At 32.2% G+C, this 72,089-nt stretch overlaps 2 protein-coding genes and 2 pseudogenes across 2 annotated transcripts; 2 read left to right on the top strand and 2 right to left on the bottom strand.

Annotated features, from left to right (window-relative positions):
• Positions 1–8,927: 8,927 nt before the first annotated feature.
• On the bottom strand, positions 8,928–11,050 carry LOC107887343 (DELLA protein GAI-like). Its single transcript, NM_001425977.1, has one exon. It carries the CDS (start codon positions 10,845–10,847, stop codon positions 9,201–9,203), a length of 1,647 nt encoding a protein of 548 aa, NP_001412906.1. The 5' UTR covers positions 10,848–11,050; the 3' UTR covers positions 8,928–9,200.
• A 14,311-nt stretch (positions 11,051–25,361) lies between these two features.
• On the top strand, positions 25,362–27,985 carry LOC107887344 (glutathione S-transferase DHAR3, chloroplastic). Its single transcript, XM_016811545.2, has 6 exons — positions 25,362–25,741; positions 26,562–26,652; positions 26,744–26,887; positions 27,208–27,325; positions 27,407–27,547; positions 27,728–27,985. The coding sequence occupies exons 1-6, from the start codon at positions 25,534–25,536 to the stop codon at positions 27,812–27,814; spliced, it is 789 nt and encodes a 262-aa protein (XP_016667034.1). The 5' UTR covers positions 25,362–25,533; the 3' UTR covers positions 27,815–27,985.
• A 22,905-nt stretch (positions 27,986–50,890) lies between these two features.
• On the top strand, positions 50,891–54,256 carry LOC107887346 (transmembrane protein 214-like; annotated as a pseudogene).
• LOC107887345 (cytochrome P450 81Q32-like) lies at positions 54,104–56,129 on the bottom strand (annotated as a pseudogene).
• Between the last annotated feature and the right edge of the window lie 15,960 nt (positions 56,130–72,089).

The raw sequence follows: 72,089 nt of genomic DNA, 5'->3' as shown, positions 1-72,089 counted from the left end.
ATAACTCCAATACACATAGGAGCACTGAAGTGCTAAGCCTAGATACATCATATGTCATAAGACATTACATCCCTCTAGAACACACCAAGGTCTCTATAGACACAATCAGTAACAGTGGTCTCCGTAGAGAAAATTAGTAACAGTGGTCTCCGTAGAGACAAAGCTCGATAATTCGCAACAAATGTTGGATTTTGGTATAAACAGTGAATTCTTTGTACATCAATATCATCACATACCATATCTTGAACAACGTGAATTGGCATACCAATTGTATCTTATATTTTCTTACGTTCAACTGAGCACATTTAGCACATTAGTACATTTCTTTACAATTCAGTCTTTTTTTTCGCCTTTTTATCCCAATTTGTATACAATTCAAAATACATTCACACAACATAAATTTATAATTCAAACACATAAATTATGTTTGCATATAGAACTATAACATATGAACTTACTTGGCAAAAACGATAGTAAATGAGATGTCGAGGACTACTCCGTAAATTTCCCTTTTTCTTTATGATCTACTGGTTGTTTCAAATCTTGATCTATTCAATAATTCATTTCAATTAATTAGTTTCAATAACTTATACTATCCCATTCCATGTATATGACATTAATTTCACTTTTCACAATTTCCCCAAAGTTTCATATTTTATTTGATTTAGTCCCTAAAATCGAAACAATCATATCTTTTACATTTAAGCCTCATTTTGCAGTTCGATTTCAATTGAATCATCCTAAAGCCCTCTAATATATATAATTATGGAAATTTCATGCTAATTTCAAATTTTTTTCATTTTAGTCCTCATACTCAAAACTGGCATTTAAACTTTACAATTAAATCCCTTTTTCATTTCTAAGCTTAAAAGCTAACATTTAAACATCAAAAGTTTCAAAAATTCATCCATGGTAACTTTTATAAACTTTAACAGTTTTACGAATTAATACTCAAGTTAGCTAAATCGAACTAAAACAATATCAAAAACATAAAATTTACAAAAAGACGAATTTTAGAATCACATACATGCAAGGGCCGAATTCTAGGGAATTTTTGAAGCTCTCAGTTTTCCTTCAATGGTGAAATTCGGTGGAGAAGATGAGAATGAAACTCATTCTCGTTCTTTCCACTTTTGTTTCTTTTAATTAATGTCTTAATTTCATTTATTTATCTTTAATTTTTAACAAAAAAATGTTAAAATCATGCGATACTAATATACTATGGTCTAATTTCCATTTAAATCCTTAAAAATATTTCTATTTAAGCCTTTTAACTGATAAAAATCAATAGCGATTAATTTTTATAATTTTTACGATTTAGTCCTTGTACCTTAATTACTAACCATTCAATAAAATTACCGGACACAAATCAATATAACACTATAATAGACTCATAATTATTAAAAAATAATATTTACTGACTCAATCATTAGAAAACATGATTCTGAAACCGTTGTTTTTGATACCACTAAAAAATGAGTTGTTACATATTAACACCTCTATTTAAGCTTCAAATCAAAATGAGCCAATCTCAAAAAATTCAACTCAAAATGATTGGAATTAAAATTGATCTAAAATTTTAAAAACTCACATTAACCTGGTTCATATTGATTCTACCTGTCCAATTGCCTTGTCTAATTCCATAATATGTTATATAATATAAAATTTAATATTTATGTATTTACATTATATATATTTTTGATACATTTATTAAACTATTCAGAACTATCTTATTTTTAAAATAAACAATATTATGTGCTTGAATAAATTTAAATTTACATATTTTAAGATATGACAGTAATGGTCGTAAAATTAACTAAAAATTCGACTAAGGCAAGCGCACCTATCAAACAGTAGTATAGTTATGGTGAGACTTGGAATATCGTATCCACGAGGACTAAAAGTACTAGTAATTACTATCTTTTTGTTATCTAACCTAAGAATTAAAGGATGTTTTTAAACTAAAACTAATTATCTAATTAACTAAGATTACGACAGAGATTAAAGTTGGGAAATACTTTTTAGAAAATCAATGGAGAAGACAATAACCAAGGAAGAATCCACCTAGACTTCACTTATTACTTCTGAATTAGACGATTTATTCACTTGACTTAATCCGTAGAAATTCCTAGTTTATGTTATTATCTCTTTCGAGACTAAAAACAACTAACTCTAAGTTGATTAATCGAAATCTCTTTCTAATTAAAACCTCTATTGTTGCATTAACTCGATCTATGGATTCTCTTATTAGATTTGACTCTAATCTGGCAGATTTATGTCATCTTATCTCTAGGATTGCATGCAGCTCCGCTTAATTATGAATGATCTACTCTTAAACAGGGACTTCTGCTATACTGAATAAGCACATCAAAACCTGAATTAATATCCTGAAATATCAAAACAAGAATTAAAACTCACAATTAAGAATAAGAACAAGTATTTATCATATAAATCAAATAGTAATAACATCTGTCTTAGGTTTGATCTCCCTTAGGTATTTAGGGAGTTTAGTTCATAATAATGGAAAACATCTTAAAATTGGGAAAACAACAAAACATAAAGAAACCCAAAGAACTTCTAGGGAAATTGAATGGAGATCTTCAGTCTTGAAGTAGATCCTGCTTCCGAGCTGATTCCGATGGATGTCCTTGAGTATTTCCTACCTTCTACTTTGTGTATCTCCCTTTATCCTCTTCTAGGGTGTTTATATAGACTTTGGAATGCCCAAAATAGCCTAAAATTACCCTTTTTCCGAATAGAATTAGACTTTGGCTCGATAGGGACACGGCCGTGTGCCACGCCCGTGTGCAAGTGCTCAGGCCATGTGCAATTCTGACTTGGTTTAATGTCGACACGGCCATGACACACGAGCGTGTGGCCTGCCCGTGTGTCACACTCGGGCGTGTGGTTTACCCGTGTGAAAATGCCTAGGCCGTGTGAAACACTGAATTAGGCCCAATTTGTCCGTTTTTGGCCCGTTTCATGCTCTTTTGCTATCCTAAGCTCCTTCTGAGTATAAAAGATGAAATTAAAGGATTAGGAGCATTAAATTCACTAAATCTTATGCTAAATCATCCAAAAATATGTCAAGCATGGGATAAAAATATGTATATATTATGATTTATCAGACAACAATAATGATATTTATTAATTTAAGACTCAATCGATTATATAGTATATTATTAGTTATTTATTTGATGCAAAATTATTAATTATTTACAACCATGTCATATTTTTGAAGCATTGAGTTGAGCATATTTGTTAGTAATGATTTTAGTTCCAGTTCTCTTCCACTTTGTATATGTCAATATTCTTTAGTACATAATTCAAAATGTATCATTATTTAAGATAAATTAAAGAAATTTTGAATGAAATAGTAATGCTGAAGTTTTAGGAATCTTAACGTTCTAAGTCAAGTCTCACCATAAGTAAATATAATATGTGGTTTTTTTTAAAAATTTATTTTGGATTTAAATTTCATTATACATGAGCTCTATCCAAATTTATTTTAATATACATTCAAATTAATATATATTTTAGTTTCCAGTTTAATCGTATTTTGTATTGATTTGATTCTAATTACAATTATCCAAACATATATTATTTGCAATTGTGTATGTATTTGTGATTATATTTGTAAATTCTTTAAAATTTTTAAAATTATAAATCTTAATATATTCCAATTTTCAGTTCAATTATACTTTATATTATTTTAACTCTAATTACAACTATTCAATCAGATTATACCTATACTTGTAACTACTTAAAAAATTTCTAAGATAAAATGAGTGATTTTTAGAAGGTGTGAAAACATCACCTTTCATTATATATATAATATTAACTAAAAGTTAATTCTAGTAACAAATGGATTGAACTAAGCCACTCTTTTTACTTATAATGTCTTCAATTTATTAGGTGGGATGTAATGATCGACAAGTTAATTGCATGCTTTTTAGTTTTTGTGGGTTGCAATGCATAATTGTTTAATATACCTTAGAACTTAAAAAAAAATTAAATATCTTCTTCAAGCCTTCTCTACACTTAAAAAATAATAATTTTACTTTTCATGTTCATCTTACCTTCTTATTTGATTATTTTGAGGGGCGAAATTAAGAAATAGGGACATTAAATTTAAAAGTGTTCATGAATTGAATCAAATTAAAATGAAGTTAAATTTTAAAAAAATTTAGATATTTTGTTATTTTTAAATAGTAAAACGAATTAAGTTGAATTAAGATTAAAAAATCTAAGTCCAAATATGCAAAGATGATTGAGTTGATTAAGCTACAAACACCTCTAATTGAATCTCTTAATTAAATTATAGAAGTGCATCTCTTCAATTAACTCTTCTTAAAAATAAATGCCCTAATTTAAATTCTTCTACCATAAAATTTTTTAAAATTTTAATCCTTTTAAAATTTTATAATCTTATTTATCCTCTTCACTATAAAACTCTTGAGTTCACCCCTCTTTATTTCAACAACTAAAACTTTTGACTTTGCCCTTCATATATACATTTTCATTTTCAATAATTATCTTCCTTGGATTCTTTTTTGGGTATTGTCTTCTCCATCGATTTTCTAAAAAGTATTTCCCAACTTTAATCTCTGTTGTAATCTTAGTTAATTAGATAATTAGTTTTAGTTTAAAAACATCCTTTAATTCTTAGGTTAGATAATAAAAAGACGGTCATTACTAGTACTTTTAATCCTCGTGGATACGGTATTCCCAGTCTCACCAAAACTATACTACTATTTAATAGGTGCGTTTGCCTTAGTTGATTTTTTAGTTAGTTTTACGACTATCACTGTCATATCTTAAAATATGTAAATTTAAATTTATTCAAGCACATAATATTGTTTATTTTAAAAATAAGATAGTTCTGAATAGTTTAATAAATGTATCAAGAATATATATAATGTAAATACATAAATATTAAATTTTATATGATATAACATATTATGGAATTAGACAAGGCAATTGGGCAGGTAGAATCACTATGAACCAGGCTAATGTGAGTTTTTAAAATTTTAGATCAATTTTAATTCCAATCATTTTGAGTTGAATTATTTGAGATTGGGTCATTTTGATTTGAAGCTTAAATAGAGGTGTTAATATGTAACAACTCATTTTTTAGTGGTATCAAAAACGACGATTTTAGAATTCGATTTTCTAATGATCGAGTCATTAAATATTATTTTTTAATATTTATGAGTCTATTATAGTGTTATATTGATTTTTGATCCGGTAATTTTATTGAATGGTTAGTAATTAAGGTACAATGATTAAATCGTAAAAATTATAAAAATTAATCGCTATTGATTTTTATCAGTTAAAAGGCTTAAATAGAAATAGTTTTAAGGATTTAAATGGAAATTAGACCATAATATATTAGTATCTCATGATTTTAACATTTTTTGTTAAAAATTAAAGATAAATAAATGAAATTAAGGCATTAATTAAAAGAAACAAAAGTGGAAAGAAAGAGAATGAGTTTCATTCTCATCTTCTCCACCGAATTTCACCATTGAAGGAAGAACTGAGAGCTTCAAAAATTCCATAGCATTCGGCCCTTGCATGTATGTGATTCTAAAATTCGTCTTTTCGTAAACTTTATGTTTTTGATATTGTTTTAGTTAGATTTAGCTAACTCGAGTATTAATTCGTAAAACTATTAAAGTTTATAAAAGTTACCATGGATGAATTTTTGAAACTTTTGATGTTTAAATGTTAGCTTTTAAGGTTAGAAATGAAAAAGAGATTTAATTGTAAAGTTTAAATGCTAGTTTTGAGTATGAAGACTAAAGTGAAAATAATTTGAAATTAGCATGAAATTTCTATAATTATAGATATTAGAGGGCTGTAGGATGATTTGATTGAAATCGAACTGCAAAATGAGGCTTAAACGTAAAAGATATGATTGTTTCGATTTTAGGGACTAAATCAAATATGATATGAAACTTTGGGGAAATTTTGAAAAGTGAAATTAATGTCATATACATGGAATGGGATAGTATAAGTTATTGAAACTAATAAATTGAAATGAATTATTGAATAGATCAAGATTTGAAACAACCAGTAGATAATCAAGAAAAAGGGAAATTTACGGAGTAGTCCTCGACATCTCATTTACTATCGTTTTTGCCAAAGTAAGTTCATATGGTATAGTTCTATATGCAAATGTAATTTATGTGTTTGAATTATAAATTTATGTTGTGTGAATGTATTTTGAATTGTATACAAATTGGGATAAAAAGGTGAAAAAAAAGACTGAATTGTAAAAAAATGTACTAATGTGCTAAATGTGCTCAGTTGAACGTAAGAAAAGATAGGATACAAGTGGTATGCCAATTGATAGGATACAATTGGTATGCCAATCCAGTTGTTCGGGATATGGTATGTGATGATACTGATGTACAAAGAATTCACTGTTTATACCAAAATCCAACTTTTGTTGCGAATTATCGAGCTTTGTCTCTACGGAGACCACTGTTACTAATTTTCTCTACGGAGACCACTGTTACTGATTGTGTATATAGAGAGCTTGGTGTGTTCTAGAGGGATGTAATGTCTTATGACATATGATGCATCCAGGCTTAGCACTTTAGTGCTCATGTGTGTATTGGAGTTATCGCTTGAACAAGCATTTTGGTGTGTTTTGGTGGTTACCCACTTATTTGTTTCTATTTATTATAGTTAATTGGGCTAAATGATTATGGCAATAAGGTAATTGAATGAATAGTAATATGTAATGTGATAGAAATGGAAAAATAAGATTGAATGATTGAAATGATTATATATATTCTGAATTGATATGTTATATAATAATTGAATAATGTAACTAAAGAATATATATATTTGATGATACTGATTGAATGGAATTTAATTTTATCTTATAGATTGAAATGCTATAAGTCTAATGATCTCACCTTATGGATGTTAAATGTGAAAACAGGAAAGTGGTATAATTAGTTAATTTGTTTTGTTAATTGTGAATTGAGGTGAGTTTACTGTTTTAACTTTTATGAACTTGTTAAGCATTATAATGCTTATTTAGTTACGTTTCATGTCTTGTAGTTGTCTTGTAATTGTCTTTTATGGAACACGTCGATCAGATCAATTCGGAGTCCACACTATCCAGCTTCTGACTCGATAGATTTTTAATCATTTTGAACTTGGTTATGTGGCATGTATATAGGAGTCGTATTGTATATGTGTCAATTTGATTGCTCATGAACTTGAGCCTAATGATACCTGATTTTGAATGTTTACTTGTTATGTATATAAATGTGTATGATAGCCAAATTTTGAATGTGGAATGGTTGAGGTAATGCTATGAGAATAGTATAAATTTGTTCAATATGTGATGGTTAGGTGATAGCTTAATGCAATGTCTTGAATGGCATCCAAATGGTATTTGTAGGTATAGTTTGGTAAGAAAAGATGATGTTATGAGATATCGAATTATGATATTCTGGATCATAAATGTGGCTTGGAATTTGAATGGCTATATGTCATATATATGCGTGTGTATGTGTGTGGTTGCTGGAAATGCCTTAAGCGATGAAAGAAGCATTTGTTCATTGTTATGCTTGAATACTTGGTGAATGTATTTAGGTTTTATTTGGTATATGTGATTACTTGAATATGCAAATACTTGAATATGCAAACTATCATTGTATTTAACCTATAAAATAATTATATGCGAATTCTATATAAATGGTTATGAGGTGAATTATGACAATCTGAGTTATGTTTATATGCTAACTATATTTATATGAGAGCTATGTTTATATGCAAGTTGTGTTTATATGTGAACTATGTCAATGTGTGGACCGTGTAAATGTGCGAGATGTGCCAATGTGTGAACTGTCATTATAACATATGTTTGAATTGATTCTGTAAGTAGTCATGCGCTAACTAACTCTGTGATGTATATGCAAGTTGGGTTTGTCAAGTGTGTGCGAACTGATTCATTAAAGTTGTTATATGTGAACTAACTTTGTAGGGTGTGTATGTGCGAACTCTCTGTAAAGTATCTAAGTGTGAGCTGGTTTGTAAAGTAATAGTATGTGCGTTGTAAAAATTTGTGAGTTGTATTGATGTGCGAATTATGTCAATACGCGAGCTGCGTCAACATGAGTGTTGTAGTAAAGGTGCAAGTTGGACTGTTGTAGTATCCTATAGCTTAGGTTTGGCAACCAGATCGGGCGAGGGGTGCTACATAATGGGTCAGATCAAATTGGGTTTAAAAATGATATTAATACATTTTACACTTGCCCAAGTTGAGCCCCGACCTGAAATATGAACATAAAATTTTGACTAAGCTGGTCCATATTTGTAATTGGTTAACTTAAGGCTATTTTAGGTTTGCCTATATTATTTTTTATTTTTTAGATAGTATTTTTTTAATTTAATATTTAATAATTTTATATTCTTTTTCCATTTATTAAAATTTTGTATATAGTCAACTTAACAATTTTTAAATATTTGCATTAGAGTGTATATGAATATAGATTTAATTTTTATGTGTTATAAATTACATAATATATATTATATACTTAGAAAATAAGTTGATCGAGCTAAGTTCAAGACTTGAATATTAAACAAACATTTTTTTTATTAAAATTTATTTTTGAGTCTAATGTTTTTATGAATTATAAATCCAAAATTTTGAATTAAAATAAGTAAGAATTCAAATCATTCGTTTCTTATGACTTAAAATGTGAAGTCACGTACGAATGATTTCAAATTACTTGGAATCAAAATTGTGATAAGAATGTTATTTTCCCCTAAAAAGGTCAAAAACATCACCATACAAAATACAAATTTTGCAGGCCAGAAAGGGCATGCAACTGCCACAATAATACAACTCTTTTTTCTTTTTCTTTTATTTTTTCCATTATGCTAACACCCAAATAATAATTTAAAAATATTAATAATAAAAAGATTTGCCTTCACATTAGATCCAACCTTGAAAATTACAAAGGCTCCCCATTTAAAAAAAGAAAAAAAATCTACCCTAAAAGAAACTAAAAACAATACTAAAAAGTGGGAAAAAAATAGAAAAAGAAAAACTAGAATTACACACTTGGACTGGTTTTTAATTTACCCTCATTTTTTTCATTCACTCGTACATTCTGCAACTCAGTTAAAATATAGACCCCACTTATTCTTTTCAACAGGTTTTTTACTTTTTCTCAACTCAGCTCCTGAGTTAACTCACTACCTGACTCAGTACCAGCGAGTCGCCAAGCCGAGGTGGCGATAAGTGGCCTTGTATGCCACCCAAGCATTAAACACCCATTATTCTCCTCCACTCTATACCCATCGCCGCTGGCGAAGAGGGCCAACAACATACTAGCTTGTTTATAAGCATTGGAACCCAAATGAACAGGGCTAAACCCGGCCGTTTCCATCCGAGTTCTCCACTGAGTCAGCGGCTCGTGTCGCTCAACTCGGTCCATCCCTTCACAAGCAACCACGTTACAAATCTGTCTTCCTAAGTATAACTCGGACATAGCCAGGTCTTGACTCGGTGGCGCCACCCCCGAACCTTCCAACGAGTCGAAAAGAGTAGAATAATAATGGAGAGCTTCAGTAAAACGGTCTAAGAAAACCGGACCGTTGTGATTCGCTTCTTGTTCAACAACCGTGACAATCTTGGGTTTCATCGCTTTAATAGAGGAAACAACTTTTTCGATCCCACCCGGTCGAGCTAACAAGGGATGAAGCTCGAAAACAGCGTTCACCGCTACTACTTCAATCTCGGGAGGACGAATATCGAGCATTTCGGGTTCGAGATCGGCTAAACTATTAGCCACGAATCCCCGAAACTCGAATTCGATCCCGATGCGTTCGGCCAATTCAGCTAGCTTCCACCCCACTTGTTGCAACGCATCAGTATCATCCGGTTGAGGTGGTCCAATTCCGGTCAATCGAAACGCCGGTGGTCCACCGGGTCTTAATGCAAGTGCTTGCATTAAAGCTGGCCATTGCATACCTTGTTTTAGCCCAAAATCAATAACATGAACTCTATTAGCCATTGAAAAAGCTTCCAATATGGCTTGATTAGCTGTAAAATGAGCAAATTTCAAATAAGGACAAGTTTCATAGAAGTGCATTTGTAACTTATCATTATATGATGGATCAAGTGAATCTGGTGGGAAAATTCTATAAATTCTTCGAGCTAACGCTTCAGCAAAATAAGTAGCAACTTTTCTCATAGCACCAGTTTGTGATGAAGCAAGTAACCCAATATGTTTCACTAATGCATCAGCTAGTTTAAGATTATCTTGTTGAACAGCTTCAGCACAAGCCATTAATGTATGAACGAGTCGAACCCCAGTTTCTTGTGAGTCAATCAACACAACAGGACGAGTAGTTGTTGAAGATGATGATGACGACGACTCAGTTTTAGCTCGTTTCCGGGTATTTTCTAGACCCGGATCCGATTTCACCGGTGGGTAAGCGGCGACCCCTGGTATTGCTCTAAGATCGTACTCAGAATCATCGTTGAAATTGGGATCTGGTGTTGTTGTTGAACCGTTGAACTCGATCAACAAATTTTGAACCCAACCAGATAGATCTGAAGGATTAAAATGAACAGTATCACCAAGCTGTGAAATCCCATCTTCTTGAGCAGTACCCATAACTTTCTCCAACATTTCCAATTTTTGAGCTACATCCGCCATATCTGATGACCGAACTTTGTAACCCAAAACAGCTAATAACTCGTCGTCCATGCCACCAGCATCTGGATCTTCTTCCCATAATTTCCCTTTAATGGATGAACTCTCAGCTGGATTTGAACCACTCCCAGAAATTTCTTGATGATCTCTCTTCATTTTTTTTGCTAGAATTTGGTCATGGAAAAGGAAAACAAGGGGTGGGGGCGTTAAATTGGGGTTTTTGGTTTTTGTTGGAAGTTAAAAAAGGGAGAGAATATAGAAGAAAGTGGAGAAAATTGGTGGGAGGTCTAATGGAGGAAACAGGAGGGGACTAGGATAGAAGAAGAGATAAGGAACAATGGAGGCCATAATAATGGGATTTTTTAAAAAAATTTCCTTTTTGTTATTTAATAAATAGAAAAAAAAATAAAAAGTGGTCCATTATTAGTTCAATTCACGCATGTTAAATATAAAATTTTAAAAATAATTTAATTGAAATAAATTGATTGGATGAATTAATGATTAAATAGATTGAGAATCGATGTATATATTAAGGTAAAAGATTGAAAATTGAGATAGTTTTATTATATATTAATTTTTATAAAAATTGATGATTCTGACCAGTTTGATAATTAAATTGGTTTGGGTTGATTTAAGTTGGTAAGTTTTCAAACTTATTTTGATAATTAGTTGGTTGAAATCTTTTTTATTTGGTATGGGAGAGTAATTGTTAATTATTTTGTTCTACTCCTTTTATTTTATTTTAGTGTTAGTGTATAATAAACGCCGGCTAATTTTAAAAATAATACAAATTATTTAATTGAATAGATTAATTTAGATAATTAAACAAATACCCTAAAATCTAACCTATTTAAAATTTTATTTTATTTTTGAAATATTGAAAATAAAATAAATCAGCTGGCCTCGCCTTATTACGCTGCCTACGCTTTATAAAGAAACTTATAATATTTAGGGTTTTCCTTACTGACTGTGGGGTCTACTTGTTTATTCTCCTATCCCATTCTTTTCTCCATACTCCCTTCCTTTGCTCGTGTTATACACGCTCTCTTCCCTCCATATCTTTTTATAATTTACTAACATAAATAAAGTATGTATTCTTAAATTAATATGAAGCAAAAATAGATTAAAATTTGAACATGATGAAACTAAAAACACAGCACATTTGTAATTTCTTTTATCTTAAATTTTAATCATTTTGATGAATACTAACAGGGGAAGAAAAAACTGTAAAAGTATTATGGAGGTCCTTGTATTAGGTGTTAGATTACATTTTGCTCTCTTTACTCAAATAATGAGTAAATTAGTCACTGTATATTAGGTTAATGACCAAATTAATCCTTTTGATTGAAAAATTCATCTATTTTTATTATTAAAAACTGATATGACTGACAAAATAACTAAACAGTGACATGTGGTGTGTCACATGTACCTCATGTTAATGTATAAAAACTAATTTTTAATAGTAAAAACAAATGATTTTTTTAATAGAATGGTCGTTTACTCTTTAATCCAACATATATGAATTAATTTGCCTAATTTTTTTAGTAGAGGGAATGAAATGTAATTCAACTCCTAGTACAATGGCCTTCATGATACTTTTATCCAAAAAACAACAACAATTACTTTGCTAATAGATATTTTGTCAATCAATTTTTACTTTATAATTTTGATTTATATTTGATACACCAATAATATATTAGTCCATACACTATCAATACACAATACTTATATATAACGTGTTAAATAATATAATAATTATATTTGTTTGTAATGATCCTTAATTTATTAATAACATATTATAATATAATTTAATTATATGGTATATCAAATTAAATCAATTAATTTATTAAAAAAACGTATTGAGGACTAATAATTTTTTTTTATTTTTAATATCTATTTTATGATTTATATTTAAGATTCATAATCACCTCTTTCAAAAATTTTACCTCAAAAGTTTGAAATTAAGTATTCTATTAATAATGTAATATGTTTTAATATTGCACTTATTGGTAGCAATAATTTTAACAATGGAGGAAAGTGCAGTCCACGCTCTCTTTCATTCGAGTGATCCAACTAATTATCACTTCGTACATGCTCACATGAAAGAAATGTAGTCAATTTTAACTCACCCCCTAAAAACCAACCACGAGTGTAACCACGCTCCAATCAACGAAGCCTTTAGTACTATTAAACCCAATCATTTCAGCGCGTCATGAACACACATAACAAAGAATGTGATGAGGTTTTGTCGGTGGGTCCCATTTAAATTGAGAAAGATTAGATCAATTGAGAAGGGATTCAGATGTCAACATCGATTTTAGGACCATCCACTCATAGGGACCCACGTGAACACATCGCCGTTATTTTTAACGGCGTTTAGAATAATGGCTAAACACCGTTTAAGTATTTTTTTTTTCCTTTCAATTTTCTAAGAAATATATGTTGGAAGGGAAAAAGGGGCAAGGAAAGGCCACAATCATAAAATTGACACATCAAGTTTGATATTGGTCCAATTCCGACCACCCTATGATTTTGCCAAGTTGCCCTAATGTCACCTCTTGATAGCCATGCATTTTCCTTTTTATTTATTTTGAGGAATTTTATTTATTTTATGTGAAAACTTTCATATTTAATTATAGTAAAAGAATATATGTCCCAAATTGGTAGAGGTGACAAAATGATTTTGCTTTTATGGACTTGTTTGATAAAACTTTAGAATTATATATGTTAAAATTTCAATTTTTATTAAAGTTTTAGTATTTTTGGTTAAGGTTGAGGGTCTAAATTTTCGAGTACTTAGATTCGGGTTTCACCGTGCGTAATGACAATGTATATCATGTATTGGTTAACATTAGATATTTTGAACCTACAAAACTTAAATCTGAATGGTAAAAGTACCATAAAGGCCTTTGTATTGGTAGTTAGATTACATTTTGTCTCTTTTACTTGAAAAATGAGCAAATCGATCTATGTACATTAAATCAAAGAGTAAACTAGTCCTTGTGTTAAAAATTCTATCTATTTCTATTGTTAAAAACTAATTTTTATACATCAGAATGAGGTATGCATGACATGTTACGTGTAATTGTTTCATTATTTTGTTACTCACACTTGTTTTTAATGGTAAAAATAGATGAATTTTTTAACAAAAAGAACCAATTTGTTCTTTGATTTAACGTATAAAAATTAATTTGTTCATGTTTTTTAGTACAGGGGAACAAAATACAAGTTCAGGGAACAAAATACAATTTAACTCCTAGTATCGAGTCTTTCATGAAAATTTCATCAAATGTAAATTCAACCCAAAATCATATTACTTCCTAAAACAATTATTTAGGTTTTGATTAGTGGATGCTTTACTTTCTTTTTTTTTTCTTTTTTTTTCTGTACATTGTTAGTTTCTTTCTATTGGAATGATTGGAGAAAGAATTAATGGAAAATCATTTAGGTGGTGATATATATATATATATGGAAGGAAAATTGTACAATTGGATTTGATATTTTTTTTGTTTTTGCATTGCTTGCTTCTACTTGGTTTTTTGTTGATAAAGGTTGAATGAGTTAATATTCTCTCATGTTTGTCCAAAAACCAAATAGCAGAATATTTATAGTGTTAAATAATACAACATGCTAAGACTAAAATGATGTTAGTTATCAAATGTTTTCAAATATGATTTTTATTAAGAGAATGATGAATCCATAAAGTAATTGGGTTAAATATGATTTTTATTATATGTATTTCATTAAACCATACTTTAACTTTAATTTTAATCGTCCCATAAAATTAGGTTTAGATTACAACTCTCACTTGCTAACAATCTAGGATGTTCATAAATATTGTCCCCTGATTTTTTTTTTGAATTGCATATATAATGACTAAAGTTTGAATTTTTTTTAGGTAATTATACCCAATGTTATTAAACTATTAGTTAATTTACGTTTACATTATTTAACTTCAGAAAGTTATAAAATGATTATTGAATTTTTCGAAATTTTTCGAAAGTTTTCATTTAAGTCATTGGGCTATTAAATTTTTTGTTGTATGGCATTCTCTATTTATACCGTCTGTACCAATCGAAAACTCTCTTTCTCTTTCAATTTTAAACTTCAATTTTTTTTCTTGAAAGAAATTTGAATGTAACGAATCTATAAACCAAATTTCAAACAATTTTCTTCTTCAATCTTCACACTCGTATATATTTTTAAAATTTTATTGTATAATAATTTATTATTGGTGGATAATAAATTAATTTAATTACTTGCATGGGTAGAAGAGATTAGTACTTAAATGAATATATTTCCCAACACCCAAGAAATATTTTGCAGAATGTGTATTGAACACTCATATGTTGGGGATTTATTTTGAAAATATATATCTGCAAATATACTACATATTTAATAAATATGATATAATATATTATATTTGTATTTAAAATTTTAAAATATACATATTTTATTTATAACAAAATATAAAATGCATACACGAGTTACAAAAACACGTCGAACCAAGCTTATTGAATATTTATGTAAAATTATATATAAAGAAAGAAAGAAAGAAATTTGCTCCAAACTTCAAAAATTCTCTATATTATAAAATTTGTAGACAAGAATGTCGATATTAAAAAAGAAAAATAAAAAATAAAAACAAAAAGCCTTGTAAATTGGAAAATATCATCTAGGTATGGTAACTATAACACATAAGTATTGTTCGTACACCAAATATTATAAATAAAATTTTGGAATACATGAAAACTTAATGGCCAGGAAGAGATTTTAAAATTATGAAATCTCTACTTCAAAAGTTTTACATCAATTTTTACATTTAAACTCATATTTGACAATTTTTTACTACTTTTACATGTAATTATTTATGAAAACATCACTTGCTTATGCGCTAAAAAATTGTTTTAGGGAATGAGAAAGGGACATCAAATTTTTAGAAGGTTAAAACTATAATTTTATCATCATATTAACTTATAATTTTATAAATTTTGAAGACACTAATGGCAAATTTATCAATTTGGGGAAGGCCACTATTTCCCCTCGGTTGATGGTGCAATTACAATCTTAGTCCCTCTTAAGTATAATAATTCAAATTAATTCCTTTTAGTTTTTCATTAAATGAAAATTTTTCATTTTGACCCTATCAAAAGTTAAAAAAAGTTCAATTTAAATCATTTTAATACAATTTTTCTAGCTTTGGCTCTCAAATTTCTTTTAATTCTATCTCGATCCCCAGACACATAATTTCAAACTTCACCCTAGCATTCGTCCTGTGCCCTAAAAAATGGAAAATTGTAACTTTTACCTTTTAAAATGTATACAATTATAAATTAATAATAGTAAAATTATATTTTGTCCCTAAAAATGATAAGATTTTAACTTAATCTTTTTAAAAAATTATAAAACTATTAATTAATAGTGGCAAAATTATATTTTAACTCTTATCAAAATTTATAACTTAATTTTGGCCCAAAAAATTTTCTTGATTCCCCCTTAATATATAACACTAAATATATATATATATATCCAATAACAATACAGATGAATGCTACTCCTACAGCACATAGCAAAACCCTAAATAATTTGAAATTTGTCATATTGCATGTTCATGCAAAAGCAAATACCTCGTGCAAATAACAAGTCAATAAGATTCCTTAATTGAAAAATTAAACATCCTATTTGTAAACCATGTTGTCTCATTGCGTAAATCCCCATACATAATTTGAAATATATATTTTTTTCTTTTTGCAATTTGATTAATACTATCGGTGCTTAGAGCCATTAAATTATTATTTAATCCCTAATGATTTCTTAGATTATTGCTATCTCAAGTATTCATGCCGGCAATAAACGATACAAACAAAGTACATACAAACAATTAATTAAGGACTAAATAATTAACTTCTTTTTTCTAAACTAAGCTTTTCTTTGATTAATTAATACTAGTTGTTCGTTAAACATTGACGTAATTGAAATTTTTTTTAAAAAAATATTAATGGTTAGAAATTATAAAGAAATCTCCATGATTGAAGAGATCACTTTAAAAAATAAAGGAAGCGCCGAGTCACCCTCATCATCCAATATTTTAGAAAATTGGATTTTTTTTAAAGTGATTACTTTATAAACGAAGGGGAATTTGTTACAAATACAAGATCAAATCTTGGATCTAAGTCCAATTAAATTTAATTTCATATCAGTTGGTTAAAATATGTTTCAAGTTTTTATATATATAATTTAGTTTCTTTACTTTTTTTTTTAATTTAGAAAATGTAAGCCTAATTGTTAACTTTGTTAAAATTTTTCTGTTAAATTTAAATTCATTACAATATCAGTTTTTGTTATATGGCTACAAAGGTAGTTGTTTTTTAGGTCAATATATTACATTAGCGAATTTAACAAAATAATTTTTCTGGTGTTAACAATTGGATTAAAATTTTAAAATCTGAAAAGTTGAGAGACTAAATCCTTAGAAATTAAAGTAAGAGGAGTAAATTCCAAATATACAAAAAGTTCAAAAGATTTGAAGTCCAACCGACCGATCATATCACTTAACGACAAGGCTTCTCCCGTATCCCATCCCCCTGTCATCCGATGCTACCTTTTGTCTGACGGCTCCTCCCCCTTCATCAGAACTAATATGCCACTCGTCAACTTCCCCACACTCTATGGACAACAGCCGCCAGAACCGCCACCATAACCACTCAACAAATCGTCGAACCGCGACTTTATCCTCTTTCTCCCGTTCACTTGAAAAATTGAAAAACTTACCAAAGCCCAAACTATAAAAAAGAAATGTAACATTTTTTTTAAATATCCCTAATGAAATAGAAAATATGTAATAAAAGTCAAAATTTTCAATGATATTAATTATATAAATTAAAATTTTTTCCCACTTCCACTCAGTATATCTCCAACATAACTTTACTTTTATCCCATTAGAAATTAATGTTAATTTACTAACCTAGAAAAATTAAAGTATACCCGATTTTGACCTAACTTGATATTTCACAATTTTTATTTTTCTCAAACATTTTTATCAAAATAGAATAATAATTTCCAATGTTTTATTATTTTTAATAATACTGTTAGTATTTTTATACAATGTTGTATTGGGGGTACTCGTATTCATAGAAACTTTCATTTTCGTGTTTATCCTGATTGTTGGTTCAATTTATGCATGGTGAAAAGGAGCATTGGAATGATCTTAATTCCTAAATATTCAGATGATAAACAAAAAGAAAAAATAAAAATAACAATAACTTGAGTATGTATTGAACGAACAACCCAAAATTAATTTATTTCAACTACATTAAATGATCTCTCAAATTGATTAAAACTCCATTTTATAGTCGCTTCTTTATAGTACTAGTTATTACTTTATTAAATTTGCTTTATTAATAGGCTCACGATTCAACTTTGATCGATATGGGCTAGTACTAGACCTGTCCATGGGCTAGGCTAGGTGGCTCAACCGAAAAGTGTGAGGGTTTGGATAAAAATATAGGTCTGAAAAATTGGCTTAGACAAAAAAATCGGCCCGTTTAGAAAACAAGTTGGGCCTTGGGTAAGGCCTTCTTGGCCTGAGCCTGGCCCTGCCAGACCCGAATATGAAAACAAAAAAAAACTGTTTTTTTGCTTTTTTTTTATTTTCTTGTTGGTTTTCTCACTATTTTGCTACTATTTCACAATTATGTTACTACTTTTTGTTGTTATTATTTGGACATTGTATAACTCTTGTTTTATTGTTAATTTTGTTACTAGTTTTCACATTTGCTTGTTAAGTTACATTTATCTTGGTGTTATTTAAGTATACATATATTTTTAATTTATTTTTAATTTGTTGGGAAACATTTATTTTAATATTTTTAGTATTTTTAAAAAATAATATTAAAAATTAATATGGGCGGGTTGGACTTAGGTTTTAATATTTTTATACAAGTCGGGCCCAACAAAAAAAGGGCATAAAATTTTTGTTGGGTCCGACCTATGGGCACCTCTAGTTGGTATCAAGATTGAGTCCTAAATAAACAAACCTAATTTTGACAATTGGAACAGTAACAATGAAAATGACGCCCACTTTAGTGAGATTATATTTAAATAAAAGGATAATGAAATAATAATTTTTTTGACCCTTCAACTTAAAAAAAAGTTATTTTAGCCATCCATTTAATTTTTTTGTCTCTTTTAGCTCTTGAATTAGCATTTTTTGTCAAATAATCCCAAAATAGATAGAAAAGTCAACATTTGTTAACTTTGCTGATATGGCATATATGTTAATTGCCACGTAGATGATACATAAACATTTAATTAAAATTTTAAATTTTAAATTTTAAAAAATATTTTTTATGTTTTTAAATAATTTTAATGATTTTTATTTTTTAAAAATATTTTTTTTAAATTTTAAAAATTCAAAAAAATTAATTAAATGCTAATATGTCATCCACATGACAATTTATGTGCATGCCACATAAAAAAAGTTAAATAATGTTAACTTTTCCTTCTATTTTGGCCTGATTTTAGCAAAAAAAACGCAAGTTTAAGGGTTAAAAAAGATGAAAAATTAAATGGAGGGCTAAAATGATTTTTTTTTGTAAAGTTGGAGGGCTAAATAAATAATTATACTAAGGATAATCATGCTTCAACACACTCGAACCCATATTCTCTTACGCTAGCAATAATGCTGATGCCTTTGTAAAAAAAACGCAATAATACTGATACCAACCAAATTAAGACTTAATCGACTTACTATTAACTATTTTTAAGTATAATTGTGCCAAAGCAAAAAGTAACATAAATTTTATTATCATATATTTTAAACTAATATTATATATAAGGGTATTTTGATAATTATCTTGAGGTAGGACGAGTTTTTCATAAACCTAATCTCAACTTGACTAATTAAAGAATAAAATCTAACTCAACTCAAATCTTGATTTAAAAAAAATTCACCATATCTGGTTGGATTGAAACCCATTAAGTCTAATTTTTTTTGTCATCTCTAATTATGATAGACTTGAAAATGATAAAAGAAAGGTAAAAAAAAATCAAAATCAAAATCAAAATTAAAACAAAAAAGAAAAAGAAAAAAAGGAGACAAGCATAGGCTTCTTCGATAGTAAGATCTCTTTACATGCATTGATGCATTACCTTTCTTGGTTTCCATGGTTCTACTTAGCTACTAAGCAAAACAAAGTAAAAAGAAAAGAAAAGAGGGGGAAAAAAAAAGCAAAACAAATATCATCTCATCTATAAATTAGCTTTTTATTTTTGCTAAATCTATTATTGTACAATTTCATATCATCATTTGCTACCATGGTTTACAATCCCAAAAAAATGTTATCCATTTCAAGATAATAAAAAAATTGTGATAATAAAGTAAAATGAAAAAAGATATGGATTTTATTATTATTATTTTCATCATTAATGAAATAAAAAAATTCAAGTATCTTTATAATATATATTTTAAAAAAAACACTCTACAACATCCATAATGAAATAATTATCCTTCCAATTACTTTCATATTATATTTTACTTAACATATTTATCTCTGATAATCCTAATATATTTAAAATTATCTTATCTAATGAAAGAAATTGAGGAAATTGAATCACTTAGGAATTTTAATTGTTTGGGTTAAGAGAGGATGAGTGAGAGATGAGAAGTTGGTGTCAAATCAAAGAGCCCATTTTTTCTAAAACGCTCACATTGCCACAATATAGTGGAAGTTGAAATAGTAGTATTTGCTTTACACTTTTAAAAAATTTAATATCGAAAGAGTTACAAAAGGTATACATTCTTTTTCTTTTTAATTATTATAATTACAATACACGTCTAAATATATTTCCCCAACAATTTGAGGCAAGTAAAATTTTGAATGAATTCAATTTTATTTTTAATTTTCAGTTAAATGTATCAAATTATTCGATTTCTTTTTAGAATCTTTTTAATCTAGCCTAGACGTTAGACTCAAGTTCAAAAGATTATAGAGTGGCTCAATAAGTTATCAAAGTTTTTGAAAATGGTCCTTTTAAAACATTTGTTTAATTTATTTAAAAATTTTAGTTAAATACTTGATTTATTATACCTCAAGTTTTATTTATTACCTAATAGCAAAAAAGATGGTAATTACTTGTGTTTTTAGTAAAATTGAGATTTATTATATAATAGTTACTTAATAACCTAATTGAAATTTATAACTGAATGTTATGCCAAAAAAAAAAACCTAAATCTTAAGTCTCATGTCACGGTTCATAAATGAATAGTACATTCTTTAAAGATACTAAAGAATATTAACGAACTTAAAATATTGAGAAAAAGCGAAACTAAACTAAGTCCCTCCGAATGCCGTGCCCACACCCTAACTTGATGGGTTATCTGAAAGGATGAAAATTGTGTTTTCAAATATATATATATTATTTACGTTCTTTAACTCAAATAAATTCATTCGATTCAACTCAACTCGAATTTTATTTCATTTGACTTGGTTAAAAAAAAATTCAAATCAAACTAGGATGATAAAAAATGACCCATTAACTTGAGTAACTCGAAACTTTTTCGCTCAGAATGCTCACCCTTATAAGCAATTATAAACACTACAAACTTATTAAAATTGCAAATACAAAATAATAAGATGCATGAATAATGTGATAAATGTATCACATTATATTAATTATTATATGTTAATTAGACGTATGATATTCGTATCATATATTAATGAATCCATAATTATCGAAAATTATGTTCACACAAATATCCAAATTCAAATCCGAATCAAAACCAAAATCTAAAGATGGTCCCAATGGTTTAGGAAACCCAGCTCATAGGGGGGGGGGCACCCATGCATGTGATTCAGCTTGTGTTGTTAAGCAAAAAAAATGCATAACCAGAAATGGGCAAATTGCTTATTCCATATGTGGTTGATTGTACATTGTATATATATACACAATCTTGTGGGAATCCAATGCATCTATTTAAGTTTCTTTTTGTTGTGTTTTATTATTATATGAAAATGATTTGATATTTGATTTTATTAGTGAAATTAAAAAGTCATAACAACCTTTTTAATAAATAAATAAATTACCTAATGACCTCTTTAAAATATTCACCTGAGTGTTGAAAACTTGAAATAAACAAGATTATCAATTTGTAAATTTTTTGAGCCAAACTAAAAAAATTCTTGGAGACCCAAAGGATGTATATATGCATGGGAAGACAGTGGGGCCTCAATTAATTTACCCTATCTATTAATTTAGTTCTTATATTATTAAAAAAATAATATGTCTAAATTATAACAAAGTTAAAATTTATTGTATACTAAATATCTTGAAAATTATTGTTTTAATTGTAGTTCAATTCCAAACAAAAGATTTTATTTATAAAACCATAAAAACTTTAAAAATATTAATTTTGTTAAACAATAAATAATAACTCTATTTTAATTTAGTCTTATTTGTTTTTTTATAATATAAAAATTAAATTGATTTATTTAATAGTAGAAAGATTAATTTGATAACGTCTTTATAATAGAAGATTTCTTAAATACATTCACCTATATGCATGCCTATAAAGTAATAAATAATTTCTTATAAAATTAAAGTTAAAATATGCTTATATATAGTATTTATAAGCATCGATGTATGAGATTTAATCGTTAAATATTAAATTCTCTTACTTTATTTTTTTAATTTTAAAATCTTATTTCAATTGTAGATATCATTACATCTATATAATCATATTAATTTCAAAATTCGATAAGTACATTAAGAAAAATACTTAACAATGAAATAAATCATGGAGTAAATCGAAAAAATAAAGTTATTTTAAATTTTAACTTTTTAAAATTATGGAGTAAATCTCAAGTTTTCTCAAATTACTTTCTGGAGAATATATTTTTTACCTAATATTAAAAGTTTATATAGTTATCTTAAAAAGCGAAGAAATAAAGAAAATGGAACTACAATTATTTTAAATGGAAAAGATAAACAACACAATTATTTAAAAAATATTAAATTTAATTAGCATTTTAATAAAAAAATTATTTAAAAACATTAAATATTTAAAATTTTTTAAATGAAACTTGTCAACTTTCTTGACATTGTGGAGTCTAAAAACTCCACTTACAGTGTATTAAATATTACTTCATTTTCATAATGTTTCTCCTCAAGTTTCTACTTTATATACTCACATACACTAAATGATCAAAATATACTCTAAGTTTCTACACTCTTCATATATATGAAATTTAATCCCTCTACTTTTTTAGATTTAAAAAATGTAAATCTAACTTTTTACACTTTTATTAAATTTGAGTTCATTATAACATTTTTTTTTTACTATATGGCTACTAAGTTAACATTCTTTTATTTTAAAATGTCACAATAATAAATTTAACAAAATAATTTTTATTGTGTTAACATTTGGACAAAAAGTATTAAGAACTAAATTCCTGAAAAAGCTAATTGTTTTAACCTACATTAAATCCACACCAAACATGGACTAATTTGTCATCCAACCGCCAAACATTTCATAGTCCCCATATGTTATTTGTACAATGCTTTTGGTAGGCCCCTTGAGGAGACATTCAACATTATCTCTTCCATGTGCACTATGTTTTTTCCCCTCAAATGCATTCTCTAAGTATAGACATTAATTCAAAACTTCAAACATCATTGCCCCTTCAAACCCCATTTATTTGATCTATGCATACATACATAATATATAGTACATTACAAGATTTGAAACCGGGATTCTCGAGCTAAAATTTTAAATTTTATGGACTAAAATACCCTTTTTTGAATTTTATCGAAGGAAGAAAAGTAAAAGATTTTACTAGGTATTTTCTGGGGTTCTTACATTTAGATGGCCATCCACACCTTATGGTTAGGGTTTATATAGCACAGGGGGAAATTAAGGGCAAATTGGTTGCTTATCCAAAACAGCTTCCAACAGGGTTTCCATTGAGATTTTTGGGTATTTGAGGTCCCAAATTCTTCTTTTAGAAAGTTGGACATAATGGTACTATGGGGCATTAAATTTAACTTTTTTTAATATTTAACCATTAAAGCTTTTACCTTGAGAAGGAAAGACATTACTTGTTTTTTCCCCCCACTTTGGTCCCCTATGAAAGTTCAATGAATCTGTGGGGCTTATACACTACATTTAACTCTGCCTATGAAATTTATTGGTGGATATTTAAGTGCAATGCATGAAAGAGTGAAAAATCTTTTGTTTGAAACCCCCCCCCCCATAAAAAGAGCTCAACACTTATAATTGCACTACTTGTCTAACTTTACATAATTATGAATTTGGTATTAACTGACAATGATAAGTGTTATGCTCTCATTTTTGAATTTTTTTTTGAATATCTTAAAATAATAATGTTGGTTTTTTAGCTATTTCTAATAGAAAATTATCTAGTTACCAAGTTTCTAAACTCTTTAAGTAAATTGGAGGGTGTCATCTATTTCATAGCATATAATAAAAATATTAAAAAAAATAAATATATAAAAAATCGGGTCACTTGTTACATTTTCAACGCTACTTGTGGAGCTTAAAATCTCCTCATATTATACATAAAAATAATTTCCTTTTCTAGTGTCTAGCTAATACTTTTAAGATAATTATTTAGTAGATTGTCAGTAGACTTATAGCAAAATCTTAGTCTCCCTTGTGAAGTTCAAAAATCCTATTATCTATGTACTGAATAATTATCCATATTTTTTTATGTTTATAAATGCATATATAATTTTGTTTAATGTAAAAGATAGTATATATGTATATATAAAATAATCATTTACTTAAGATAAGCATTTATACACTTTAAAACAGGCAGTACAAAGATTTATTGATAGAGTGTTCACCTTTCTTTAAAAATATCCTAATTTTGATTAATCATTTCACCAAAAAAATTAATTTTAAAATATTTACTAAATTTAAATAAATATAAAAATTAGAATGCTTTACTTTTTAAAAAATAAATATAATAATATATATTTTGCCATTTAAGATATTTCTATACATTTAATTACAATATTTTGAAGCATCGAAATTTAGAGAATAATTTAAGATATAAGCTATAATTTGAGGATATTCAATGAAATAATTCATAAATAAAATGAAATGCAAATGACTAGAACTAAAGCTGTCCATGAACCGGACTGAGGCTTGAGCCTGGGACCAAAGTTTTTAGAACTGAACCGGTGATCGAATCAATTCCTCTAATTCGATTAAATAAGTTATCAAAAAAAAGTCTTCAAATGAAAATTTGATTCGGTTACTAGTTTAGCTGGCCCATACTAATTCCTGAACCAATTGTACTGATGTCTCTCTTCGAACCAATGTCTCGATCCAATTAGTCTGATCTTTTAAGTTCGGTTCTATTCATTAACCATGTCTAGAATCTCAAACGATCCAAATAACTAGTTTTACTATTAAAAAATAATAATTTTGTATTATTTAAACAGGAAAACAAATCAAATCGAAAAAGTCCGAAATTAAAAAAATCTAAACTCAAACCTAACCGAAAATAGGCTGAAATGACTGGGCCAGGCTAGCTGCCCGGCGCATCAACACCGAACAAACAAATATTGAAAAAAATGATAGGCTAGGAAAATGGGCCACATAGGCCTGTAATAGGCCCATATATAATTAGGCTTTTAAGACAGAATTGGTGTACACCTTTACGCTTTAAAAATTTTGCCACGTGTCAAAACACAAAAACAGTTAACAGTTTGAACCTCCTATCACAAACAGCCTCCCAAAAAAACATAAACGGAGATAACCAAAAAAAAAGAAAATCCGCACTTTCAAACACACACACACACACAAAAAAAAAAAAAAATGTCGACGGCAGTAGCATTGTCTTCCTCACTTAAACACAATTTAGCTTTGGGCATTCGATTCCCTCAGAACCCTTCCTTTTACCATCGAAATGGACCCAAAGTTTCAACTTTTAGAACCTTCACAGTTGCAATGGCGGCCATTAACACTACTCCTCTTGAAATCTGCGTTAAAGCTTCTGTTACCACTCCCAATAAGCTTGGCGACTGTAAAATCTCTTCCTTTCTTTCTATGATGTTGTTTCTTTGTTTGTTTACTGAGAAAATGTGAAACAAAACAAACAAAGAGAAAAGTTCAATTATATTGTTCTTTGTATGTTTTGAGAATTCACTAATCAACTATAATTCATAAGGATTGAAGCTTTCTGATTTTGTTTTCTAATAAAGCATGGGAAAGAAAATTAGGGTCCAAAAGAGGAAATTTTTATTCTTTAGAATTGGGAAATATGATATAATTTTGACTGTAAAATCCCTTTCTTTCTTTCTTTCTATGATGTTCTTGTTTGTTTACTGAAAAAATGTGAAACAAAGAAAGAAAGAAAAGTTCAGTTCTTTTTTTATTTATATGCTTTATATGTATTTAGTTTTAGCTTGATTGCAATTTTAAAATCCTGAGAATTCAATTAATCAAATTATATATAATTCATAAAGATTGAACATTTTTTATTGCTTTTCAAATTAAGAATGGGAAAGAAAATTAGGGTCGAAAGGAGGAAATTTTGATTTTTTAGAAAATTTGGGGTAAAAGTATCTTGGAGGCAGTCAGATTGTATTATGCCCTCTTAGGTAAAAAAAATTGGGGGTAAATTAGTCTTTCTATCAGTCATTTTTGTTGAAAATTTCAATAGAAATGCATGAAACCAGAAGGACAAGTATAAAATACAAAGATTAATTTGCCCCATTTTTTTAGTAGAGGTGGAATATTGCAATTCAACTCCTACTAAAAAGGATTTCATGGTATTTTTATCGAAATTTTGGGTTATGGTGGAATATTTATTTATTCATTTATTTGTGAAATGTGTGGTTCAGGCCCCTTTTGCCAAAGGGTATTGCTGACTATGGAAGAAAAGCATCTTCCTTATGAAATGAAGTTGGTAGATTTGTCAAACAAACCAGAATGGTAATATATATATATATGTATATCCATGGAACACTGTAGACAGTAATGTGCTATGTTCAATATTTTCGTTTTAACAATGGGTTGAATTCAGGTTCTTACGAATCAGCCCCGAAGGGAAGGTTCCGGTAGTGAAATTCGAAGACAAATGGGTTCCTGATTCTGATGTAATTGCTCAGTCATTGGAAGAAAAGTATCCCGATCCACCATTGGTAACTCCGCAGGAAAAAGCATTGGTGTATGTCTTAGTGATCATATTGATGTTTATAAACTGTTTTTGAGTGAATAAGTGATGTGTTGCACTGCTTGCTGTATAGTATTGTTATCTTGTACTTTTAATTTCGATGCTTTGAGTGATTGCAGCGCTTACAGTCATTTGTTTAGCTACATGTTCTGTTTAATGGTTGAGACATCGATATATCCTTGAAAATTCTATTTTTTGTGAGAACCATCTTATGATTCGATATATGGCATGACTATCTCATGATTGCTTGAAATTGTGTTGGTTTTTGAGCATCATTGATGACGTCATATCGAGCTTTCGGTTTTCTCTTGCAGTGGCTCGAAGATCTTCTCCACATTCATCGGTTTTCTTAAAAGCAAAGATCCTAGCGATGGAACAGAGCAAGCATTGCTTGACGAGTTAAGCTCATTCAATGATTATATCAAAGAAAACGTGAGGCCTCTATCTGGTTCGTTAAATGTGTTACGATTCGTTTACTTGCTGCATAATCGATTTATACTTTTTTCCTTTAAGGGTCCTTTTATCAACGGGGAGAAGATTTCTGCGGCGGACTTATCTGTAGCACCAAAGCTATACCATCTCGAGATTGCTTTAGGGCATTACAAGAAATGGTCTATTCCGGACACACTTCCCTACACGAAATCTTACATGAAGGTACATCGTTTATTATGCTTGAACCACATGAAAAAGTAGATATTAGAACTAACCAATGACATATTATTGCTCATCTCAATGCGCTCGTAACACGAGCTAAATCGTGATTTTTAGCCCTCGACTTCAAAATACATGCCATGCATGCGTGCGTGTTTGATCGGATTATTTTCTCATTTGCAGACGATTTTCTCGATGGATTCATTCATGAAAACACGTGCTAGTCCCGACGACGTAATTGCGGGTTGGCGTCCAAAAGTTATGGGCTAATTCTTGGCATGCAAATGAGATCAAAGGACCTAGTTTTGTATCTTCGAAGTTAATATCTTATTTACATTGGTATTTACCGGGCTTTTTCACCCATAATGTATTAAATATTAACTCGATATTCTATGTTTAATATTTATCATCGAGCCTAATATATTTTATTTTAGGTTAAAATGCTAAGAAATCCCTTAAAACTAACTACATTTTAATAATGGTCCATTAAATATGATAGCATTTATTAATTTTGTTAATTTGGTCTAATTTTTTTTTTCAATTTAATCCTCAATTTTTAAATTTTAGTTGGATTATATTTTTTTTGGATTAAAATTAAATCATATTTCAATTTTTAGACCTCGAATGGATAGAAAAAAATAAGAAAATTTGAACTTAATGTTAGATTGAAATTTCAATTTAGTTCAAAATTAAATTTATAGATTTTCGGTTTACTTGAAAAAAGTGATGTTTAAATTCAGAGATTTATTCTAGTTTAAATTCAAACTTTATTATCGAATCCAATTCTTAATAATTTAACTATCCATTTATTAAAAAAATTGAATTTGAAAATTCTCAAAAACTCTTAAATTAAATTTAATTAACATTAGAACCGAAATTAAACCAAAGTTAAATCTCATTTCAAATTCAAGCCCAACTCATGGTCAAACCGAAGGTCAAAATTAGAGTCCAAAGTCGAATTTCTTTGCTGCCCATTTTCTTTTCATTGTTATTTATTGTTACCATTTTTTATTTTGACTTCAAATTAGTCTTTAAAGATTTTTTTGGCTATAAATTATTTTTGAATTATCAATTTTCCGATAAAAATATACCACGTGCTTGTTATTGAATGGTATTATTTTAGAGGATAAAATCAATAATAGTCACACTAGAACTATTATCATGTAGAAGCCTAAAGATTTCGTCCTGCAACTACAAGAAGCAACGAATTCCAAGCGAGTATGAGTATGCCAACGAAGCTAAACTGTCAGCAAATTCGTTACCTTCTCTATATATGTGCTTGATTTTAACTTCCTAAGGTAATTGTAGAAAACCAGTAATGAAAGGAAGAACAATAGAATGATGTAATGAAACGAAGAACAATAGAATGATTTTGTGCTGCCAACCTGTTCTGAATCGGTTGCGTTGCAGCTAAACTATCAATTTCAAGCACTATAGGGTGTAAACCCAATTTCCATGCGGTCTTTAAGCCATTCAAAACACCCCCAAAATTCTGATTGAATAACAAAACATCATCCCATATTTCTACAGAACTCCAAAATCCAGGTGCCTTGGGTGATCCCATATTAACCCACCTGCAGTAGCTTCACCACTTTCCAAGCTAATAACATCATCTGTATTAATTTTATACCATTCAATATCTGGTTTCCCATTTGATTAACCTACAAATCTTGCTACGCTCACATTGCAAGCAGAGAAGACGCTTGAATAGCAAATCTACCACCAGCAAGTCGGGAGGTCACCTGTGAACTCACCCTCCCGGGATGATTACTCGGACAACGGATGTCCTAACTTCATGGGGAACATGGCATTTGGTCACCAAACATCATGTGGGCTCAACAACTTTATCCCATCAGAGTCAAAATGAATGACATGATCAGTCCTACCACAAACATCCTCATCCCATCAAAGACACTTATGCACTTCGTAATGATGGTAAGATGATAAGTACAACACGTTAACACCATATTACATAGGACCCCTGCCTATAAATATCCTTAGGAATGATGAAGAAAGGAGGACCCTTAAAGAATACTAACTCTACACAATGTCAACACACTCTTAACTCTCGACCATTACATTTTCTTCACGACCACTCTCCATAACCTTCACCTCTCTGCCTTGCCTGGATGAACCGGCCTCCATAGCAACCATTCTCCTCTCCTTAATACTCCTCTCTTATTGTACACAATATTAACCATTCATGGGCTGAGTGTGGAAGGCATGGCTTTTCAATCCCAAAGTGGCATCTCAGCTGATCAAACCTACCAGACCAACAACCCAGCTGAGCAAGTCAACTCTTCTATTCCACTCGACACCTCTATACCACCTATCTCAGGTATTTCTACTGGCTTGAGCTTTACACAAACCCTTCTTTTTATATCTGATTCTGCTAAAGCTCATTACAGTATGCAACTATCCTTCTCCCCACCTTGGAACAACTAGTAAAGGCTCTGAAAGATTCTTTAGCCTCCAACTTTACCACTCCTATTGTTTAAATAGGAACAATTCCTCCTACCACTTCAACTCTCCCAATAGCTGTAGCACCTTAGTCACAACCTAGTGTGACCCTTCTTGGACCTTTTGGTCGCATAGTTCGATGCTTACAAGAAGCTGTAACCTATCTCATAGACACACTCCTTCCACCAACAACCACCATTCCACTAGACCAGGGTTCCAATTAGTAGGCATCAAAGCCCTCAGCCTCATGACTTAGAGACCCAAGAGAAATTGCAATGCCTAGAAGAGTGATTCTCTCAACAAAAGCATCGCTTCAAGGAGTAGTAAGAGCAACAATGTATCTTTAACCAAAGAAATGCTCGGAATGAGAAACTTATTGTGGAGTTGAGAGCTTCACGGGAGGTCTTGAGGTGAGAAAATCTAGAGCATCGGGAGGAGGAAGCTCAATTTGGTGATTACCTCAGAGTTGAGGAATGGTTGGGTTGGTACCTGGTGGCACCTCTCGCTTGGAGTCAGGAAGGTGACACGATTTGGTGATGTATCAAATAGGCTCTAAAGTTAACCCCCAAAGGCATCTAGCTATCCCAGATTTATATGAAAGGGAAAAACATAATAAGCCAATGGCACAGTTTTATTACTATCTAAGTCGTCTGTTATATCTTGAACGATGTAATTGCTAACACCCCTCTCCCCAAGACAGTACTTGAAAACACTCCTCAAAGTGATCTCAAAGGAGACCACTGATGACTCTCTTGGTTCATCATTTTAAAGAGATGAGAACCATTAAAAATATTCTGTAAGTGTGGAAGATAATATCAAGTCCCAGTAGAAGGGCGTGTTACTTCGACAGGAAACTGAATCTTCTCTCAAACTTCAATTCTATGAGGATATACTTGCTGTAATCCACTGACATTGTCACCTTCCCACCGTAAAATAAGGTCATTGTTCAGGGAGTGGATGTTCAAGGCTTGAATTCGAGCAACCTGAGAAAATGATCCTTATTCAACTCCCATAAGAAAAACATGTATCAGAATAACCGGTCAGAAAGATATATTCATTTCTTACGAACCATGATGAAAAAATCAACAAGTAGCCACAAGGAAAGACTTTTCAACTGACTCGATACCACATGGAAGTTGTACAAAACATCAAAACGAAATCTGGGAGAGCAAGAGTAAAACCCACTTCAAGAAGAAATAGCGGGAGAAAGAACTTAGGCCTTCGACCAATAGATCAAGGCCAAAAACCTTACTTAGATTATGCGACCTTTTTGAGATACTAAACTCATATTTGTGATGTTTAGCGAGCAAACCAAGACTTAGTAGTAAATTTTTCATCTTCTGATGGGTTGTAGAACATGGATAATTGAGACTAACAGCAAGCTCATCACCCCTTTTTCGGATCTTGTGGCAGTAGCTTTGTCAGACTTCGACTATGGCCGCTTTCTGACTATTTACCACTTCTTTCAACGAAGCATGGTGTTGGAAAATTGGGTTTAGAAATTGCAGTAGAAAATAGGTTCGAAGGAAAACCAGAGTTTTAAATTTTTTTTCAAAACAATAACATAACTTGGTTATATTATCTAAAATAATAAACACTTAATCATAATTCGTACATTTTTTATTCGTCTAGGATGAATGCTTTGACTGAGTGGCCTTCTTCGCTATTCTTAAACTCATATCTGCTGAGTGTGGGCTCGCTTTGAATCATAAATTTTTTTCACAAAATTACCAGTGAGGCAATTTCATAATTTCTCTAAACTTTTAGGGTCAATTTGTAAATAATAATATCTCTAAAAATTTTCTGAAATAATTTCTTCAGAGATTTTTTTCTCTACAGCTTTTCTTGAATTCAAGTGTGAGAATAATGATTCAAACTCTCTTTATATAGGGAAAGTTTAGAGAGAGTTCAACCAGAATTAAAATTACTAATTAATATTAAATTAATAAAATACTATAAAGATAAATATTATATTAAATTTAATATTAAATTTATTATAATAATATTATTTTTGGAAAAATTAATTTGAAATTAAGTTGCTTGGTAGTTCCACTAGAAGTATAATTCTTCCACTACTCTACTGTCAAAGAATCATCGCCGCCGACCATCTGTTTGTTGCTGGATCGCCTTCGTCTCAACCATCGTGCCTGGTGGTGCCATTGTCAGCATAACTTCCTCTTGATACCCTGAACCATGTCATTTTTTCCCTGAATGGGCCTAGCTATCTCGACGTCTCCTCACGAGGCCGCCAGTGTTGTGGCTGGGGCGGGGCTGGCCGTTCAAACGACCCAACCTCTTCTTTTTCACAATCAACAGGTGTCTGCCCAAGCTGGTCATTCACACAACTAGCTGCACAGGGTGCAGCATCCCTTGGCTAGGCGTGCGATGCTGCCGATAGGGTTGGTCGAGACCCTTAGCAAGCTGTTTGAATAGCTTGCTACCATGGTCGGGGCACCATTGAATAGGCATTTCCATGCTTGGCTGGTGCGACAGCCGATTTTGCTGTTGTCAGTTCAGTCTAGGATAGTGACGGCGTGACCAGTTCAGTCTAGCCATCAATTGGACCATGAACCCAGTCTTATACACCGAGCCTGGTTTAACCAATTTTGGTCTTGGTCTCAATTTTTGGTTCTTAAGTGGAATTTTTTTTATCTTAGATCTAATTTTCAAGTTCAATTACTTATTGAGCCAATTTTTTGACTTGAAAATTAATTTTTAAAAATATCATATTTATTTTTATTAATTTGATTAATTTAATTTTACTAGATAAAAAATAATTTTTCCAAAAATAATTGAGATTTTTGAAGAAATTTCTTTAACCAAATTCTCTAATTGAACAAATTCTCATGATCGCCTAATTTAATTTGCCATCGAATAAATCGACTCAATTAAATTATTTTCAAAGTTATAGTTTCTTCAGATTCAAATGCAGTTTGATCGAGCTTCTGTTGAGCTAGCAGAGGGATCAATAAAACATATATAATTAAGCTCAAGTAATTACAATTATGTCTAGAAGCATCGTTCCAATAATTCACAATTTACTTAATCATGGAGTCAGTCCACAAGAAGTACCATGATTGAAAACTTCTTATTGCATACTCTTTATGAAAGCAATTTATCTAACTGTTTTGTCCAATGATCTCGTCATATGTGTGTTACATTCATATGATATCATTGATTCCTTTAAGTTAAACCCGTTCACTTAATATAATCCTATTTTATCTCGTTGTCACCATTGTGTCTTCTTAATCATTAATATGATCATTTCCAACTAATGACTGTGATAAATTGCTCATTTGAGAACAAGCAACTAGTGACCAGATTACATATTTATCAATCTACACAATGCCAATGAGATGATATTGTTAACTCTCTAATCGAGCTATGAATTCCATTATTGCTAGTAAATCCATGTCATACACAAGTCATGTACCCAACATACCGGCTATCGGCTAGATCATTTTTAGAGCATAAGCCTCTACTTATATCAAAGCATATAAGTTATATGCGCATGGTCAATGACTAACTCATGATTTAGGTAAGTCACACATGAACGTCATAAGTGAATCAATTCACAAACGGATTCATAATGAATTCAACTTGGGTCCAGTCCAATGTATCATTCTACTAATGAGTACATCTATGTCTCTACTCGTAGAGTCAATTGTTTTGATAGCCAAGACTAGTCATCTCCCTAATTGGAATTGTAAATGACATAATAATCCTTTTAAATATTTGAATCAGATGCTCACTTTGATTCTTTTACGAGATTACAGACTCATTTAGATTATCCATTAAAGTAAGTTGTCTTTCTTACAATATAAACGTTCTTACAGTGCCACTTATCATCAGTTTGAATTTAGACAATCAATGAGCTAATATTTGTTTGTCACAATTTCGCTATGTATGCAAAACATGAAAGGTAGAAACATAAAAGATATAATAGTGAGATGTGAAATTAACTTTATCAATTTATTCATCGTTCAAATATATAAAAAACAACTACATGTTTACTACAATATGGGCACATTTCCCAACACATGACCAGTACAACAATTACCTATTCCTTGAGTTCTACTAGATTGTTCATCTCCATCTTTTGTTAACAAAATTTTAGAAAAAAATGGTAAAAGCATTTATGATAACAACAAATAACAAAAAGGGTAAAGCTAAATGAAACGAAAAAACTTCAAAAATGCAAAAATTATTCCAGAAAACCAACAAAGACTAATAAATCACTAACAATAGTTGCAAATTTTTTTTTAAAAAAAAGGCAAAGTAATCTCGAAGAAGAAAACCCAGAGAATATATAAACTTATCTCCCAAAATACATCGTTTTGAAGAACAAACGACACTGAATAGCAACTTACCACCTGTTCCAAATGGTTGTTGTTTATCATTATCACAACTCCCCAGAAGCATAATCCTTAAAGTAGATTTATGGCATAATTGCAAATGTTTGGGTAATGTTTCACAATAAAATAAAGTCACCATCCAATACAACCTGGAAAAGAGAAAGTTATCAAATCAAAGTGTCTCGAGGAAGGCCACTTTATAACCCTCCTCTTGACTTAAAGGGGGGAAATATTGTTACACCCCCATCTACATTAAGACGTGTAGTAAGCATAGAAAATGCTTGAACAGTAAGCTTACCATCAGGAAGCTGAAAGGTCACTTGTGAACTCACCCTTCCGGGATGATTATCCGAACAACAAATGGCCTAATCTACATCTAGAACATGGAGTCGTTTGGTCACCAAACATTACGTGGGCTCAATTGCTTTATCTTATCAAAGTCAGAAGGAATGACAATCTTGGTCCTGCCATAAACATCCTTGTCCCATTAAGACATCCCTCTCACCTTTTTTGTAATGATGGTAAGTCCAACACGTTAACATCACATTACATGGGACCTCTGCCTGTAAATACCCTAGGAACAATAGAGAAAGGAGGACCCTTCAAGAATACTAAGTCTACACTCTGCCAATGCATTCTTAGCTCTCGACCTTTACATTCTCTTCACGACCAATCTCCATAACCTTCGATTTTTCTTCTCGACTAGATGAACTGACCTCCATAGCAACCACTCTCCTCTCCTTAGTTCACCTCTCTTGTTACACACAATATCAACATTAACAAATGTTTAAGTTCTCAAAATGCTTTGAATTTATTTTAACAAAATCAATTAAATCCATTTTTAAAACACAAACGAATTTAATCTTTAAACTTAAAAATAGTATCAATTAAATGATTTAAGTAACGAAAATTGTGGTTGACTATTAAGAGTGGTTGACTCAAATCATTATTACGTCGAGGTCAATGTTGATTGGAAAGAATAGAACCCGAAACTGAAGTTAATTTATGTTGCTCGTCCTTGATTGTGAGCGCCAGACGTATCCAACACATACTTTTAAAGTTTTCTTCATACGTGAATATACATCCAAAATGATGAATATTAGATTGGGGCTATACTTGCTAAAGTTGATTGCCCAAAATTATATATATGATTTGTAAAGGATGGGTGTGTGTCCCATGTTATTATCCTTTGGTGACATTCATGAATATGACCACTTTTATTTTATGCAAAACTGTGGGTTCAGAGAAACTTTAATATAAGAAATGAGTAAATGCCTTTAACAACACCAAATTAAATGTTTGTATTCTCAACAATGTGTTTTAATCTTTAAGCAAATCATGTGCACTTATTTTATGCCATAATTGGCTTCTCTTCACATGACATTGGAATTATAAATCGCAAAATAACAAATTTAGTACATGATATTTATCCCTTTTGTTATTTTAATTCTATTCTTTTAAAAATCATTTTAGTCCTTAATTTTTAAATTTTTAACAATTTCTTTTCTTATGAAAAAGTTGACCAAACTCATGTACATGACAGTCCGCATGTACTTCATTATTGATGTAGATATCTTCTAAAAAAATTTAAGAAATATAGACAACTGTCATGCGGGCTACTATATCACTACCATTAAAATTTTAATAGCTTAATTAGATTTTTTCATTCAAAGAAAAATAATTTGACTAAAATTTAATAATTGATGATCAAAGTGATTATGGAAAACAAAGGGGATTAAGGCTAAAGTGAAAAAAAAGAAGAAGTAAACAATATTAGATGCTATTTCAGTCATCATGCCTTATAAATTTTCTCATCATACTCGGTTTTTTATTTCGTTAGGTGGGAAAGAAATAAAATAAAAATATATATTCAAAATTGAAGAACGAAAGAGAGAATTTTTTTTATGGATGATCCCAAATTCGAGTCCTAATATGTGTTAGATCAATTATATGTGGGTTTTTAATTTAAATTTTATTTTGGCTTAAGTGCCACCATTATAGATCTCGTCCATATTTTTTCTATTATAGGTTCAATCCAATCCAATTGTGTTTATGATCATATAGTTGTTCGAACGAGAGTATTATTTGTAATTGTATTTATTATTTGTGAAAAAAATTCTTTTCATTTTTTTAAAATTTGAAAATTAAGTAGATATAAAATAATTTGTTTTAATTATTATGACATCTATTGTAAATTAAAATAGAATGACAAATTTTGAAAATAATAGATCAATATAATTAGGTACATATGCTTCATTAATTTATATCCATTTTATCAAAGCAAACTCTTAATTTTAGGCCAAAATCGTAATATATAAGTGTGAAAATTAGAGTTCAATGGACCCACAACCCATAGATAGTGTGCCCAACCAAACAAGTTTTAAATGTATTGAGACACATTAATTAGCTACTTGATTTTCTTTCAATTTTTTTTTCAAATTTGTTATTAGTAAGTTTGGTGGAATTGTGAAGCAATAACTCAATGGTTAAAAATAGTAATAAAGATTATGCTATTATATTGTTATCATTGAAATTGGTGGATTGAATTAAAATGATTGAAGGTAATCCTTCTATTGTTGTATTTTTTGATGTTTAAATCAACAAAGTAACAAAAAATAAACTTAAATGAAATAGAAATGTTATTATGGTCAACATGAGCATTTATATAGCCTTTGTGGCCCTTGCTTAGAACTGCCCAAGCAGGGACTTAGATCCAATTGCTTTGTGTAGATTTAGGGTTGTTAGATCCCCTTCATTTCCTGTTAACAACCTAAGCTGGGAAAGTTCATACAATGGTGCTTTATAAGAGAGCTTTTGTGCTTTGTAGGGAAATGTCTTTGAAGCTTTGATGATTAACAAGTTTCATGGGTTAATTTTGAATTTTGTTGTTGATTATTATTATAAAAATAGTGAAATTTTGTCATTCCACTTTTAATTTTGTAAATTTTGAGCAAAAAGAGCTTGAATTATGGTTCATTAAATGGTAAAAAAGATATAAAAAAATAAATCCATACATAACAAAGAATATTTACTTGTAATAAACCTGAAAACCCACAAACTAACATTAATGAACCAAATTAATCTAAGTTGAAAGAATTTATTCAGAAACCAAATGTATTTACCCGATGTTTAAACAAATTTAATGCTAATTCACATGTAATTAGCACAAATAATGAAAACCAAAACCCTTTACCCTTTACAATTTTCATTAATTAATAAAATAGTATTGATTCCAAATCATACAAGCATTGGGATCCAGAAATTCCAATATTTAAGAGTTTAATACGTTACCCAACAAAAACGGTTTTGTCACCAAAACCAAGACGATATTGTTTCTTCCACTCAAATTAAAATTTCCCCTTTCTTTCTTTTTTTACCTTTTATTTTTTTATTTATACAATAACCTAAATTAATCACTTAACTTTAAAAAATTACAAAATCATCATTAAATTATTTAAAAGTTTTTATTTAAGTTATTATACTATTAAAATTATTATTGTATAGTTTTCTCTATTCCATTTGCACCAATCGAAAACTCCTATTCCCCTTCTCTTTTACACTTTATTTTTATTCATGAAATAATTTTAAATGTCATAAATTTGGGAACCCAAATCTAACAACTTTATTCTCCTATCTCCGATACTGGTCGTCAGATCGACTTGGATCTAAGGTATGTTCCACTACTCGTTGATGGGTATTGATCTACTATACAGATCATCAAACCGTTAGTTGGAGCTCACTAGTCAAACTTTTTTTAACAAAAAAACTTAGCAACCAATTACTTAAATAAAACTTTCAAATAGTTCAATGACTTAAATAAAAACTCTCAAATAATTCAATGACCATTTGTAACTTTTTAAAGTTAAGTGACCAAAATATAAACTCACTAATACTTTAATGACGTTAGGTGTAGTTTACAATTATATATATATATTAAACGTGGTATTTTCAACATAAATTTTTAAATATAATTATAATACATAAAATAACATGGGCTAAATCACTATTTGGAACTTGAACTTGACAACTATTGCCTCTTGGGACCTAAACTTTTTTTTGTCCAAGATAGACCATAAATTTAATAATTATTTCTATATTGGGGCATAAACTAGACAATTATTCCCATATTGGGGCCTGAAAACTTTGGTCCAAATTAGTCCCTAAATTAAGTAGTTGTTCCCATACTAAGACATAAATTTGACAATTATTCTCACATTAGGACCTGAACTTTAAAGTTTTCAAGGTAATGTCAAAGATTAACTTCATCAAAAAAAATTTAGACCCTAACGCGGGAATAACTACTAAGTTTAGGGCTTAACTTGGATAAAAAAATTCAAACCCAATATAACAATAATTACCAAATTCAAACCCCAAAAACAATTTAACCCATACACAAATTATCAAATTTATAAATAAATTTTTTTCCCATACAAGACAATTGTGTAGTTTGTCTTTGAGTTTTAGACCAAAATGCGCATCAAATGTTGAATTGCAACCTTGGTCACATGCGCAAAGAAGCCCATTGATTTTTTAATAAACATTTCAAAAACTCCATAGGGAAACTAAGGGATTTTTACTAAAATAATATGAAAAAAAAATCAAAATGGGATGTCCTTAAGATTATATATGAAAATGGGTCATTGCAAGTGATAGAGGGTGGTGCATAGGCGGCACGACCCTCAAATCTAAACTTTTTTGACAGATTTGCAGATAAAGAAATAATAAAATAAGGGTGGAGGGTACCCCACAGGCGGCACCAGTGGAGGGTACCCCACAGGCGGCACCAGTGGTGCCTTTCTCACAGCTTTAACCCCCTCTAGTATATATTCACCCTGCCCTCTCCATTCGACTACCAGATTGGAAAAAAAAATTTACAGAAGAAGAAGATAGAAAGAAAGAAAGGAGAAGAATAAAGAAAAGAAAAGGTAATTTTTTGTTGTTATTTTTTAAATAAAATAGATTATGATAAGAAAAAATTATTTTGTTAGTATTATATAGTTTGGTAATTTTTTTGTTGTTATTTTTTAAATAAAATAGATTATGATAAGAAAAAATTATTTTGTTAGTATTATATAGTTTGTTTAGTGTTACTTTTATGTTTTGTTTTAAAATTTATTTTGTTTATTGTGAAATGTTAGTAAAATTTGTGTTTAGATTAATTATGTGTTTATTGTGAATTTTATGTTTTAAATTTTTTAAATATATTTGAAAGTTTTTATGTTAGTAAAACTATTATAAAGTAATTGTTAATTAGTGATAACAACTAAAAATATTTTTGTTATATATATTGTTAGAAATGGCAACATATTTGGTATTGCCTGATGAGATAATAAGTTTAGCACAAATGGAGAAAGTTGATAAGATGATGAGAGAAGTCCAAGATTACAGAATGAAACCAGAAGAAGACATTGTTCAACACCTTTTTACCGTAAATCAAAAGATGCAAAAAGTGTTGTGGATATGTCATGAAGTGATTAGAAACAATAAAGTGCAATACTTAACCCTTAGAGGGACATTAATAGAACAGGAGCATCAAATCATTTTAGACGAACTTTGGAAGACATCGGTACCACGAACCTATTGGAATCTAGTTATAACTTCGCGAAGTTTATAATATCTTATAGAGCAAGGAAAGCGAGACAAAGTATAGGTTCACGAAAGTTAATTGGGAAGCAAAATGTGTTTGACAAACCATGGATGGATAAATTAGTTGTTAGGAAATTACCAAGAGAACTTATATATTCAATACCAGTTATAAAGATTGAAGAGGCAGAATATCCCAAGGAATTTCCAAATTGGATTGTAGAAGATGAATATGAAGAGAATCAAGAATTTCTAAATTGGATTGTAGAGAATTTCCCAGAAAAAGATACGGGATCGGAGATGGACGAAAATGTAGAACTCAATATAAGTGGTTAAATGTAAAAATAAATGTTGTTCATGTACAAAATTAGAACTGAAAAAGTATGAGCTTATGAATGAAAAAAATTGCATATTGATTAATTAATTTTGTATTTAAGTAATTTATTTATTGTTCGAAATTGTTTTAAGAAATTTTGTTTATTTTTTTAACAGATTGAGTATTGAAGATGGATAATCAATTTTTCATATGCATTTATTTCGATGGAATCATCTTAACAACAACCGTTGGATGCATATTTGAATGTCGGTAACAAATAGCAATGAGATTTAATAGAAATGTCTCATTGGATGATATGAAGGGAAGAATTAACGCAAAAATTGTTAGACATTGTGGGAGAAGGATATCAAAACTTTTCTACAAGTTTCCAGTTTCGACAGATCCTATCAAAGTCACCGAAATGGAACTTGTAGACGACGAAGACGTGGAGACAATGATAGCTCTTTACTGTGGGAATGGGAGTGACAAAAATTCACCGATTCACTTATTTGCTGAGTTAGCCGGTATGGAGCAGAATGAAGATCTCACTACATATGGTGAAGAACATGCAACTGAAGAACCGTGCGTGGTGGCTCCAATATCGTACGTTGATAGTGAATTGACTATACGTGGGATCGATATCGATCTTAATCTTACACCCGATATTGACGTGGTTGGTGATGATGGATACGATAATAGTGATCATTGTGATGAAGAGGTCGATAGTGATAGTGATCCCGATGTGGACGATGTCCTCTATGATATTGACGATGAAGATGTGAATGACGATGGAAACATTAACGCATCTTCAGTGGGGAACCAGATGCGACGTATTATGATACACAATAACCCTGGGCCACACATGTCGCTCATAGACCCCAACGAGGCGCATGAAGCTGAGTTTCCGGAGTACCCTGAAATACTTCCTGCTCACCGGCTGGCCATAAATTCTAATCATGAGGAGTTATTGGTAGGCCAGAGATTCGAAAGCAAAAAAGAGTGTGTATTTTCTATTAAGCGGTATAGCATGAATATATCAGTGGATTACAAAGTTGCAGTGTCTAAACCGACATTATATATTGGAGAGTGTTGGAAGTCAGCGGAAGGCTGTAATTGGCGTGTACGAGCTGCATTTATTCAAAAATCGCAGATGTGGGAGATACGCAAATTTGTTGGGCCTCACACGTGTACATCAATACATATGACTGAAGACCATGGAAAACTTGATTCTAAAACCATCTGTACGTTTATCATGCCAATGGTGAAGGACATGCCGACCATTAAAGTTTCAGTACTGATTGCCGAAATGCAGGCAAGGTTTCAGTATCGAGTATCATATCGAAAGGCGTGGATAGCTAAACAAATGGCAATGGAGCAATTGTATAGGGATTTCGATGCATTGTATAACGAGTTACAGGGATGGATAGCCGCTATGCGGGAGTACGTACTTGGGACTATCATTGAGTTACAGACACGACCTTATTATGGCCCGGATGACCAATTACAATCAGAAAAAAAAAATTTTCCATCGGATGTTCTGGACGTTTGATCCATGTGTGCGCGCATTTCCCCACTGCAAGCCGTTTGTGCAAGTAGATAGGACGTGGCTATATGGAAAATATACACAGATCTTACTTCTTGCAGTTACTCAATACGGCAATAGGAACGTGCTCTCGATAGCATTTGCCATCGTAGATAAGGAGAACATGGAATCGTGGGAATTCTTCCTTACCAACTTGCGGAGGTATGTTATTAGCAACGATAATATTTGAATCATCTCCAATATAGGGAAAAGATTAATTGCCGCCATTAGGCGTTTCGATGTACCATGGAGATCTGTTTACTGTATCCGGCACATCGCGGCTAACTTTCATCGAGATTATAAGAATGCAGACTGGAAGAGACAAGTTGTGAAAATGGGTAAATAATTACCTTATCTTTTCAACATATGTTTTAATGCTTTAGGCCAATACTGTAACTTATCTTTCCTTAATACATATACAGCGTACGAGCTGGAGCCACATATTTTTCGCCAAAGAATGGCTCGACTTGAAAGTGACATGGAAGGTCAAACGAACACATCTTTCCAACAGTGATTGGGTACTATAGAACTATGGCAATAGGCTCAAAGTTTTGATGAGGGCTTTCGTTATGGTCAAATGACCACAAACTTAGTGGAGGGGGTCAACGCTGTGTTGTTGAAAACACGACATCTTCCGATTTCATCTGTCTTTTTGGCTATATTTTACATGTTGGCAACCTTGATGCCAAGAATGGGTCAGCAACAAGTCAACCAGATAGAGGCGGGATACGTGTTTGTCGAAGATGTCAGGGATACAATGGTTGCAAACCGTCAGATGGCGAGGTCAATAAATGTAGAAATATATTCTCGACGCCATGAAACATTTCGTGTTACAGAGACCATCGGTCGTCGACCCGGTATACCACCTAGGTCCTATGGAGTTGATCTTCGTAACAGACGGTGTGATTGCAGGAGGTTCCAAACACTTCATTATCCATGTGCGCATGTCGTGGCAGCGTGTGCTAAGGTGAACCTTAATGTTGAACAATTTGTCGATGATGTGTACACACTCGAGCGCATGTTACGTGTTTGGGAAAATAAGTTTCCCGTCCTGCCTAACTTGTCTACGTGGGAAGTGCCTCCGACGACTTTCGAACTTGTCCCAGACAGAGGGTTACGTAGGAGTCCGAGAGGTCGTCCGCAATCATCCAGAATTCATAATGAGATGGATATTAGGGAGAAATCCGATGGTAAGCGTTGTGGATTATACAGGTTAGCTGGTCATAATCGGAGAAAATGCCCGCAGCGAAACTATCATATTGGACAATCGTCACGATCGGGTAGGAATTAAGCCTATGTTGTAATGTATTTAATTTATATAAAAAAATTATATTGCAAAGTTTGTTCCAATTAGATTAATGTTGTAATGTATTTAATTTATATTACAATACTAAGTTTGTTAAGTTTTAGTGTTTTAATGTTCAAAATGTCCAAATTAATCTAATTTACGTTATGGTCAAATTTTGTTACAATTTTCAAAGTTCCAATTACTCTAATTAAATATATAGAAAGAAATACAAACTTTTTTAATATCAAAACCCAATAAACCCCTAAAGTTGATGGTTAGATGGTGTGGTCCTAGGGGTATACCTATTCGGAGGTCGACGTTCACGTTGTGGGTGATCACGACGACCAACATCCTCTTCAGTCGCAGGTGAGGGTGTTTGATACATGGAAGAAAAATCATATGGCTCGAATGGCATCGATGAACTTGAGCCGGGAGGAGTGCCATACTGCAGCGGATACATCCTAGGAGGAGTGGAGTACTGCGGTGGATATGGACCGAGGCTAGTGCTGTACTGAGGGGGATACAGGCCGAGAGAAGTGCTGTGCTGCGATGGAGACGACCCAAAGATATCAAACCCGTAATGGCATCCGCCCCCAACGAGCCTGGGAAATAGTCGTTGTTTGGGAAATCCGGATGATAAGAAGTATCAGCCAAATGTGAATACGATTGCTCAGACTCGGCCTCAGGCTGTGCCTCGGGCTTCACCTCTCTCTCGGGCTCGAGATCTGGCTGTGGGTCGGGCTCTATATCGGCCACTGGCTCGTATGCCCCAGGTCGCTGCACGTGCGGGGGGACTACAATCGACTGGGCACCAAGTAAATATGGCTTTCCCATACTAAAGTACCATTGCATGTACTCTGGCGATGGTTGCAAATCGGAAGACATATCCATCCGAGGTCTTCAACTCATCCGATTATCCCACACCGCAATATATCTTCGGTGCACAACCCCCAAATGCATTCCATGTTTCCCTTTCTTATTGATGCCGTGAACCTTCCCTACCTCCTTTGGCGGATCCGGGATATACTGGATGCAACCAAACTATCATAGTACTCGATCCCCATGGTACCACTCGACTACATTGAAACTGATAATTGGTGCATTAATGCACCACAATTGAGAATGAATGTAGGCAGAAGATGGTATAACGGCCACAATTTCTGGTCTACGATATGAAATCCAAATAAACTGCACGATTAATACCATGGTTAAAATTTCACACAGTTTGAGTAAGATATATAAAGTAATTACATGTCGTGAATATTGGAATAGCTTACCCCTTCTCCGGCATGTTGCTCAATCAACAAACGATATATTGGGACAGTGTACGACCTCCCGATACCCGGATAAATACTCCATCTACGAAAATAAATTTCAAATAAATATAGTATTGTTAGAATAGTATCATGATAAAGAAACTATCAATTAATAACAAGTTAAATTTTATCACTTGTTAACTAGTGGATATATGTATGGCTGGTGACTAACCGATGCCAAGAATGGCATCCGATAAAGAGCCCATGATTGCAACAATATAAGGCATCCGCCTATGTCTGCAGCATAAGGCTTTGTCGTCCTACAAAGCTCACGATACAACATAGCCAGAACTGCGGAGCCCGAGCTATACGAGCAAACATTATGCAAATCAATTAATAGAGGTAAATACATGATATGAACCCTGTTGTTCGCATCGGGCATCAATACACCCCCTATAATTTGCATAATGTACGCTCGAGCTGCGCACATCAACTCTTCTTCAGTGGAATTATCTAGTAAATGCTGAAAATTTGCTTTCAATCATGTAAATTTCAAACCTGATAAATTGGACTCATCATCGCCGGGCGAGGCTCCTAGGAGGCTATAACAAAGTGCAGTCGGCTCAGCTATCGCACTTACACCCGTTACCGGACTCCCGTCGATTGGGAGACCAAGTTGCAGTGCAACATCCTCCAGAGTGACAGTGCACTCCCCACACGGCAAATGAAAAGTGTGGGTCTCCGGGCGCCAACGCTCAACCAATGCGGATACTAAATCGTACCGCAAATCAATCGTCCGGATCAATGCTGCTGACCCGAATCCAGCTAGCTCCAAGTACGGCATCAGTCGTGCATCCGGGGAATATCCTAAACCATTCACCCGGCCCCTTAATACGCGGTACGATTCCTGGCAATGTTAAATTGCAGAAAAAAGTTATAATAATATAATTTATTTCCGTAAATTACATAAATCTTTTTTAATGGAACCTGTGAGTAACAAATAACAATATATTACCATTTTATTAACTGTGTCAACTATGTGAGGATCTTCCTTAATCAATGAAGTCGTTGCCATACCTGCAATTTCAAATAAATTTCGATTATTAATTTTAATGTTTGATGGATTTTAAATATTTGTCAAAATAACTAAATTTTATATATTGCTTTTAATTACAAAAAAAATACTAAACCGTTTTTCCGACAGCATATTTTTTGTCATACTACATTAAAAAAAATAAATATACTCAATTCAAATACAAATATTTTTATTATTATTTTAAAATGATAATAAGTAAAATATTTTGCTTTAAATTATAATATATATAATATACTCGGCATGTAGTTCAATATATTTTGGTATTTATTTTATTTTCGGATTTTATTTTTTAAAATATATTATTTTCGTTTTTTATTTTTATATTATTTTAGTACATAATGTTTCAAATGTATTATTTTTGTATTTTTTATATTAATTTAATAAAAAACTCTGATTTTGACCGTTTGTTTTTTTATTTTATTTTCGGATTTTACTTTTTAAAATATACTATTTTCGTATTTTATTTTTTATATTATTTTAGTACATAATGTTCGAAATGTATTATTTTAGTTTTTTATATTAATTTAATAAAAAACTCTGATTTTGGCCATTTATTTTTTATTTTATTTTCGAATTTTATTTTCTAAAATATACTATTTTCATATTTTGTTTTTTTATATTATTTTAGTACATAATGTTTCATGTATTATTTTAGTTTTTTTATATTAATTTAGAAAAAAAACTCTGATTTGGCCCTTTTTATTTTTTATTTTAGGATTTTATTTTTTAAAATATACTATTTTCGTATTTTATTTTTATATTATTTTAGTACATAATGTTTCATGTATTATTTTAGTTTTTTTATATTAATTTAGTAAAAATCTGTGATTTTGGCCGTTTTATTTATTTTGTTTTTAGATTTTATTTTTTAAAATATACTCTTTTCGTATTTTATTCTTTTATATTATTTTAGTATATAATGTTTCAAATGTATTATTTTAGTTTTTTTATATTAATTTAGAAAAAAAACTCTGATTTTGGCCTTTTTTATTTTTATTTTCGAAATTTATTTTTTAAAATTTATTATTTTTGTATTTGTTTTTTTATATTATTTTAGTACATAATGTTTCATGTATTATTTTAGTTTTTTTATATTAATTTAGAAAAAAAAAACTCTGACTTTGACCCTTTTTATTTTTATTTTCGGATTTTATTTTTTAGGATATATTATTTTTGTATTTTGTTTTTTTATATTATTTTAGTACATAATGTTTCATGTATTATTTTAGTTTTTTTTTTATATTAATTTAGTAAAAATCTGTGATTTTGGCTTTTTTTTAATTTTGTTTTCGGATTTTATTTTTTAAAATATACTATTTTCGTATTTTATTTTTTTATATTATTTTAGTACATAATGTTTCAAATGTGTTATTTTAGTTTTTTTATATTAATTTAGTAAAAATTTTTGATTTTGGCCGTTTATTTTTTATTTTATTTTTGGATTTTATTTTTCAAAATATACTATTTTCATATTTTTTTTATTATTTTAGTACATAATGTTTCATATGTATTATTTTAGTATATTTATATTAATTTAGTAAAAAACTCTGATTTTGGCCTTTTTTTATTTTATTTTCGGATTTTTTAAAATATATTTTTTAAAATATACTATTAAGCTATTCTTTTAATATTTTTTATACTATTTTTGTAAAAAAACTCATCACATAAAAAATAAAAAAAAATCAAAATATGACATGCCAAATAAAATTAATAAAAAATATATCTAATTAACCTAAAACACACTTACCAAATAAATTAAATAAAATAATAATAAAATATTTTTTGTACATAACATAGATAGGATTTTTTACTTCAATAAAAATTAAAAATAAATTATGAATATATATATAAAAAATGAAATAAATACAAACAGACCTTAATATTTCTTTTTATCCAAAATATAAATTGCAAAAAATTAAATTTAAAAATTAAATCAAAATCAATCAACAATAATAACATGAACAATTAATATAAATCATTTATTTCCTTAAATTAACAATTAAAAATTATTTCCTTAAAAAATATATTACCTTTTTTTCCTTCCCTCCCTCTTCTTCTTCTCCACCTTCTCTTTTTCTTTTTCTTTTTTCTTCCCTCACCAATGCCGCCTCCTCCTCCTTCTTCTTCTTCTCTTCTCTTTCTCTTCCCCTTCCCCCTTTCTTCTTCTTCACTCAGGCACACAAAGAAATTGGGGACCATTTTAAGGTCCCCAAACACATATAAAAACAAAAGAAATAGCTCAGAGCAGTCCCGTCGGTGGCAGGGAGGAGTCTCGTCGGTGCAGAGGAGTGAGCGATGCCGCCTGTGAGGTACCCTCCACTGGTGCCGCCTGTAGGGTACCCTTCACCCTTATTTTATTATTTTTTTTCCTTTTTTTTTAATTTACAAATCTGTCAGAAAAATTTGGATTTGAGGGTGGTGCCGCCTATGCACCACCCTCCATCACTTTCAATGACCCATTTTCGTATATAATCTTAAGGACATCTCATTTTGATTTTTTTTTCATATTATTTTAGTAAAAATCCTGGAAACTAAAAACCTTAAAAATAAATAAATAAATAAATGATATATAACGCCTATTGTCTTTTCTTTTCTGTTACATAAAGCCTTCCTCCTTTTTATCAATTTTTTATATACTAGGGTAAATTTCACTTAAGTTCACTAAAAATTGATAAATTTACGTTTTGATCATTTAATTTTAAAAAGTTACAAAATGGTCGATCAAAACGTAAATTTACTAATAGTTTAGTGATCTTAAGTACAATTTATCCTAATATTATAATAAAATTTATTGTCGAATTTAATTACGAATCAACTAGATATCAATTCAATTAAGAAAATTATTAAGAAAATGTTTTTGTTATTTTATAAAGTTTATTTAAATTTAAAATAAATTCACAAATGGTGAGATTTGAACATAAAATACCAACATCCCTTAACCCTCAATTTTGTTGTTTCAACTAAAATGTTATTCATTTTTTAATATTTTTTTATAAATATATTTTTTTCATCCATATCATGAATGTGTCATAATTTTTTATACTAAAAGATAAGTTGGTTGACTAACAAGACTTTGATTGTAGCGGCAAGGGCGAATCCAAAACTTTTTTAAGGGTTGAAATCGAATTAAAAACTTTTGGTAGAACAAAATATCATTTTATCATGTATTAATTTACGATTTGATCAATTTTGAAAGAACTAAATATAACTTTCTTCATTTTTGGAGGTTAGAAAGTTTTGATTTTGGGCATATCAATTTCTCCAACTGCCTACAAGTGCCAAACTTCTAGAATATAAAAGTAAACAAAAATTTTCTTACGTACAAATGTATTATCAGACCTTGATTTAAAGCTGATATGGCGTCATCAATTTATGATCAGACGGTTGTGATTGTTTCTAAATTTATAAAATGCGAATTATTAAAAAGTAAATTAAGTTAAAAATTTTGAAATCAATTCATTTTTTTTAAATCCAAAAGATCTAATTTGGATATGATTCTAATAATATAAAAATATTTAGCTGAGAGTCAATTTCAATTTATTTGAAATAAAAACCTATTTTGTTATTTATATAATTAAAATTTAATATTTTTATATTAATGAACTTATAATTTAGATGAAATAGAATTAAACTCAAAATTCAATTCAATTAGGAAATCAAATCAAAATAATTCTACCTTTAATGAAAATCTCCTGGCTTGAAACCCAAAGAGAGCTAGATTTGAGAAACTCAAAATGGTTCAATTCTATAAAAGGTCCCTATACAATACATTTTTAATATAATTAATCTTTCTACTATAATCTGATATTTTTAATATTTTCTTTTTTTTTGGGTACAAGGACAAAAACATGAATACCGCCGCTCTCCAAATGAAGTGGTCCGTTTGATGGTGTCCATGTTGAGTACTGATATGTACATGTTGTAACAAAGAACAAATGTCATCCTATAAAAGTCTTAACTTTCAGTAAATATTAGAGTATTTAGAGTTACCAATTTAAAGAGGAGGCAACGAAAAAGAGTCAACCTACCATAACGCCGCTCTACAAATGAAGTGGTCCATCTAATGGTGTCTATGTTGAGTTTTGATATGTACCTACTGTATCAAAGAACGAATGTCATCCCATAAAAGTCTTAACTTTAAGTAGATATTAGAATATCTAGAGTTACCAATTTAAAAAGGAGGTAACGAAAAAGAGTCAACCTACCATGAAACTTGGAATTTGTAGAAAGGCAAATACCCATAATAAGTGGAGCAAAATGTAATTGTCATGTGATTACAATCGCCCCTACAAGGCAGAGCTTGGGGGATGGTAGTGGCCTCGCCCCCCAAAAATGTAAAATTTCAATATTAGCCTTTTAAGTTTTAGATAAAGTAAAGGGTAAAATTATACTTTGGCCTTTTAAAATGATAAAATTTGATTTAATCATTTAGAAATTATAAAAATATAAGTTATTAAAATTGTAAAATTACATTTTAATTCTCATAAAAATATATAACTTAATTTCCATACACCAATGCTACAATAGGATTTGTTGGGGGTGAAATAGCGAAAATGAGTTTAGTGACCAACTACTCCGGGATCTGGGTGTCTTGTGTTGTTAATTTTGGGAAGCAGCAGATGTATAGTGGGGGGAATTGTAGCATTTATTTAGGGGTATTGTGTTTGGTGTTGAAGTAGCATGGAGAAATGTTAATATAGAATCTGATTCTTTTACTTCAATTGAGATGATTCACAATGGTGTTAACGATAGGCAGTCTGGTAGGTGAAATAACAAGTCAGCTCCATAGAGATTGGTGCTTCATTCTTCTCTATATTCTGTGACAAAACAATAATATGGGTCATTGCTTAGAGGATGGTTTTCGAATTTTTTAAGGCTCCTCCTAGTAGTCTTGAATCTTTTGTTAGCTGATTCTGTGGGAGTGGCTTATCCTAGAGTTGTCATTGCTTGAGTTTTTTGTAAGGACGTTGGTTCTCCTTTTTCGACAAAAAAAGAAAAATAGAACTATAAAATTATTATCCTATGTGAATTCAAAACAAATGTGGATTGAACATTTATTATCCAAACTTGCATTGTTTATTTGTATAAAGAATGCAGATTTAGTTATTCAAATTCACATTGTAATTTTGATTTTATATACGAATAAAAAGAATTTTAGGAATTTTATATTTTAGTTAAGTTCATAGATTCAAATTGTTTACAAAGTACAAATATATGACCTACTGCCATTCCTAGTCTAGATATATAAATCAGGTCATTGTACTGGACTATATAAAACAAATGAATAGTGCAGGGACTTTTTATAGAATTGGACCAATGTAAAATCAAGGGTTGAGGAAAAAAACAAAATACAGTAATCCACGTGCCCATTTTTGAAACACTGTCCAGTCTTTTTTCCCTTGTTTGTAAAATCTTTCCCTTTAAAACCCGCGGCCTTCATTCCCCTCTTATAGTCTTATTTCTTCCCCGCCGATCTCTCTCGCTGGACTAAACAGTCTTCTCAGACGAGACTCCGTTGTTTTAAACCTCTCCTCTGTAAAGTAGAAGGAAAAGTGTTTTTACTTTTTGTTTAGTTTTAAATAATGATGGACGAAAATTCAGCTATGATCGAGCAAATTCTCAGAGAATTTGAAAACGAAGACGGAAAAAACGACGACGTCAACGACTGGAAAACTGTGTCGTATTCAAAACGGAATCGGAAGCCTTCGAAGCCTCTTCCTTCTGGTGGTTTTTCTGATCTTTACAATGGCGGCGTCTCTTCCGACGTTTTCAGCTCGATCCAGAAACATTCTGAGGATCGCCGTCGTCGCGCAGCCGAAGCTGCTGCGGCGGCGAAAGCGGAGGCTGCAGTTTCTTCTGCTGTTTCTAATGGAGTGAAGGTTGATGATGAAGATGATAGTGACACCGGTGGCGTGGAGGAGAACGGTGCTGTGGAAATTAAGAAGGTGAAGCCGAAAAAGCCGAAGAAACCGAAGTTGACTGTAGCCGAAGCTGCTTCGAAGATCGAAGTCGGTGATCTTACTGCTTTTCTTATTGACATCACTGTGAGTAACAGTAACTTCAAATTTACATTATTTTTTTTTGTGTGTGTGTGTGTTTTAGTTCTGACTGATCTGAATCTGATTCTTACTTTAACAAAAAAAATTCAGAGCTCTTATGAGACCCAACAAGATATACAATTAATGAGATTTGCTGATTACTTTGGAAGAGCATTTGCTTCAGTGAGTGCAGCACAATTCCCCTGGTTAAGGCTTTTCAAAGAATCTACCGTTTCGAAATTGGTTGATGTAAGCTTACTTCTTTAAGTTCTATTTCATTAATATTTTGGAAAAGTTCATAGGTTTGTTCAGTTATTGTATATTCAGTGGTAGGACATGCATGGAGAGAACTTTGCTAGCTTGATTTTGGATATTGTTATTTTGTTTTGAATAGATTCCGCTTTCGAATGTACCGGAAGATGTCTATAAGACATCGGTTGATTGGTTGAACCGGAGATCTTTGGATGTCTTAGTATCGTTTGTGTTATGGTCGTTGTACAGTATACAGGCTGACCTTGCTAGTCATCAAGGAGCTACTAAGGGATCAAAGAAAGTTCCCCAGCCAGCACTATCGAAGTCTCTGGTAATTGTTGATCTTATTTCTTCCAATACTCTTGGAAAATACTTCTGTTGCATCTTTGAGAAGGGTCTCAACTAAAATGGATACGAGTGATACTGATTAGCCAAAAATGAGATCGATTGTCCGGATGTTCCTTTAATGCTTCTGTTTAGCTGTTCAGAGAAGCAATTCCTGCTTAATTAACTAATCCAGAATTGCAGGTTGCTATATTTGTGGTTCTATCCATGGCACTAAGAAGAAAGCCTGATGTTTTGATCAGTTTGGCACCAAAGTTGAGGGAAGATCCAAAATATCAGGGACAGGATAAATTGCCTATCACTGTGTGGATGATTGCTCAGGTAGCTATTGACAACCTTAAGACTGTAATGTTTCCTCCTGCACAAATCACTCTTTTGGGTATGAATTTCAACCATTAATTTGATTTGTTTCCACAGGCCACACAAGGAGATTTAGCTGTGGGCCTGTACATGTGGGTACATGTTCTGCTGCCTATGCTAAGTGACAAGTCAAGTTGTAATCCTCAATCTAGAGACTTGATTTTGCAATTAGTAGAGAGGTGTGGCATTTTCTTTTGATAAATTTATTGCATTTTTAAATCTTTGGGCTTTGGGATTTGAGAAATATGCCAATACTTCTCTTTTTCCTCCAATTCTTTAGATCTTATTTGTTTTATCTGTTGAGATCAGAATAATTTTCTCTTCGAAAGCCCGTCCTATTTTAGTTAATAGTGCTGTCAGAAAGGGAGATCGACTGGTGCCACCTTCTGCTCTTGATATTTTGATGAGACTCACATTTCCAGCACCCTCAGCTCGAGTTAAGGTAGGTTCTTTTTTTCGTGATTTCTTTTGATTCCATCCCAGGGTTCCCAAAAGTCCTAAGACCGTTTCATTTCCAATCTATTAATAATTAAGGCAACTGAGAGGTTCGAAACTATTTATCCTACTCTGAAGGAGGTTGCCTTTGCTGGTTCTCTTGGAAGTAAAGCAATGAAACAAGTTGCCCAGTAGATACCGAGCTATGCTGTAAAAGCTACCGGAGAAGGTAAAACTAAATTCTTAGACTGCATCTTAGACCCACCTGAAATGGTGTATGAAATTAGTTCTATCCATTTATACCATATTTTATTTTTATTGCAGGTCTTCCAGAATTATCTAAGAAAGCAAGTGATGTTTTTATTTGGTGTTTAACTCAAAATCCTGAGTGTTATAAGCAATGGGTGAGCAATTTCTGACCTATTTGAAGATTTTTCATCCAATAACAAATTGGTTTTGGTTTCTACTGATCTTTCTGGTTAATGTTTTCCCCCGGATCTTGACTGTATTTTCTTTCACTTAACTATTGTTAAAGTTTTGTTGGTTATTTTTCCCCAATATCTTTGGAAACAGGATGTGCTTTATCTCGATAATCTCGATGCAAGTGTTGCTGTTTTGAGAAAGCTTGCTAATGAATGGAAAGAGCATTTTGCGAAACATTCTACAGTTGATTCTTTGAGGGAAACTTTAAAAAGTTTCAGGCAGAAGGTAATGCATTCTCATAAATGTTGTCGTTCTTGAACACTGGCTGCAACTTGTTTCTTCTCTATACTCCTATACATGTTCTCGTGGTTTTTGACTAATTGCAAATGAGACTTAATCAATACTAATTTGTTCCATTTGGTTATATAAATAGAACAAGAAAGCAGAAATCGATGCAGATGCATCATTGAAGGAGGCAGACAAGTACTGCAGGTTGCTTATAGGACATTTTTCGAATGGACATGGATGCTTGAAAGGTGCGTTATTCGCCTCTATTGCACTAGTCACAGGTGTCGCTGTCATGTCCCAAAATGTCCAGTCTTTGAGCTTAGATAAGTTGTCTGCAATGTTTAATCTATCTTAGGCCTGTTTACTCTTGACCAAGGTTCACCAGCCTTAGGTTTAAATATGTTCACAATAGGACCACATCTTTGAGATATTTAGACACAGGCTCAAGTGTTTTTCATGGTTAGTTATTGAATTCTTTTGGGTTTTTTTCTTCTCTTTTTGTTTTTCTTTTTTACTGAAAAATCGGAACTCCGGCACCTGAAATGCGTGTTGATAACTTAGTATCAATCCATCTGGGTTATGATGTTTCAAGTTGTTATCCTTTCATAATGACTACTTATAGTTGTTTGGTTTTATTTTTCTTTTTGGTTAAATTACATTGCAAATGAAAACGAACGTGGGGAATGAATAAGTGTGGAAATTAAGAAGTCATATAGTTTTGTTTATTGATATCTTCACAAGTTATAATATCATATGCTTCGTTGCAATAAAATATCAGTATTATAATAATAATTATAATGAGAACTCCTAATTAATTACTAAAAAAAGCTCTATTCACAATGGGGCGAGCTTTGCACAAAGCCTCCAATGGATGAGCTTTAGGCATGGTGCTTCCCATACCTTCAGTCATATCAATTTCCTTACCGTCAACCCTTTCCCACTCGAAGAATTGAATCAATGAGCCAAGGGTTAGGCCCATCACTCGCTGAGCAAGCCCTGACCCTGGACATGCCCTTCTTCCTAACCCAAATGGCATTATCTTGTGAGATTGAGAATCATCATTCTCAAACCTCTCTGGCTTAAAACTTGTTGGATCATCCCATGATTGTATGTCCCTATGAACGGACCACGCATTCACCAACAAAATCGTGCCGCCCGGCACATCGTATCCGCCTATGGTGCAATCAGTAGATGGTACATGTGGAAGTAGAAGAGGGAGTGCAGGGTGTAATCTTTGAGCCTCTAGTATAATACTTTGAAGATACTTTAACTTCGAAACATCTGATCCATCAATCAGATTTTCTTGCCCTATTTCAGTGTCTATTTCAGCTTGAGCCTTCTTCAATACTTCTGGGTGGTTCTGTAAATTGGACATTGCCCATTCCATTGTCATTTATGTTGTATCAGTTCCTGCTAGTATTAGGACCTGCATGATCACCATGTATGTTATTAAAATGGTGATATAAATAAAAAACACGACATTTCCCGTTTTGAGCTTCCTATGCTGACATGATATAGGTATTTTGAGAATTCAATTAGAATGTTGAAAGTTTTGCTGTTCGGGGTTTTTTATTTTTGAAAACAATGGAACTTTAAGAGAGAGAAGATTGAACTAACCAGCATGAGCCCTTTGATGATTTCATCAGTGTAGTAATTAGGATCAGATTGTTGCAAGTTAAGAAGGTGATCTACCATGCTGCCATTATCATTATTTTCCTGCTTCATCCGTTGATGCTCATCGACCAACTTTTGCAGCAATCCGTCCAACTTTTTCCCAATCTTTTTCACCTTCTTTTCGTACCCTCCAAACCAATTCAAAACCGGCAAGAACTCCGCACGATTTGCTGTGCTGCCTTTCCTAAACGTCTCCGTTATAACCTCCCTGAACTCCCTCGCTTCATTTTCATCCTTCACTTCATCCCTGTAATACCTCTTCCCCGCAACCATCCTCATTATGTTGTTAAGTGTCAAGTCATTAAGCATGGATTTCAGCTATACCTTCGCAAACCCTTGACATGAATCTTGTGACAGCCTCACCAACAACCGTTGGACCTCATCTTTCCGAATGGCGACAAAGGCATTGAGACTACTCGATGAGAAGATTTCGATAGATCCAATGCGACGTAAGTTGTGCCAATGATCACTGTAAGACGAAGTGGAAATTGTGGTGTAGTTGTAGCCGAAGTGCTTCCCTGTGATCAACTTCTGACGGTTAGCTAAAACCACATCGTTTTTGGTGAAGCATTCCTCAGCAACAGCTGAAGACGAAACCACCACAAAGAGCTGAGACCCTAGGAAAAGGGAGAAGACTGGGCCGTGTTTTTGAGAAAGAAGGTGATAGAAACGGTGAACGGGAGATTCGAGGAGGTCGAGGTGGCCAATTAAAGGGAGTGAAGGTAGGGATGGAGAGAGGTTTTGGGGCTGTTTTTTGGATTGAAACAGTAAGTTTAAACAAAGTAAGAGAAAGATGAATGAAAGAGATGCATAGAGAATTGATGTTTGGTCCATTTTAATTATTGGTTTATTCATTAGTTAGTGGTGTTTGTCTTCATATAAGGAGGTGATCCAAGGAAAATTGTCCATAATTTTCTTTTTGCATATCTTTCAATGGTCAGAATTTTTACCTTTATGCATGATTATTAACATGATCAGAGTAGGAGATTTTTCATAATTTTAATACAAATTGATATTGCCATCTTCTTTGAAATTCTTAACCAAAATTCGGTTACTTATGATGTCACAAGTGGCTGTACAGGAGACCTTGATATGATCATCTTTTTAATAACATTCTTGTAGCATGTTGCTGTTCTGACCCGTGTCTTAGGCCTACTCCCTTGACTCTTGCTTGGTCGGATGGGATTTTTTGCCCATCATAACCCTTTTCCACTCAAAACATCAAAGGACAATAATTTTTTTTTTATCAACTACAAGAAGCATGACCCATAAAATTGCAAATATGAAAGTCGTTTCTAAGCTTTAACTACTCATTCCTCTGATTGGCATGATCCAAAGATTACATTCTGCTGCTTTCTGAAATTTAATATATTAGTCCTTGATTTTTTATCTCATCTGTAATGGGTCAATTTCACCGGGCACAAATTTCAAATAAATAAAACAAAAAGATTAAACCAAAAAATATATAAAAAAGTTCATTTACAAAGAAAGCAGCAGGCCCAATTTATAAACCTAAATAACAGAAAACCTTAAAGTTTACATAGCCTAAAAACATAAACTTTTTAAAAAAAAAAAAAAAACCTAGCCTCTGCAGCCACCTACTCCACCAATTGCTTTGCCACCATTGCCTGCAAAGAAAAAGGAAGAAAAGACAAACTAAATATAAGCAGTTGAAATAGTAGAAAAATTAAGATTGTAAATCAGCTATAAAAGCCATTGAATTAATTGTAAGGGGGGTTCTTTTTTTTGAAAGATAGAAGAAAATATACAAAAAAAAGAGATTGAATATAAAAAAAAATGTGTTTTTTTTTCATTTTCATCTTTTATTTTTGAAATACATAAAATAACATAAAAAAATTAAATTTTATACCTCTATCGTCGTTGCTTCTCCCTCCGTTCTGGAAGACCGTGGACCCTTAGGGGTTCTTCAAATGTTTACGACGGAAGTGAGCAGAAACTAAGGGTTCTTTGTTTCTTTTTTATCTTTGAGGGCTTTTTTCGAGCATTTTTAACCCTAAATCGGGGTTCTACTCGAAAAAAGGAACAAAAGGTGAGACTTTTGGACTTTTCGGCCACCGTGGATGACGGTGCCTTCGCCGGCGACCGGTGGTCACCACGGTGGCCGATGACAGGAGCAAAGGCAGGCCAAAGGGGCTAGAGAGAAAAAAATAAAAAAAGACTAAGTTTTTTTTTGAAAGAGGGTTAAAATGATTTTTTTGAGTTTTTTTTGGCATTTATAGAGATATAAAACGACGCCGTTTTGGACTTGACTCCCATATGTCAAAACGATGTCGTTTTGGCTTTTGACCCACACCCAACCTAACCCGCCCACAGGATCCGCGTGTTTTCTAGAAAAATTGGCTAATTGCTGTTTAAATCCTTCCGCATTTTCACTATTATTTAATTTCGTCCCATTGCTTGATTGTTATTTTTTATTTCCTCTTTTTATTTTATTCTTTGTGCAATTTAATCCCCGATTTGTCAGAGAAACAGTGTGCATAGGGAATTTTGGGATATCTTCCCGCTCGATCCCTGTTCCTTTTAGCGTATTACATTTTAGTCCTTATTAGTCTTTTTTTTTCTTCTTTTCTTCTTTTTTAAATTTATGCCTTTAATTTCATTTAAATTTCGATTTAGTCCTTTATTTTTAATCTTTATTAAATTGTTTTCTTTTATATTTATTTACTTATTTATTTCTTTATTCTTTCTCATATGTTAAAAAAAGTTATTGTTTATATTGTTTTTATTTGTGTATATTGTCATCATTATTTTTTATTTTTTTAATATATTTGTCGTATGCTTAAATCTAATATTACTTATTTTATTTATTCATTTACTTTTTAAATACTTAAATTTAATATTATTTGTTTTGCCTATTTATTTATTATTTTTATATATATTTAAATTCGATATTACTTATGTTTTCCTTTCATTTTATTTCATTTTTTTATTTCAAATTACTTTATTTATTTTGTTATGAATTAATATTCTTATTATTACCACATTTACATCATTTATTTATTATCACCATGGTATAATTATTAATGTCAATGTTATTGTTATAATTATGTTATTAATATTATAATATTTCTTCATTTACTTGTTATTTATCATTCTAATATAAATGTCCTACCCATACAGCTGCTTCACATTACTTCATTATCATTATGTCATACGCTACATTTAAACATATTTTCCGTTTTCATACCACGCCTGAATAAATTAAATGCGTATCACTTTAAGCATCATGTTCGTTTTTTTTTGCACGATGAATAAATTTTTTTTAAATCGAAACGACATTCATTATCTTTTGGAATTAGAAAAGTTGTGTTCGTAACTTACGGAATATGTCTTCTTTCTAAAATCGAGATAATGAATATATTTTAAAATAAATAAAATTTTAGCGTTTATTCTCGTTTTCGAGGATTTAAAGCATTATATCCTAACTTATGGGATATGATTCTTCCTTCTCGAGTAACTTGAAATAAACCCTTTTCATGAAAATTATTTTAGTTAAATAGCGCCTTAATACAAAAAGGATTGTGTTTTAAACTCCTTTTTTTAAATTTTCAATTCACAACACTAAGACTTTAATTAATCAATTAGGTACCAATTTTGGGCGTAATGAGGGTGCTAACCTTTCCTCGTGTGTAATCGACTTCCGAACTTGTTTTCTAGACTTTGTAGACTAAAAATCATTGTTTTAATAAATCAAAAATTTTATTAAAACGATCAAATTACGAGGTGATCCGATCACACCTTATAAAAAAGATTGGTGGCGACTCCTATTTTTATATTTTTAATAAAAGTTGATTTCAAAAAAATGGTTTCGACAGCTTGGCGACTTCGCTGGGGAATGAATAAGAGAGTTAGGCTACGAGTTGATTACTTCTTGTCTTTTTGTCGAAAATTGATAACTTGGTTTAAATTTACAATCTTTCGTTGCATTTCATTTTTATGGTCTGCATTATTTTGATATACTTGCTTTATTGGTTCGAGTCTTTGGATATATTTTCACATATTGCATTTCATAACCGGTCAGTTATACCCTTTTAAGTGGGAGTGAGAAACTATTCATTTGTGAGGTCTTCACCTTCGTATAGGATAGTGGATCACCTTCGGGATACATCTGTACCTATGTCTTCGCGAGATTTTCATCTTCGTATAGCCATAGGGAAATGAATTCCCCTGAATTGAACTTGGTCCGTATGAGCCTATAATGGGTGAGGATTGAGGAATCTGTCGGTTCAGGTACCTTTACTTTAGAATTGAACAGTATATAATGAGCCCTAAAAGCTTACCCTAGGTATAACTACACCAAACCCTAGTGGTCACCCGAATAGATGTTCTATTTTTTATTTCTTCTTTACTTTAAATTCTAGCTTTGTATGCAATGTACTAACTTGTTTTGTTTTGACTGTGATTGCATGACATTTTCATCATAAAAAAAGGTGTTGATTCACATTCAGTTACTAAATAGAGAGTTTGCTATGGAGAATGAATTTCTTGATAAAGTGGAAGATAATGCGGCTGTCCAAATATGGTCCGAGAAAACGCAATTAGAGAAGGGTGATAGTCTAACGGATGGGTATGTGTCAGAATTGTGGGATTTCACTCAAATCAGCGTGACTCAGAATAGCCTCTAAGAGTTGAAAGAAATATGAGACCGATGGGAAGATGAAATTAAGCAGCTATTTTTCTATAATTATTGTGATTTGCCCTATCTACTCGATATCAAAGTGGACAAGTGCTTGTTTCAAGCTCTACCTTAATTTTAGAATCCCGCCTACAGCTGCTTTACCTTTGGAAAGGTAGATTTGGTACCTACTGTGGAAGAGTATACAACTTTGCTTTGATGTTCGAAGATTCAAGCCGGCAAATCTTACTCTAGAGCCGCCAATGTCCCGACTTTCCTAAAAAAATTAATGAGCATCACGGGGATGAGTGAACAATGGGTCGTGGCTCGAATTAAGCAAAAAGGAGAAAGCAAATGTATCCCTTGGAAAAGTTTGTGAGATCTGATTTTGACGCATTTGGACACAAAGAAAAGGGTCGATATCTTCGTCTTGAGTATCTACAGGTTAGTAATCTTCCCTAAAGCACATAGATGAGGCAATTTCAGATTTATTTGACTGACTCGATAAAAGGGTCACAGCCGTCCCAGTAATCTTGGCCTAAACTTTTAGATCTTTGAATGTATGTCGGAGAGCAGGTGAAGGTAGGTTCGTTGGGTGTGCGTAACTTCTGTTAGCATGGTTTCATAGCCATTTTTGGAAGGTAGAAAAGTTTCTTATTGAGTATTCTCCGAGAATTACTCCCCATTGAAAGAATTAGAGGCTACACTGAGGTGAGACGATATTTCAAAAGAAAAATGGATGGCGATTCTCCAAAATCTACAAGACAAAGACGTTGAATAGAGGGCTCTTTGGATGATCCCTGATGAGATTTTGTACCGATGCGGAAACTTCGATTGGGTCCCCCTACTTGGGATATGAGGAGCTATTGGATATACTCCTCTACTTGTATTGAGGCAATATAAATCGAGACAGTTCATACCAGCAACACAAGGGTTGGCTCAATGTGAGTTTTTGTATAAGGGTGATAATTACAAGAAAAAGGTTCGAGAAATATCTAACGCTTGGAACCAAACCTGTAGGATGAAAAGATTTGCTGCAAGTCTCTTGACGACCCCGAGTATGGTTGGTGGTAGGGTCATAGAGTCAATGACAACATCCTTGTGCCAAGTCAGGAAAATACTCGACCGATGGAAGAGCATTTGGAAGTGATCCCATCTGAGCTAAAGATCATCAAGCAAGATTTTGAAAAGAGGAATTTGGAGCTAGGAAAGAAGATAGAACAATTGGAGAAGGAAAAGATGCAACTAGGATTAGACACTGATGTCTAAAAATTAGAAGCCAATAAATTGAGAAAAGTAAAGAACAAGGCTGAGGAAGACTTGGACAGTCTAAAAATGGATTATAATAAGTTACGCTTGTTAATGAGGACTGTCGGGCTAGGAAAAACATCGGAACAATGCAGCAAGAGATCAAAGAAGAAAAGATTAAAGCAAATCGATGGGAAAGAAAGTTCCAAGATGTTCAAGTTCGAGAAGAGGCTATAGAAAGAAGTTTGTCAGAAAGTCAAAGTGAAAAGATCGGATTAAAAGCTTGGGTGGCAGAGCTAGAAAAGTCACTTCATCAGTATCGTAGTCGCAACTTCACAATTGAGCTGCAAGCGAGCCTAAACAAGATCGACGAGTTGAAAGGAAAAATAGAAAAGGTTGAAACCGCATTACAAAATTGTGAACTCCGAGTTGAACTCCTTGAAGCAAACAATGAGCATTGGAAAGAGCAACTCCACCATTCTCAAGGTTAGGTCAAGGATAGAGACCATATCATGGGTGAAGCTGTGGCTCAAATACGAGAGGTGGCGGATCATTTGCAAACCCTAGTAGTTTAGCCTGACGTACTAGGCTTGAAATATGAATCAGAATCGAATCAGGGTCGAGAGTTAGCTTGGCTTCTTAGGAAGGTTAAGGCTTTGGGTATTAGGGTAAAGTCGTACATGTAATCTGTTTTATGTAAAGAAATTTGTTTTCTAATAAAATTGTTATAATAGAATTGAATCAGAATCAATGCCTCTTTTTGCATTTATTCGATACATTTGCATTACATTGCATCATATGCATTAAATTTCACAAAAGACCCTAATTAATCAAAATTATGACAATTAACTGGAAACCAACAAGAGCCAACCAATCGAATATCGTTACAGTACTCGTGCCAAAACCAAAGTAATAGATTAAAGGTTAGAAATGCTAGAACAGATCTAAAAGGAAATGCAAGACCAGCTGTAAACGTAGCTGCAAGAACAGTTAGCGAAAGTACAATAAGAAATGAGGGATCAAATACAGGAATCCCAAAGAAGTATGATAAGCCAATTGACGCAGTTGCTGGCTGGAGGACTTGAAAAGGGGAAGAGCACTGAGGTCAACTCAAGAGATGATATTGAGGATCCTATTTACCTCCCGGGTTTTACCCCGATAAACGCCCATGTACAACCAGAGGCGTACCCACAAAAGGTACCCATTACTATCAGACCCCAACAATATCAGGCTGGTACCTCGGCACCAAAAAATTACCCAATGGGTTCAGGCTCCAATCTGGGGAATAATTCAACTAATCCTGTTGTTCCCAATCTAGATGATATGGCAGATATGGGAAAAACAAGAGTGGAACTGCCGAAACAACTTGAAGATCGGTGCAGATGGTTAGAAGAAAATTTAGAGCAATGGAAAGCGCTGATTATCATTGCGAAATTGATGTTAAGGATTTGAGTTTGGTCCCAGACCTAGTGCTCCCTCCAAAGTTCAAGATTCTAGAGTTTGAAAAGTATAACGGGAATAGCTGTCTTGAAGCTCACATCACGATATTCTATCGAAGGATGATAGGACACGTTAATAATAACCAGTTAGTAATTCATTGCTTCTAAAATAGTATGATCGGGTCAGCAACCAAATGGTACAACCAACTGAGCCGTGCCAAAATCAATTTATGGAAAGACTTGGCACAAGCTTTTATGAAGCATATAGTCATGTGATAGACATGACACCCGACAGAATCATGTTGCAAAATATAGAGAAGAAGTAAAGTGAGAGCTTTAGGCAATATGCCCAAAGATGGAGAGAGGTGGCAATGCAAGTCCAACTACCTCTTCTGGAGAAAGAAATCACATTGCTTTTCATTAACACTTTAAAAGCCTCATTTATCAACCATATGTTGGGAAGCGCTACTAAGAGCTTCTCGGATATAGTAATGTCTGGTGAAATGATTGAAAACGCAGTGAGAAGTGGTAAGATAAACGTGAGAAAATATGCCAAAAGATCTGCCCTGAGGAAGAAGGAAAATGAGGTGAATAATGCAAGTATATATAATAAGAGTTATTCAAAACCAATCACTGTAGGCCTACCAAGAATAGTAACTACTAGCCATCAGGGCTCTCCAAGGCAAGAATCCAACCCAACGCCAAATACAGAAAGGCTCCAGTTTACACCCATCCCGATGACATATAGGGAGCTCTATCAGAGTCTGTTTGATGTGCATGTAGTATCCCACTTCTACCTGAAACCTATGCAAGCTCTATTCTCCAAATGGTACGACGTGAATGCTTAATGTGAATACCATGCGGGAATCACGCGACACTCAATAGAGAACTGCACATCTTTTAAAAAGTAGATTGAAATATTTATCAAGATAGGCATTGTGAAGTTTGATGATCCATCGAGACCTAATATGAGAGGAAATTCATTACTCAGTCATTCTGATAAAGGGGTAAATGCGATAATTGAGAATGTAGGGAAGAGAACCAAGATGGATGTAGCGGAAGTAAAAACCCCACTGAGATGGGTTTGGAAGAAAATGGTAGAGGGAGGATTACTTAAATGGGATTCAGAAGAGAGACCCAAAGGAATGAGGAACTACTATGAGTTCCACGCTAAATAGGGTCATAACATCTAGGAATGCGTTGAATTCAAGGCCTAGTGCAAAATCTGATGGATAATAAGGAGCTAGAATTCTTTGAATATGTACATGGCTCAGAAGAAGGAGATATATGCACCTCAGAGGAAAAATCAATGGAGAAGGTCCATAAGGTCAACCACCCAGTGGTTATTATTTCACGACCAATAAGCAATGAAGCTGGAGTACAAATTGCACTAAGGGTCATAATCCAGAAACCTGTAGTCTTTCCCTATAAGGACAACAAGAGGGTTCCTTAAAATTATGACTGTAATGTGACGATTCTGGGAGAAAAGAACCCAATTAGCGCTTCAAAAGAAGGCCAGAAAGTGGGTTTCTACACTTGCAATGGAAGGTGTTATGATCCATCAAATGGAGAAGCTGAGCCCGTAAAAAGAAAAACCTTAGCGGTTGAACAAAAGAAAAAAAGACGGCCAGACTTGAATCACCTGTTAATGAGCCGATAATTGAGAAAGTGGCTAAAGAATTCTTAAAATTCTTAAAGCATAGCGCGTATAGTGTTGCAGAACAGCTATACAAACAACTAGCTCGCATATCAGTGCTAACTTTACTCTTAAGTTCGGAGACACATCGTAGCGTGTTGATAAAAGTGCTAAATGAAACTTATATCACTAATGATATCTCTGTAAACAAGCTGGACTGCCTAGTTAACAATATAAGTGCCGAAAACTTCATCTTCTTTAATGATAATGAAATATCGCCAGGGGGCATGGGATCTACAAAGGCTCTGCACATCACCACTCGTTGCAAAGGATATATATTACCAGGGGTGTTAATTGATAATGGATCTGCACTAAATGTCTTGCCCCTATCCACACTGAATAGGTTACCTGTGGATAGCTCTCATATGAAGACGTGTCAAAACATAGTGAGAGCATTCAATGGTACCGAAAGGAGGGTGATGGAAAGGATTGAGATACCCTTTTTTATTAGTTCAAACACGTATGAAGTAGATTTCTTATTGATGGACATCAAGCCTTCCTATAATTGCTTGTTGAGAAGGCCTTGGATTTACTCAGCTGGGGCAATACCGTCATCACTGCACCAAAAGCTAAAGTTGGTAACTGAGGGTCAACTGGTAACTACAAACGCAGAAGAATACATTATTGCATCTGTAACCAATGACACACCATACATAGGGGTAGACGATGAAACGATAGAATATTTTTTTTGATTGTTAAAATTTTTGAATGCAACCTTCATTGTCAAAAGGAACAAGATTCCAATACCCAAAATCTTCAAAACTACTAGGATGGGCCTACAACTGACAGTTGGGAAAGGAGCCTTGCCGGGAAGAGGACTCAAAAAATAACTCCAGGGAAAAGTTGAAGCACCGATGCTAATAGAAAAACGAGACCGCTTTGGCTTAGGATACAAGCCAGATGCGAGGCAAAAGAAGAGAGAGCTGAAGAAGAAGTAAGAAAGGAAAAGAGTGCGACTGAGTGAGGAAGAGGTTAAGTGAGAACCGATGATCTTTCCCCATATATCTAGAACTTTCGTGTCAGGAGAAACTATTCACCCTGAACAGAAGATGTTAAGAAAAGAAACCATAGAAGAAATGTTGGAAAATCTGAACATCAATTCCATATCCGAAGAAGGAATTGGGGGAGAAAATTTATCAAGAATCTACTTTTATGTACTTGGAAGTGTTCTGGACAATTGGATTGTGGAAGAGATTCCTATAGTTTTTAGAGCTAATTCAGAGCAATGTTCAAAACACGCTTATTGATCTAAGCTTAGGAGCAATAAGAATCCTTTTATGAAATAGGCTTGTGTCCAACATCTTTATTTCAATAAACTGCATCTTTGCGTATCATCTTGAGCAAATATTCTTTTATTCTTTCTATTTCATTCATAATTATACCATACAGATAATTATTCTTTGATTCTTTTGTTCTTTGGATTTTCCTTCATTCCTATAATAGGTCTTCAAATATCAATGATATGAGCAACGCTGCTACTGACTCAGAGTCTCCTTTTGTGTAAGATATGTGTATGGAGGATTTTTAGGATTTTGAAGATGATCGAGACTGTAACCTATCTCCTGATTTGTTGAGGATGGTAGAACAAGATGAGAATTAAATCATGCATTACAAAGAGTCAGTGGAAATTGTGAGCTTAGGAGAGAAAAAAGAGGTGAAGATGGGAGCTTAAATTACTGCAGAGACAAAGCGGGATCTCATTTAGTTACTCCAAAAATTTAAGGATATCTTCGTATGGTCATATCAAGACATGCCCGGGTTAAGCACTGATATTGTTGTACACCGGCTCCCTATAAAGAAAGAGTGTAAGCCAGTTTAACAGAAGCTCCGAAAGATGAGGCTCGATGTTTTGCTAAAAATAAAAGAGAAGGAAAGGAAACAATTCGATGTTGGTTTCTTACAAGTGGTTAAATATTCAGAATGGGTAGCCAATATCGTCCCTGTCCTTAAAAAAGATTGGAAAGTATGAATGTGCGTAGACTACATGGATTTGAACAAAGCTAACCCAAAATACAATTTCCCATTGCCTCATATCGACACTTTTGTAGACAACAGGACAGGTTACTCACTGTTCTCCTTCATGGATGGTTTCTTAGGATACAACCAGATAAAGATGCATCCTGTAGACATGGAGAAGATCACATTCGTAACTATATGGGGAACATTTTGCTATAAAGTGATGCCTTTCAGATTGAAAAATGCGGGAGCGACGTACTAAAGAGCCATGGTAACCTTGTTTCATGACATGATGAACAAAGAAATCAAAGTTTATGTTGATGATATGATTGAAAAGTCTTGAACATAGAAGAAGCATGTACAAGTCTTGAGGAATTTGTTCTTGAGATTGAGAAAATTCTAGCTAAAGCTCAATCCAGAAAAATGTACCTTTAGGGCTAGGTCGGGAAAATTGCTAGGATTTATATTCAGTGAAAAGTGGATCGAGATCGACCCAGATAAAGTAAAGGCTATACAAGAGTTTCCTTCACCGCATACTCAAAAAGAAATTCGAGGTTTCCTAAGAAGACTAAATTATATCGCCCAGTTCATTTTACAACTAACTGAGAAATGCGACCCCTAATTCCGTCTCCTTAAGAAACACAATCTAGGAGTTTGGGATGAGGAATGCTAGAAGATTTTCAACAAGGTCAAACATTATTTTTCCAATGCCCCAGTACTGATGCCACCTAACCCAGATAAGCCTCTGATACTGTACTTGACAGTATTTGGAAATTTCCTAGCATGCGTACTTGGCCAACATAATGAGTCAAGGAGAAAAGAAAGAGCGATATACTATCTTGTAAGAAATTTACTTAGTGTGAGACAAGATATTCACCAATCGAGAAGTTATATTGCACTTTGATTTGGACAACTTGAAGATTGAGTCAGTACATGTTGTACCACACAACTTGGCTTATCTCAAAACTAGATCCTCTAAAGTATATGATGGAATTGACTACTTTAAATGGTAGTCTGGTGGCAAATTCTGTTTTCCTAATTTGATATAGTCTATGTGAATTAGAAGGCTATAAAAGGGAGCGCAATAGCATATTTTCTGGCTAGTATTGTAACGCCCCGAATTTTGGGCCTAGAAGTTCTGGGTTTTGAGTGTGGGGATAGTGGGAAGGTTGCACACATAAGTTAAGTTGTGCAGTTTAATGGTAGAATGGGCCTGCTAGTTTAGTGGTTGTGAGTGTGTTGGTTTGTCTCAGGGTTCTGAGTACAAGTCCTTGGGTGGGCGTTTTAGAAAACATTTTAGTTATTTCTGATTTTAGTTAAAACAATTATTTTATTTATTTGTCTTTAGTGTTATTATTAATTTTTTTTATTTTTTTATTTGGCACGTTATTTTTTTTGTTCTGTTTCTTCTTGGTTTTTGTTCTTGTGTTCTTCTTGTTACTTTTTGGAATCGGTGGTGTTGTAGGGTCGAAGGACCTTGATTTTCTGCTCCTCTGTCATCTTTTTCGTCATCGAAACAGGTGTGGGACTCAAATCTGACTAATCTACTTATCTTTTGTATTTTTTACAAATGTTGTTTTGGCTTTTCGTGAGAATGCATTGATTCTCTAGTTTCAAAGCTTTGTAGGCTGAAAGGGAGTGCGATACTCTGTTTTTTGATGTGGTTTCGATAGTACTAAAGTTGGGGGACAGTTTGGTGGCCAAAGTGATATTTTTGGGGCTGTTCTGTGGTGGTTTCATGGCTTTCTCGATACGACACACACCCGTGTGGATTTGGGAAATTAGGGTTTTAGCCAAGTTTGGTGCTACATGGCCGTGTGACTATTTTGGGGATTTTTGTCAGAAATCACACGGCCGTGTCCCTTGGTCCACACGGGCATGTGAGTTTGGGAATTAAAGATTCCACATGGGTGTGTTTTGGAACACACGGTCGTGTCTGGTGGCCATACGGGCATGTGAGACCCTCACACGGCTGTGTCTACTCTGCACTTGAGCTTAGTGAAATAAGACAGTGTCTTACACCGCCTAATCACACGGTCGTACCTCTGCACCACACGAGCGTGTGCCTCTGTCACACAACCGTGCGCTACCCTTCACACGGGTGTTTGGACCTCAAACGGCTTGGAGTGCTCCACATGGCTAGAGCACACGGGCATGTTGCCCTATCTGGCCACATTTTGGGTTTTAGGTCAAATGTAAGTGGAATTGGGACTCTGTGTGTTCCAACCCCTGACTAAGCCTTACTGAGGGTAATTATGACTTTGATTTGGGCTTCATATGTATGAATTTATGATTGGTTGTAAGATAAGTTGATACTGGATTCGAGATACGAAGCTACACATGTTTGATTCTGTAACTGATTGACCGGATGTGTGTGTGTAACAGCCCAATTTTCAGTAGTGTCAGAACAGTGATTTGAGATCACTAAATTCGATGAAGAAGTTAGAAATATTTTTGAATTAGTGAATTTTGTGATTTAAAAGAAATTATTAGGTAAATTGGGTCGAAAACGAGGTATCGAGACCTCGATATTATAAATTGAGCCGTAAATATTTTTATAAATATTTACGGAGTGTCAATAGGATAATATTAAAGTTTCGTTAAGAAATTTTAATGTTTCGATAGTTAATTATGAAAAAGGATTAAATTGCAATAGGGATAAAAGTTTAATTATAGATTAAAGAAAAGTTAAAAGGACCAAATAGGCAATTATGCCTTTTTCCAAAGTTGAGGCGGCATAAGTATAAAAATCTGAGATTTTTATGTGTTAAAAAAATATTATATTATAGTAATGATTATGTTTTTATATTATATTATTATTAATATATTATATTATATTATATATATACATAAAACAAAAGAAAGAATAGAAAAAAAAGAAAGAAAAGAAACAGAATAGAAGAGACGAAACAGAGAAAGAAACAGAGAGCAAAACGGGCAGAGAAGGAAGGAAAGAAAGAAAGAAAGAAAGAAAAAGAAAAAGGGAAATTTAAGGTTTTAAGGTTCCAAGCTCAATTGGTAAGTCAAATTAAGTCTTTTTCTTATAATTTTTGAGTTTTTGGAATCCTAGAGATAATACTACTTGATTTATGTTGATATTTTGAAAGTTAGTAGATTGTTAGACATGAGTTATGTTGAATTAATTGATGAACTAGAGGTTAAAATGATTGAATTTTAAGTTAGAAGTTAGTAAAAGATTGATTTGTAAAATAAAATATAAGTTTTGAATTGACAGGGCTTAAATTGGAAAAAAAATACCAATATTCATAAGTATATGTTAGAGTGTGATTTTGATATTGCCATAGAAGGGAAAAATGATCAGCATGTCATAAAACATAAGAAAATAGGATGAAGTTTAATTTACGAGCCTTGGGGCAAAAGTGCAAATATGTGAAAGTTTAGGGGTAAAAATATAATTTTGCAAAAGTTTGGGTCAAGGACTGTTTTAATAAATTTGAATATTAAATAAGTTAAATTTGCTATTATAGATCAAGAAGAACGAAATTCGGGAGTAGATCGGGGAAAAGAAAAAGTAAAGGACTAAATTGTAAAGTTTAGTCACATTTTGTATCAAGGTAAGTTTACAGTAAATAAATGCAATATTCTTTTATTTTACATTATTATTGTCAATTTCCAGCATTTATATATTTATGTTATGAAAATATTTAAAGTCGAATTTAAGGTGAAGTGACAGAGGAAAAGTGTTAGAAAGCTCCGGTTGAACCCTAGGAATGTTAGGATATTAGGGTTGACAGGACAGAACAGAAATGAGCCATGTAAGTCCATATTAGAAATATGGCTTTGGAGACAGGATTGAGCCATGTAAGTCCATATTATATATGGCATTGGAGACAGGAATAATTCATGTAAGTCCATGTTAAAGACATGGCATTGGCAGGATATTGATAGACAGGAACGACCCTAGTATCCTTAGTATTCCGAGTGGTTCAACGGGTCAGGGTACGAGTTAAATTACAGTGAATTAACAGCAAAGGAAAAGTAGATTATATTTATGAAAACGGAAAGGTCAGGTAAGAAAGAAGGTAAGGGAATAAAGAAGAAGATAGAAATTGAGAAGTAAAGAAATTTATGATGTTAGATGATATTATGCATAATTATCCATTATGTTGAATGTTGTGATTTATTTGCTTGTAAGCTTACTAAGCCTAGTGCTTAATCTCTTTATTTTCTTCTTCTTATAGTACTTATCTAGCCACTCGGGGATCGAAGGAAACGTCGGAGGCCGATCACACTATCAAAGAAATAACTCGGTATAATTAGACGTTTTGTTTTGTGTATGGCATGTATAGAAACTTAGCTACTTTTGGTATAATATGAATAATGAGTGATGTGTAAGTAGTTGATGATGTATGGTTATTAAAATGATTAAGGATGAAGGTGTTTGTTGTTATGAAAGATTAGGTGATAAATTATGCATGGAAATCATAAAAGGATAAAATTTTGCAAAGAAACAGAATTCAGGCAGCACAGTGACGTGAATTTGAAAAATCACCCAAGATAGTATAAAATGAATTAGAGGGTGAATGATATATGGAATTAAATCTTGTTGAGTCTATTTTCATGGAAAAATAACGGTGTAGGAAAAAGAAATTTATATTTTAAGATATGTGAATTTTAGTAAGATAGGGTCAGAACTGTTTTTGGAGTCCCCTAATCTGAGTTTAGAAAATAATTACAAATTGTACAAAAATGGTTATGAGTTGAAATTTACATGCTTAGATTCCTTAATGAGTCTATTTTCTATAGAAACAAGTAAGAACTTCATATGAAAATCCTATAGCGAGAAAACTTATTTTTAGTGACTAGAGGTCAGGGCAGTCTGGTGGTGACACAGGGGAGACTTTAACTAATAAACTGTACTAATTTGCTGAACAAAAAATTCTAAAAATTTTATGGTGAGTAGATATATGAGTCTAGTTTCAGGGAAAATTTACGGGATTAAATTTCGAGTTCTTTAGCTGAAGTTATAATTAATTTAGTAACTGCTGCGCGACTAGACAGATTTGCTGCGAATAATGAAATAAATTTTCAAACCTAGTTTTTATGCTCCGAACTGGTAAGATAAGCCAAGTAATGCCTCGTGCTCGACTCCAGAAACGGTCTCGGGTAAGGGGTGTTACAGTGTGTCTCCTTTTGATTGACTATCTGAATTTGTATTCTGAATTGTGTACATCTGACTGCATACATACATACATATGCATAAATCTTTTGGGGTACGATGTTGAAGAGAAGGGATATTTACGATTTGACAGTTTGTCTGTATTCTGAAAGCCCTTAATAATACCCAGAGGGTCATGGACATTACTGATAATGGTATAGCAGTTTGCCGCCTTGCACTGTACCGTATGTACGTTAGCTACGCTACGTACCATTATCTGACCTAGCAGTTATACTACACGTCTATATCGCGGTTCACTGTATTGCACAGTACAGCTTATACGCTAGCCTTGCTGCGTAACACATTTGATCTGACAGTTATACTACATGTCTATATTGCGGTCTTCCGCATGGCACCGTATAGCTTTCTGATAGCCCTAATACCCAGAGGGTCGTGGGCAGTCCCAATTCTCTGAAGTTTGAGGACAATATTGATGATCAATATTGTCGGGTAACCAGGGATGACATTCTGTGGAGTATAAGGTTGGATAGGCTTTTCGAGGTCCTACTCGGAGTGTAGGGATGGTTGGGTTGATTAAATCCCTACAGGATGTGTCAGGTTGGACGGAGATGATGTGTTGGTTGGATGGGTGGTTATTTTATAATTTATTTGCACTAATATGCATCTGTGTAATTCTGTG

This window comes from Gossypium hirsutum, chromosome A07 (genome assembly GCF_007990345.1).
Source record: "Gossypium hirsutum isolate 1008001.06 chromosome A07, Gossypium_hirsutum_v2.1, whole genome shotgun sequence".
In the NCBI taxonomy this organism is placed as follows: domain Eukaryota; kingdom Viridiplantae; phylum Streptophyta; class Magnoliopsida; order Malvales; family Malvaceae; genus Gossypium; species Gossypium hirsutum.
This window is presented reverse-complemented; position numbering and strand designations above follow the sequence as displayed.

Excerpts from the sequence above, each read along its gene's own strand:
- LOC107887343 (NM_001425977.1), bottom strand. The coding sequence starts at position 10,847 with ATGAAGAGAGATCATCAAGAAATTTCTGGGAGTGGTTCAAATCCAGCT.
- LOC107887344 (XM_016811545.2), top strand. The coding sequence starts at position 25,534 with ATGTCGACGGCAGTAGCATTGTCTTCCTCACTTAAACACAATTTAGCT. Across the intron at positions 26,888-27,207 it reads CCGCAGGAAAAAGCATTGGT|TGGCTCGAAGATCTTCTCCA; the intron begins GTATGTCTTAGT and ends TTTCTCTTGCAG. Across the intron at positions 27,548-27,727 it reads ACACGAAATCTTACATGAAG|ACGATTTTCTCGATGGATTC; the intron begins GTACATCGTTTA and ends TCTCATTTGCAG.